A 72,089-nucleotide genomic window follows, 5' to 3' on the forward strand; every position below is an offset into this window, starting at 1 on the left:
GCCATAGAACAAGGTTATTGCTTTCAAATCAACCACAAGACAAGATTTGACCATGCAAATTGTCCACATGAAAGATGGTACTCTAGTGTTCCTTTTAACTTTTTTAGAGTAGATAAAGGCCTAATTTGAATTTTTTTGAGAATGTGAGTAGTTATTTTGGGTGCTACACACCAAAGTGGTTTGCATCAAGTAACTTGGATTTTCAATTGCAAAAATGGAAGAAAATTTGCAATCAATGTGATAAAAAAACCTAGTTGAGGTGATCAGCTAGCTCAATTGAGGTGATGAAAATAGAATATTGCAATTTGTATGGGTCTTGATCTGGGGTTCTAGTAGTGGTAGATGTTGGGGTAAAGGCGCCTCCGCCGTGTCGCCCCGTGTATTACTACACTGACAGTACCTGCCACTGCACACTGCAAGTGGCGGGCGCCCGTCACATCACTTTATTCTTTACATTCATTTTAGTGACTAGTAAATAAAGGAAGGCCCGGTCACACATTGTGACTGTTGGAGTTCCCATTTCTTGTCTCTCTCTTTCTTGCTCTTGCTCTCCCGCCATAGCTCGCGTGCAAGCTTCGATCCTTCTCACCTTTCAACTGGTATCAGAGCTTGGCTTCCTCTTGCTTGAGCTCGACTCAGTGCTTCTCTACCTTCGCATCGACTCCCTTCACGCATTGAGTCTCCATCCCGGCAGCCATAGCCGATCTCCCGAGCTTCCGACACTCCCCGGCTTCCCGAGCTCCCTCTCGGCATTGTTGGGCTTCTTCAGGGCATTGGCCTTGAGGTATTGGAATAGAGTTTGAAGGGTTTTACTTTAGTTCTCAGTTTTAAACAGGTGGAAGAAGAGGGGCAGCCATCATTTGAAGATTCAAATCTCCATATCTCCCTTGCCCTTTGCTTTGGGCATTCATGGCTTTGTTGTATGCCCTCTTTGGGGCCTCTTTGAGCCTCCCATCCACACCAACATTGCCACATGGACCAGCCACTTCCCAGGACAGCTTGCGCATTTGCCAGATTTTTGCCTACCTACTCATCAAGTTTTCAGCCTATATGCCTTGGCTCCTAAATGAGCACTTAAGCAATGGTTTCTAGAAGGCATTTGAGCTACTTTGAAAGCCTCTTTAGGCCTTGTGCTTGGCATTGAAGCTTTGGGGCTGACATTCTCTGATTTGGGACTGTCGTTTACTATTATATAGTGCTGGAAATAGGCAGCCACACTTGGCATTAGCATTTGATGCTTATACTCTACTCCGATTACCTTGTTTGATGCCCGTATGCGGCCTACATGATGCCTAGTGCCTTGGGAATGTGTGCACATGATTATGCCATGATTTTGGCCTGAAATATTGGCTGATTTGGGATTGTCATTTACTGTTATACAGTGCTGGAAATAGGGTAGCCACACTTGGCATTGGCATTTGATGCTTATACTCTACTCCGGTTACCTTGTTTGATACCCATACATGATGCCTAGTGCCTTGGGAATGTATGCACATGATTATGCCATGATTTTGGCCTGAAATATTGGCTGAAATTTCTCAGTTTTGACAGTCAAACTTGGCTGTAATAACAGTGGGCTGAAGGTACTTTGGATGCTTTGTCACTTACCTATTGGTACCGGATGTATGCTTTGGGATTTGCCATCATGTATCTGACATTTGGGAACGACTTTGAGCTCATGTTTGAATCTATGGAATGTATTTGAGCTATGCATAAGCTCCGTCTTGGTTGGTATTCACTAGCATTTGGACCGACTTGGCATGCTCTTGGACCGCTTATGCCTCATGTCTATGCTTGACAGTTAGGCTTCATACATTACATGCTTTGGTTCGTGATATATGCCGCTTGGTTCGTCTATGCTTTACCGACATTGGGAGCTTTGCCTTGTATGTATTTGAGCATTTTCGACTCAATTTGATCATTTACTTGGTTGCTATCGGATGTCATTGAGTTGACAGAGATCTTATTTTGGGATTATGTATTGCTCGTTGGTTGCTTCCATCAGTTGCTTCATGTATGTCATGCTCTTGGGATGCGTATGATGCATTGACTTGGTCACTTGTCACTGGTACTTTGTCTTGGGTTGCTTGAGCCCTTGAGCTCGTTTGTACACCTTTTGTGCCAGTGGGAGCATCTTGCATGCTTACTTGACCTTGGGCAGGGATTACATGCTATTGGAGCAGTTACATGTATTGGAGCAGTCTATGTCATTGAGCAGTTACAGATGTATTGAGACTTTGGGATTATACTCCGACAATTAGATGTTACATTGAGTATATGTCTTGGTTCACAAGATGCTCATGAGCTGAGTCTCAATTTTGGATCCGCTTATCTTTGAGCAGACATCTATTTGTGTCAGGTTTTGGCAGTTGTAGGTACATTTTGCCTAGATTGTCTAGGGGTGTGCCTCTTACTGGGCAAATGCTATTTGACATCTCTAAAAGGTTATGCTCATGTATTTTCACTGTCATTTGGCTTTACTTTGTCCTCTTTATGTCGGCTTTGGACCTAGCATTGTTTAGTTGACATTAGATCCAGTTTTGGGACAGTTTGCTCTCACTATTGCAATTCTGAAATTTATTACAGCAAGCATTTATTAGTGGACTGAGCAGTATTTTTTATGCTGAAATATCCTGATTTGGTGTACCGCACCTAGTACTAAGTAGGCAGCATCTTTTGGCACACTTTTCTCGCCATTTGGAGCTCATTTCAGTGGATTTTGGGCATTTTCTGCAATAAAACAGCCAGCTGTTTTACATTGTCTGTGCATTTCCAGCCTGCATTATGGTGTCCTCTTCGACTAATAATGCCATATTTAACATCACAAAGTTGGATGGTACCAACTACTCTTATTGGAAGAGTCAAATTTGGCAGGTCTTGGTGTGGAAATCTCAGATTAAGCCACTTCGGTTGAGCGGGGAGTAGCCTGAAACTATGGACAATGATGACTGGCTTGAACTTGATGAGCTATGCAAGTCCGCAATTGTATTGTCTCTCACTGAACAGGTACATTATAATGTATTTGAAGAAGCACAGAGTGCATGGGATCTATGGAATAAGATCAAGAATCTTTATGATAAGAAAAGTCCGGCGAGTCAGATGTACTGGTTGAAGCAGCTTATGGATCTGCGCATGAAGGATAATTCGACTATGTCTGCTCACTTGAGCCAGTTCCATGCTATACTGAAGAACCTGAATTCGCAGGATATCACTTTTCGAGAGGAAGTAACTCCTCTTTTCTTGCTTGGGACTCTGAATGAGTCATGGGATGTATTCCGCACTGCCCTATGTGCCTCTAGTGCTACTCTGAAACTGAATGATGTTGAGAGTGCTCTTCTGCAGAGGAAGAGGTTAATCGCAAAAACTTGGATGTCTCTCGTGTTTCACATGCTTTGACAGCTAGAGGCAGGAATGACAGGAATGATCGTGGTCATGGCTGTGGTCGTGACTCGTAGAAGGGTCGGTCTAAATCTCGTGGAAAGTCGCGTAGTAAGTCGCGTGGGCGCAATGCTAATGTCACTTGTCATCATTGTGGGAAAAAGGGCCATATCAGACCACAGTGTCATGAGTTGCGTAATGAGAAGCGTAAGGATAAGGGGAAAGAGAAAGTGCAGGAGAAGTCCTTTGATCACAGCATAGTACCTGCGAAGTCCAGCGTCAAGATTGAGGAAATTAATGTCATGCAGATCGAGGATTCCGATGGTGGTGATGAGTTCATACTTGCAGCTAGTTCTTTTGATGCCTCACACCTGACTGAGACACCTAGTATGTATGCACAGTGCTGGTTATTGGATTCATGTGCGTCCTTCCATGTGACGCCTTACCGTGAGTGGTTTCACTCTTACCGTACTGTATCTGGATCAGTCAGACTTGGAGATGACAGGTCTCTTGATATTGTGGGCTGTGGAGATATTCAGTTGCAGTTTTCCACTGGCAGCTCCTTTTTGCTTAGGGATGTACGTCATGTACCTGCACTTACACGCAGTCTTATGTCTACAGGATAGTTGGATGATGCAGGGTTTCATGTCTGTTTTGAGGATTCTGCCTGGAAGATTACTAGAGGCAAACTTGTGCTTGCTAGAGGCGCCAAGGCTGGCAGCCTTTATCCTCTTATTGTATCTGGGTCTTCTATAGACCATGTTTTGGCAGTGGGCTCTATCCCACATGTATCACTTTGGCATGCCCGTTTGGGGCATATGTCTTTGAAGGGAATGAAAATGTTATCTGGTTTGCAGTATCTTCCACCTTTGGACTATGCACGTTTTGACTCGTGTGATCATTGTCTTTATGGTAAGCAGAATAGGTCTACGCATAAGAAATCGGGTAGGCCATGCATGACTGAGCCCTTGGCTTTGGTGCATTCAGATGTTTGTGGGCCCATGCCGTGTATGTCTATGGGTGGCGCGAAGTACTTTGTTACCTTCATTGATGATTTTTCTAGGAAAGTGTGGGCTTATCCCATAAAGCAAAAGTTTGATGTCTTGGCAGTCTTTCAGCGTTGGCTTGCTCTTGTTGAGAACCAGGCTGGGTATAGGCTGAAATGCCTTAGGACTAACAATGGGGGAGAATATGTCTCACGTGCTTTTGAGCAGTTTTGTGATGACAGGGGTATTAAGCGTCAGTTGACCGCCCCTTACACCCCACCCTAGAATGGTTTGGCTGAGCGCATGAACAGGACTATTCAGGAACGTGTCCACTCTATGCTTAGCCATGCAGGCCTACCACAGAGCTTTTGGGCTGAGGCAGTTAGTACGGCAGTGCATGTCATAAACCGATCGCCTTCAAGTGGATTGGATTTCCAGGTTGCAGAGGAAGTTTGGGCTGGTAAGCCCTCTTATGTGCATCTCCGTGTCTTTGTATGTGAGGCATTCTACCATGTGCCCAAGGACAAGAGGAGTAAGTTGGATCTAAAGAACATTAAATGCATCTTTCTTGGTTATGGTGATTCAGGAGAGATGGGCTATCGCCTATGGGATTCGCAGGCACGGAAAATAGTACGTAGCCATGATGTAGTCTTCCATGAAGACAAGATACACATGCATCCTGAGAAGGTGGTTGAGATCCGCAAAGTGATCTTTCAGGAGGAGCCTAGAGCTCTTGCACAGCCAGTTGGACAGCCTATAGCTGCAGCAGATGCTCATGGTCAGGGTGTTGGCCAGCCAATTGGGCAAGCAGCACAGCCTGCAATGAGACGATCTGCTAGAGACAGACGTCTATCTGATAGATTTCTGCCCTCTATGCATTATGTTTTGGTTACAGATGGAGGAGAGCCTTTCACTTATGATGAGGCTATGCATAGGGGTGGCAGTCACTCCTGGGAGAGGGCTATGTAGTCTGAGATCGACTCCTTGCATAAGAATGAGACTTGGGATTTGATTGCCTTACCTAAGGGCAAGAAGGCTTTGCCATGCAAGTGGGTGTACAAGTTGAAAAGTACCCCTGGACACCCCAAGCCGGCATACAAGGCTAGACTGGTACCAAAGGGTTTTAAGCAGGAACATGGTGTAGACTTTGATGAAGTCTTTTCTCCTGTGGTTAAGATGACCACCCTGGGCTTGGTCTTGGATTTGGTTGCTCGGCTTGACTTAGATCTATATCAGATGGATGTCAAGATGGCTTTCTTACATGGGGACTTGCATGATGAGATCTATAAGGAGTAGCCTAAGGGCTTTGCAGAATCTGGCAGGGAGCACCTAGTGTGTAAGTTGAAGAAAAGTCTTTATGGCTTGAAGCAGGCACCTAGGGAATGGTATCATAAGTTTGATGCCTTTATGCAGTCATAGGGCTACATCAGGAGTGCTATGGATATGTGTCTTTACACGAAGAAAGCCCGTGATGGTTCATTGCTTATTTTGGTACTCTATGTGGATGATATGCTGATAGCACGGAAAGCTCATGATGAGCTAGATGCTCTTAAATCTCAGCTGAAGAAGAGCTTTGAGATGAAGGATTTGGGACAGGCCTCTCACATCCTTGGTATGCGCATTAGACGCAACAGGCATCAGGGACTCCTCTACTTGTCACAAAGGGAGTATATTCATAAAGTCCTTGAGCGCTTCCGCATGTAGGACGTAAAGTCTATTGGCTGTCCATTGCCTTCTTATGTGAAGGTATCACAGGCCGATTGTCCGCAGACAGATGAGCAGAGGGCCGAGATGGCCTAGATCCCTTATGCATCAGCAGTGGGCAGTTTGATGTATGCCATGATAGCCACTCGTCCAGATATTGCCTTTGCAGTTGGTGTTGTGGCACACTATATGGCTACACCTAGCAGGAAACATTGGGATGCCGTGAAGGGTATCATGAGGTACCTGAAGGGCACAACAGATATGTGTATTTGCTATGGCAGCCAGGATACAGGGGTCGTAGGGTACACTGACTCTGATTATGCAAGACATGCAGATAGTAGGAAGTCCACTTCTGGCTATGTATTCACCTATGCTGGAGGTGCTATCTCTTGGATGTCCCAGGTTCAGAAGTGTACGGCTTTGTCTACCACTGAGGCCAAGTATGTTGCAGCCCACTGAGGCTTGCAAGGAGGCCATATGGCTAGGCCGTCTAGTTGCTGACCTTGGGATTGATGCTATACCTACACTGCATTCGGATTCTATGAGTGCCATTCAGTTGGCTAAGAATCCGGTCTTCCATGCGAAGTCGAAACACATTGAGGTGAAGTATCACTTCATACGTGGTGTCGTGGAGGACAAGTCTATTGACCTTGTCAAGATCTCCATTGACGAGAACCTGCAGATCTTCTCACGAAAAGCCTCACTACTGAGCGCTTTGCCTTCCTCAAGCGATTGATGGGCATTGGATGAGATGTTGCCTTTTCTCATCCCTTGTACCTATGTACAGCTGTACTGCCTTTTTTCTTTCCTTTTCTCTCTCACTGGGGAAGATTCGCCTTTAAGTGGGAGGTTGTTGGGGTAAAGGCGCCTTCGCTGTGTCGCCCCATGTATTACTACACTGGCAGTACCCGCCACTGCACACTACAGGTGGCAGGCGCCAGTCACGTCACTTTATTCTTTACATTCATTTTAGTGACTAGTAAATAAAGGAAGGCCCGGTCACACATTGTGACTATTGGAGTTCCCATTTCTTGTCTCTCTCTTTCTTGCTCTTGCTCTCGCTCTCCCGTCATAGCTCGCGTGCAAGCTTCGATCCTTCTCACCTTTCAGTAGAAAGTAGTTATATGTATAGTGTAGTCTATTGACAATCAAATAATACTAATAACAAGCAATCGAATTGAAAATTAGAGACAATTCTATGAGATAACATAAAAATTTTGGCTAGCACTTTAAGAGGTCACCTATGACTAGTTGAGGTGATGAGGAAACTATCTCAAGCAACTAGATTTGACTCTACCCATGAGCTTTGATGGCATAATAGTATTGTTAAATTCTAATATATGTTAGGTTACACAACACTTAGTTTAGACACTTGAATTGGAAATTAGAGATATTTTATTGAAGTATGATCCCAAATTGTCTCACACTCTAGTGATCTAATCTTTATCATAGACCTTAGGACAAGTGCATGTTTATTGGATATCAAACAAGGCAATTAGGATCACCTTCCAACTCAATCAAGCTGGTCAAGGATTCTATTGAGGTGATTCAACAAGTGCAAACTTGAGGTGTGTAGAGTAGTCTCTATTATGTGAATGATCAAAAGAATCTATCGATAGTGCTTGGATTAGTCAAATAGAGAAGCATTACACTATGTGATGATGATTATATCCTTAGCTACTACTCAAAACCCCCCCTTTATGCTAGGCAATGCAGTGAATGAAGTTGGATTGGTCAAGAGTAGAGGTCCATATAAGGCATAAAGCATCTGGTGCTATCTCCCCCTACCATTGTCCTAGATGATGTGATAACCACAAACTAGTGTATGTAACAATCACAATGAAAAATGAGAAAATGAGAAGGATAGTTGCTAAGCCAAGTGCTTCAATACTAAGTTTCTAAGACCTTGTGGGAAATTAGAAGGATGAACCCAAAATCAAAAGTCACATACTTTGGAGTTCTTGGGAAATCAAAGAAATTATGTGGCAAACTAATTAATCCCTAGGGTGCTCCACTATAGGTTGAGGTACTCACACCTTTTTTTTGGAGTTCACGTACCTATATAACATCTCCAGGTGCCCCTAAAGGTATTTGTAAAGGATTCATATGGTTTTGTGCTTCTATTGTTTCACATAGCTAGAGTATAGACACCACTTGGGTGGTTGCACTGCCCAAGCTAGCTCCTAGTATATGGCCTATTATTGAGGGCATACACATAACATTAGAGAGGTGGAGGATTTTGAGAGGATGGGATTCTTTCTGGAGACAGATATGGTGTCCCTTGGGATATCACATATTGCAGTGTGGGTATGCCCTCTCAAAGAACAATAAGTTCTTTTTGGCCTAAATATTGAAATAAAATAGTTATTTATTGGCATTCTAAACTTGCTAAGGATTTTAGAGACAATGTAGAGAAAGGTCGCTATGTTGTTGCCTTTGTTGTGAGGGAGGAAATCATTATTTACAATGAGTGTCACATGTTTCATGTGAGCACAAAGGGATCTCAAGCAATAGGGGTGCATTGCATATATTGATGTCATCTAAGTTTTTGAGTTACTCCTATCGATATTTTCAAAGGAGAGAAGCAAAGCATGCAACATATCTCCTTTGCAAGCACATGTACTAAATCGTCTTGCAAGTTTTGGACATCAATGAAGCTAACCATGATTTTATGCACTAGCAAATCTTTGGCTCAAAGTTGAGCTATTTCAATAATTTTCAAATTGTCACTAACATGTGAACTTGGCAATGCCATGACCGTTTGTGATGCTTTGTTGTAACATGGTAGCAACAAGGTTACAGCTAGCATTGTTGACAGTTGCTTCATTTTCTAGCATTTAGGGGTTATCATGCATGGGAGCTAGCTTTTTGAGATGTGATTTTCTCCTTGCCAATGAAAGAATGTGAATTTGCAAGATAATTTTCATCTACATCAAAGAGTGTTAGTAGCTATGTAATGAGGAGAACATTTTTTTCATTTAAGTGTGCTAATATATTCTAGCTTTTTTCCTCAAGAAAGGCATTGTATGTTTTCCCAATTCTATTGAAGTTGGAATTCTTTGTTTGCATTGCTTAATTTTTGCTTCTTCTTTTTCCAAGCTTAACTCTATCCCTCCAAGTTTATTGCAAGTATACTCAAGTACAATCCTACAATTGCTTTGTTGATGTCTTTGGTCTTAAAGTTACTTGTTCTTTGGTTATGTTTGTTCTCTCTTGCTCATAGAATGGGAACCCTTTGATGGCTAGGTTTTATTTTTGTGATTGGGACTAGATGATCATTAGCAAAGTTTAATAATTGTCAAGTTGGATGCAACCAATGGTTTTTCCCCATGATTACATCAAGGACGGTTTAAAGATCTAATAATTGAATTGGTTATAAGAATCTAAACAAAACATGTTTAGGTTCCACAAAATCATGAATAGTCCTCTATGTATACATGTCAAACCCCAAATCCTAGGCCTTTAAACTACTACCATTATGCATATGTCAATCATGAGTACATAGTTGTTGTTGCATATGGTTACTACATTAACACTCTAGCATGTCAAGTAATACATATCTTCATGTGTTGGCTGTGGATAGATTTACATAGGGGGATAGGTCCCTATGTGTCAATGGAAATGATCAACATGGTCGGTGCAACTGAGGGGATTTAATTTAAACTTATACAATTAAAGTTAACCCATGTTTTGATATTTTCAACAGTTTTAAAAGTAATCCAGCTTCAAATCCAAGACGAGTGAGATTGCAAAGAGTGCCAATATCATTGTAGGTTTGAATCCATGTAACTAACATTGGGGGTTGGATCAACTGCACCTTAGGTGGGCGGTCACAAGGTAACTTGGCAAGCTGTGGGACCCCAATGTAAGCATAGTCGTATAGTGTTAGGAGCAACTAGTCTACTTTCTATTCATTTGAATCAATCTATATTTGCAAGTTCCAAATTAATATTGTGAGAATATTATCTACTTCATCTTCATGATCATGGCCTTCATCTTATACATGCATAGATCTAGATAATTGCTGGCCATACTTCAAACTTTTAGGCATCCTTTTTTGTATACACAATGGAGTAGAGCATCTTCCCATGGGGTACTCCATAAAGGAACATAGTTGGCCTAGTGGGCATTGCTAGCAATGCCTATTAAGCATGCTTTGCATGATTGCTATCATTGCAAAGCCCGCAAGGCTATGCCTTGCTCATTTCACGTTTGTGGTTGGATAATGGAAGCAATCATTAAAATTACAATGCAACACATAGGCATGTGAATCTTTGCACTCATAAACAACCAAGCACCCATACCAATGTCTTATGGTTGAACGTTGTCAAGCTATGAATATTTGCAAGGTCTTATGGTTGCATGCAATCAAGCTCTGCTAAGTTCCTTGTGCCATTGTATTATGTAGCAATTTCTTGGATCCATATCAAGATCTAGTCTGGCTCACATGCATCTTGATATAAGATTAAGTACCTTGTGCGATTGTATTACGTAGCAATTGTTGCATCCATATCAAGATCTAGTCTCGCTCACATGCATCCCGATATAAGATTAACTGCCTTGTGCGATTGTATTACGTAGCAATTGTTGCATCCATATCAAGATCTAGTCTCGCTCACATGCAATCCAATATAAGATTAAGGGGTTGCCTACTAGATATATATATATATATATATATATATATATATATATATATATGAGTCATCGCAACGTGTAGAGTTGAAGGTTACAATAGGGGTTTGGCAAGAAAACTGGACAAGATAGATGGAGATGTGTCTTCAAGAGATAGGTAGATACAAGTGAATGTTTGTGGGTTTGAGAGGAACTTCACAACCTTCAGTTCACCATTTACTTTGACTTATCTTGGAAAAACAGATTTATACATAAGACGGTTGAATAAATGGGTTAAGAGCTTGAAACTTATGATCACAAAGATGGATGAATTGTAAACAGGAGTGCAACTTCAATTGATACAAGAAGAGTCTTGCCCTTCCTTGCCTATTAATATAGCTGCCTGTTTCAGCCTAGGCATGAAGAAGATCTTCAAGACACTTGCTCTTTTCAATTAATTAGTACAATGAAGATAGCAAATCAAGAAGAATATTGCCTATATCAGCCTTTGAATAAGTCAATGCCAAAATATGTCCTTGAAACTTCCTTACAAAGAGTATAGCTTGTAGTCACTCATATGAACCAAGAACGGCCCAAGTTCTACCAAGATTAAAGAAGTGGATCACAAATAAAGCCTCAACCCTATATCAGGCTGCTAATAATAGTCCAAGATAACACAAATAATCTCCCAAATAGTATCTACATTGCCCTTTCAAGGCAAGAGTGTTTTGATACAGCAATTACAAGTGAAAGTAGAGTATGTCCTTTTCATAAGCCAAGAGAATAGAAATGGAGCATTAGTGTGACAAGAATCAGCCCACAAAGAAAGGAATGGGCTGCATATAACAATTTAAATCAAAGCTTTTTGTTTTCCAAGATCTCCTCTTGATAAAGAAGAGAGTTTACATCAAGAGATAGGTGCATAAGACAATGCCTTTCTCATTTTCTTCACAAATGCGTGTACCTCTTGAACCATGCAAGAGATGCTTTGTAAAACAGAAATTCAGTCCATTAAAGAGCATTCTTGGGCCTTCCAATTCATCCCACAAGTCTTGATAAAAAAGATCAAGAGTGGAACAAGAGGCTCACTTGAAAGGAGAGAGTTGTCACTCCGTAGATATAGGCACAAACAATGTTCAAAGCTTCCTTCTTTCTTCTTCCATGAGCATGAATAATCTCTGAATGGGCTGCTGCCCTCCTTTTAATACATATTTACCCTGTTTTACTCATCCAAGAGTGGCCTTTCATTTTCGTCAATGCATGGGAAGGGAGATACTTACAGTTCAAGTGGAGTCTTCTGAAGTTGCTTGTGGTTGCATGGCTTGGGCTTCCCCTTTGTGTGGTGGCTTGGACACCTCTCTTCATCCTCCATTCATGGCACCCTGCTCTCAACTTGAAGATGCCCGCAAAATGCGACACAAAAAATGGATGCCCCGTGTAGTTCAAATGCTCCTGAATAAGTCCATATAAGCAAGGCTAATGCATACACAATGTCCCACACTTAGTCAACTTGGACAAATCCGTCTTCTTTGTGACTTTGCCTGTGAGTACACTTAAATCTCTTGAATATCATAAGTACACAACCACATCATTGGCTTCTGGAAAATATAATCCAAGGGAACCTACCAAGTCATTTTCTCATGACCATATTTCTCTTGTTTAATGTTCCATGACTTACAGAATTTGTAGCAACTTCATGTAAGCAATGCAAGGAAGGTTAAGAGTAAGTAACCAAAAAATCAAATCATATTGTCAAGGACCCATAATAAATTTATTGCATTTTAAGGTAGAGAGCCCCGATTTCTTCTTTCATGCAAAGGGAAGCTATCGTGTGTTACCCCGATTGCTTCTCTTTGTTCAAACAAATGCAAATCGAGCAAGGTGTAGCCTCGCAAGCTCGCACTATTACCAACCGCCCGCATTGCAATTAATGGGCTTGCCCGGCAACGTTGGCTAGCTAGTTTTTTTTAATTAGGCACATTGACCGACTCAATGTGAATTATTGCATTTACTTTGGCAATGGCCTTCCACCTCACAACATTCCATGTCAAGCCCACACACCAATAGACAGGTGCTTTTGCTGCTTGAAGGGTGGTGGCCTCCATGTCACCCTGGCCCACAGACCACCACCCATCATCCTTTGTCTAGAACTATCTTAAAAAGAAGATCAATTATGATGATGAGCAACACATCATCTACCGTATTAGTTCCCCTCACAAACTAAAATACCGGGTGTGCTAAATAACTTATGCTAATGTTGGATAAACCTGGAATTTCAAGTGTGTCTCACATCACTCCACAACCAAGGATTTGGATTCGAGTTCCCTTGTCTACCCACCCACCACCATCATCCATCCACATTTTTGTAGTTCTAAACCTAATTGCATTTACGTTGCTAGCCAAAATACATGATGTTTCAACCTTGCCCATCTTTAAAAAGCACATTGCTGGCCTTGTCAAAAACAAACTCTGCCAACAAGCAAGAACCAAGCTTATTTTTAACAATCGAATATAGCACGAGCAGTTGGAGTGCCGTCAGAGCGGCGTCATCCTTAGAAATGGGTGAATTACTCGGAAAGCCCATGGTCTAAGGGAAATAGTGGAAATGCTGAATGATATTTGTGCGGGATCAACTTTAAGTTGTATAGAAAATCAATGTAATATTTACAGGATTTTTCATATCCCGACAGTTTGGCCGAGTGGTCTAAGGCTCTGGATTTAGGCTCCAGTCCGGAAGGGCGTGGGTTCAAATCCCACAGCTGTCAGGCGATTAGGCATTTTTGAGTACCTTCCCACAGCTGTCAGGCGTTTAGGCGTTTTTGAGTACCTTCTGCAATCTGATGCTCGTCTATGCACACAATGACACAACACAATTATTAGTGGTTTTCCAATCCTCGCTATTTTCCCATCTTTTTCAATAACACTTCATACATGTCCAACAAGCATCATAGAAATCTTCAATGCCCTAAACAAGTGAGGGTCTCCCACAAACGATAGGCATGCAAGCGCCATAAATTATCTCACAATGCACAAGGGGTGAGTCATTTTGACTCTTGCTATAGGAATTTTAGCTTGTGTATGGGTTTTCCCAAGCATTGTAAGACAAAATGATTGTCATGTGAGTGCTTGTAAAAAAATTTGGAGTATTGGCTAGAGGCCATGTGACCTTAACGTTACATTACATATCACTTTTAATGTCACATAGTTCTCCTCTATGAGCACGAGTGATCCGTTTCTCCTCCCAACCTCGCCTAGATAACTGCTGGCCCCTCTCTCCCCATTTTCTCTGCCAGCCGTCCACTTTTGGTGAGCCCTACTATTCTTGGACTCTCTTACTCTCTAGGCTCCCCTTAACCCCGTTCGGGCGCCCAAGAGCCCGGACGGTCATCCTCGTGCGTGTTCCCCTAGATTTACCTTAATGTCACATTAAATGTCACTTTAATGTCACATTCAATATTTGAGACCTTAAATGTTACATTAAATATCACTTTTAATGTCACATTAATGTCACAGGCCACTTTTCAAATATTCATTAAAAGTCATTCCTAGATTAGAAAGAGAACCTATGAAAGGCAAGATGTGTACAAAACACTTGATCCAGTTCAAGATGCCCAAATAAACACTAAAGTTCAAGATATGAAACACACATTTGGTTTAGTTCCAAAAATATTCCATCAATGATGTAAACGCAAGTATAAAAAATGAAAAAGTTATGCACTCACAATGAAGCTTTACTTTTCGAAACGTACAATGTCAAGCTTCCCTAACTGTGAAACTTGCACTATTAAGTTGTAGGATGCCTAATCATTAAGTCGCATATAACTATCGATGCACAATGGGTTGTGATCTCTTCTCATTTTTGAGTGGGCATGGTAGCTTTATATTCAAGAATGGCTATCAAATGAACTTGAATGGCCCAAGGATATTCATTTAGTAACGAACATTTTATATTCACATTGGACTGCTTAAATATATTTAGTATTCCAAATGGATTTGAAGGTACAAAATCATGGATTCAAATTAATTTGAGTAATGGATGCATCAAGATGTTGGGGTTGTTTTCCACTTTATTAAGGGTTCATCTAGTGCATTCAACTACCAATTGTATACAAGTTTAAGTTTTTATTTTTATTCTCTTTTAAGGCATCAAGCATCTCTTAAATTTTTATTGGTGTGCAAGGATATGTTTTATTTGTGACTACAAGGAAGAATTTTAATCACAAACTTTGATTTTTACCTATTTTGTCATGATTGAGACCTACAACTACCCAACATTTACTTTGATTCTAGTTTTTCTATTGTTGGCATACATCATTCTTGCAATTCAAATTCTTGTTTGTCCAAAACACACATTTCATGACACCTTCAACATGTAAAGATTATGAACCAAAACAAAGCATCTTGATCCACGATATCCAAGAGATAGTCACTTTCCAATTATGGTAACGTTTAAGACCTTGCTTTGTGAAAAAAGTAGTTGTGCACAAAATACGCAAACAATCCCAAAATCTGTTGAAAACTCAAGGGTTTGGTCCAAAAGCTTGAAATTTGAACACAACCAAGAAGAAGTTATGCACCTGTTTTTACATTCTTTAGAGGAATTGAGCTTCCTTTCCAACCATGTTTTAATTTTGGCATTTCTAAATGAGACATTACCAAAGGCAATGAAAAGGAGGTTCCAACCCAAAATAAGATAGCATCTTTTCATCTCTCTAGTGATCATTCCCATTGAACAACTAAGAGTGGAGAATATATTGCACTTCTCACAACAACTTTAGCACATGCTCAAATCAATTCCTTTTTATCTATCAATTTTTACAAGCGCATATGTTGTGTGTATACAAAACAAAAAAGAAAAGACTTAAAATTGTTGATTATAGCATTCACTATCACAAGTACACGGACCTTGATAACAATTATATGTGCACCACATCTTTCACTAGCCATCCTTTAAACAATGATTGAAGGCAATGATTATTAGTAACATGCATGGAATATAAATTCGACACAATATTTCAAAACCTCCCCATCATGAAGTATACCTACATTGATTATTTTCTCAAGGCTAGAGCTAGCACGGCATCAAACGTAAGCAATCTAACACAACAATATATGTATAATATGGCAAACAAGAAGCGTACACTGTAGCCAACCCTATTCCTATTGAAAATTGTGCATCCACATTAGGCTATCCCCCAAATGCATGCTCAAAACTCCCTCTTCCTATTGAAAATTTTGTGTCTACACCCCAAATGCATGCTCAAAATTCCAGCATGTGCCATGTTGATTTACCTTTGTGCAAGAGATGCTAAGTCACTATGCTCATAGCATAGATGCAAACATTGACCACATATCTCTACATCAAAAATTTCCAAACCACCTTCCCTCAACGAGCTACAAAGGAAATGACAATAGAACTTGCAGCTTATTATTGATGGAAACTCGTATGTCACACATAGCTACTTAGATTTGATAATATAGAACATAAATATAGCAATACTTTTGTAGCAATGTGTGATTATGGTTACATTATGCTTCTATGGCTTGTGTCATCTCAAATGCAGGCTGGATCTTCATCGACACTTCAAAAGTCTTATCAAAAGAGGAAACCTCCAGCAGATGGAAGGCTTCCTAGGCCATAACAAGCATAACCACTAAACAATCTCTCCATTGCCACTTGAAAAGTCAGAACGTAGATTACTCTCATCTGCAAAATCCAAGTCCAAGACTGTTTCCAAGGTACAAGTGGATCCTTGTAAAATTCATAAATCTATGCAAATGCATAGTCCTAGTTGTAGACCTCATAAACTTATGGAGCTAGTAGCAAGAAACCTGCTCTATGTCCCCAAAGTGATGGCCTAGTGGTAAAGCTCATGCTTCATAACCTAGAGGTTGTAAGTTCAAGCCCCGAAAGGTGCATCATGGGCAGGGGCACCTATGTTCACATGGATCATTCATGAGAACCTGCTCTATGTCCCCAAAGTGATGGCCTAGTGGTAAAGCTCATGCTTCATAACCTAGAGGTTGTAAGTTCAAGCCCTGAAAGGTGCATCATGGGCAGGGGCACCTATCTTCACATGGATCCTTCGTGAGGTTGGGGCTCTTGCTTCTTGAACACTCAAGTGAACCCTCCTTGGTGGAAGGCCTGAGAAGAATTCCAGTTGTGATCAATCTTTGAAAGGTGCATCATGGGCAGGGGCACCTATCTTCACATGGATCATTCGTGAGGTTGGGACTCTTGCTTCTTGAACACTCAAGTGAACCCTCCTTGGTGGAAGGCCTGAGAAGAATTCCAGTTGTGATCAATCTTTGCCACTCACTTGCCTCGTGGATTATCCTTGGTGTCCATAGGAGATGCCTATGTTGTTTCATGGCTACTAGGGGAGTCACCCCCCCTGTGCCATTCAAGTATGTGAGCCCAATGGAACAAAAAAGATTAAAAAAAGGTACTCTACCAGTTCTAATGCATCGAAAGGTTAGGATGATGCTCTCAATTCGTTGGTAGGCCTTCATATCATGCAACTGCCAAGTCAATTTCCGACCAAGACAATGATCAAACAATCCAGACATACACTCCTAAAAATCTACCACTTTATCAACACACGCCCACAACTTTTCACTAATAGACCAACTCAAAGAACTCGCAGATAGACTTGATATTATTATTCTCCTGTTTCTGGAGTCGGTGTATAAAACATGAAGCAGGACTAGTAAGTGTCTGGCATGGTCTTATGCTTGAGATTACAAACGAGACTTTCAGTGTGTGTTGGCTTGCTACATCACAATTGATCTTCCACTCAGTGGAAAACACCTTAGCTTGTTGAGAAAGTAACTGATTCCTGGGAATCGTGCAGAAAAACAACTCACCCAATGAACATCACGGTAGTAATAAACAATTTACTCCAATTCCAGGATGGTACCCAATCACTTCAGGTTCTTGATTGAGACAAAGGCAGAACCGACTCCCGAAAGGTCATGCTGATCCGGCGAGGAGATATCAGATCTTCATTCTTTATGCTGTGTGTAAAATTGTAACGACACTCACCTGTCAATACCTGTCCATACAAAACAACAATAGACACTCAACACTTACTCAGTTCCTACTATGCCTAAACAACAATCCCAGTAGCAAGGATGCATCACCTGAATAGACCTTGGTCTCAGCAGAACCTTGTAACATTCTCGAGGGCCCCTCTCCCTTTCATAAGTCATTTTGCATTCACCAGACAAGCTCAAATTCACCAGCACAGTTCCTGACAGCTAGAATGTACCTTCTTTAGTATCTATATGAGACCTGATAAAGCATGCCAATCAGAATTTAAAAAGATTCTCATCATACAAAGGTGCTAACCTGACGATCATCAACATGAGGCTTAAGCCAGTGCCCTCTATCCCTGTAATAGTCGATTGAATTCATCTCATTCGGCCAAAAATCATTCAGAACAGGAACTCTGGCTCTCATTCTTTCCAAAATAGGCTGGACAGCTTTTGGCATCTCAAAAATCGCTGGACAAGACATCCTGGTATCCTCAGGCATCCACACAGTCAAGACTACTGAATCATATTGTTTTCATGAGACAGTGGTTAAAAACATCAAATGCACCTGCCATTCTACCTTCTTCTCAAGTCCATTACCACACCATATGCTTTGCCCATCTGCAAACCATTAAATGTTGTAACCTTCCATGGATTTTTTAGATCCATGTCCAGCAGAGAAATTAGATGATGTTCCTCCTGCTTAATTGCAAGCAATGACAGGAATTAGCCTCCATTTCATAATTCTCTGATCACTATTGCATGACAACTAAAAGCAGGCACACACCACCTCCGGCAAGATGAAATCCTCTATAAGAATATGTCCTTTTGGAGCTTTTAAGGGTGGAGATGCTCTGATGAAGCTCCATGCGCTGTTCACAAATTTGGAGCCAGAAACGCTTGCCTCAGAACTTGAATGACATCTTCCTAACAAGTGCATAAGATATCATTAAATCATCAATCATCAGATCATAACAATCTGTATGATGGAGCACCTCAGCAGAGTGAGCTAATTTCACCTCGATCAATGTCAGCAGCTTCTACAATAGATTTATAAGAGCAATATGACTGAACTGCTTTTCCTGCATTCACAGTTTCCTTCACTCCAAAATTGTTATCGACTATCTCCTGTGACTGACCTGATGAAAAATTTTAAAAAAAGAATCTTAATCAGCGCTAGTGCTTGACCTACTTCCAAAACCCCTTGTGTGCATAGTATTAAAAAACTAGCACACAAACTCCTAAGTTTTTTTGTTTGAAAAGCAATTTATATATTAGGAACAAGGTTGCCTTGATACACCTTCAGCAAAGCTGGTAACTTTGGCTCGTGCTGCTCCACAACCTAAAGACCCAACCTCTGCTTTTGATTCTCTTGTATATCTCTCACCAGCATTCTCAATACATGCTTCGACATCCTCTGGTAAGTAAATAGAAAAATTCACAGTAAACAGCTCCCGTGTTTAAGCTTCAATTATTAGTTGCTGGATATCAAAAGCCCAAAATTTAGTCTAGACAATATTTCTCCGGCTAAAAAACTACACCTCACTTAACACTCAAAGCTGGTTTAAGTATTTAGAGTTTGTACTATGCTTAGGTACCCCACGTGACATTCATAGAAATCAATCAGGTTTTTTGTAAACTGAACATACAAGTCAAGGCATCTACCTCAATTATGTAAAAATCCAAGCTGCTCAATCCCCATATTACTGTCTAGTAGACGATCCATTGTTTATTTAAATATTCTCTTGAGTACAGCATGTGAGCATAGTACATTGTGAGACACAGAGACTGACTAGCTTGTGAATGCACTGCTGTTTCCAGAGCCCAAAAGCAGGATACCTGTACTATTACATGAAACAGTAAAGCTACTCTAAAGAGTACTTTTCTCACCTCAGATTACACTCATGTAAGCACATTACCCCTCTTTTCATCAATCAATAAAGTTGCTGTAAAAGAATACCTCTCACACTTCTGATTAGGCTCATGCAAGCACATCACTTTGGGCTAGACCTGACAGAGCAGAAAAGGAAACAGCATTGGAGGAAGGGGAAGATAGAAAAGCCACATAGAGAGAGAGAGAGAGAGAGAGAGAGAGGCTGAATAGCATGTGAATGCTCCTGTTTCCACCAGAGTCTAAAAGTAAATCTATCAAGGAAACTTGTACCATGATATCGATCAATAAAGCTAATCTAAAGAGGACTTTTCTTGCCTCTAATTACATTCATGTAAGCACATCACACCTCCTTTCATCAATCAATAAAGTTACCCCAAAGCTTCTTACCTCTGATTATACTCATGTAAGCACATCACTTAGGGCTAGATCTAGTGGAGTAGAAAAGGAAATAGCAACGTTGGAGAAAGGGGAAAATAGAAAAGCACACCATCAAGACAAGGGAGGAAGGAGACCTCTCGGATCATTATCACAGGGAACAGTTATGAAAGACCTGGAGGAACAGAAAAGGTTGGAGAAGGAAAATGGAAAAGCCAATGGAGTAGGAAGCCTTCTCTGAACATAGTCACAGGAGATTGGGATAAGGGACCCCAAATGTACAAACCATACACATTGTAGGAAGGGGAAAATGCAAAAACCATGTCATCAAAATGAGGAACAGAGGAGTCTTTTCAGATCATAGTTACAGCCAATGCCTAAGTGCCTTATTCCATTTCTAGCAATCACAACTAGTGCATCCAACAAGTCACCCTATAAACCCTAGTACACAACAGTAAAAGTTCTTGTCTTGTCCCCGATTCCTCAATGCATGGCCATGCAAATCAGTCCAGCTTTGTCCCCTTGACCTTGCCAACGTGTCCTCTCACCATCAATGGCCTTCTATGCAACAAAGAAGATCTGATCGCTCTCTTAAAGCATCAACGCGCTTCAAGATTCAGCACACAACACGATCAGTGATGATCGCCCAAGATTGTTGCATGCATGTCCCAATTCCAACTCTGAAGGACATGCACAACAACAAATTCTTCCATTCTCTTCAAGAAATTAAGTCCACCCACACGCACAGTCATTTATTCCAACATGCAACCCCAATGATTGTCAAGACTCAAAAGTGGGCATAGCAATGGAAGCATGTGAAACTGTTGTAATAGACTGCACAACACAAGAGAGAAAAAAAAAGACTACAAAGAAAAGAAGAACACTATAAAGAGAGAACTCAGAAGAATGCTCTGGAAATGGAATCCATATACCAAGACATGAGATAGTCGAAAACAACAATGAGTCGCCAGCTGAGTGGGCACTGGCACCAGCTCCCTCTATCCAACATGACCTGCAAGTAATAGAGTATGCTGAGAATGATATAGGAGAGGAGGGATGGCAGCCTATAAATAGGCAAAGAGCAAGATCAGGTCGCCAGCATCTAGAGGACTCAAAATAGAGGTTGACCAGCCAAGAAATGCATAAAATAAACAGTTGCCCATAAAATAATTGGCACCCATTGATCCTCAAAACACAACCTGACTCACACATGGACTAACTAATCTACTAACACCCTCTCTCAGATCATGGATGATCTACTACAATACAATGATAATGACTCATCAAAGGACATACAACAATAAACATCAAAATGAACAATGGCTACCCAAGCAATGGGTGATCAAGCCACCACCAAGATGCCTCCAAGAGAGAATCTAATGTCAATGTCGATCATACGAGATCCTCAATATAGAAAGGAGTCATGGCAGCTCTCCATGTCTGTCAAACAATGCATCTCCAATAGCATACATGACCATCCTCTCAACAATGCCTCTGAGCATACAAAACCATGGATTCCCTACCTTTGGCCACCAAGTATCCCCTCATATGAGCTTGAACTAGGAGCCAATCCCACTCTCTATCAAGGAACAAGCTCATCATGAACTTGGATGTCAAATCTAGCTCCAGGATCCAAAACCTGCCAACAAGCTTCAGTCGATTCATTAAGGAATATGCCTCTCTAGATCCTATGCACCTATATACCAATATGGATGAGGCTCACCGGCCCCACCTCACCATCCTCTTGCACACTCCCTCTTGCATTGGAGAGTCATGAGGGATGACACTGAAAACAATGAGGGGCAACCATGCCCTCTCCCTTCTCGATAGAAGATGACCTCTTTTAGGCCTTCGCATTTGCCTTGGCCAGAGGATTTGAATCAAAGTCGGAGGAGGAGGACGACATTTGATAAAGTGGATGCAGCAATGTAACCGTGTGAAACTGCAAAGGAAAAAAGAACACTACAAAAAGAGACCTTAGGAGGATGCTCAAGAAAGGGAATCCATATACCAAGACATGAGACAATCGAATACAACAGTGAATCACCAGCTGAGTGGGCACTCACACTGGCTCCCTGTCTCCAATAGGACCTCCAAAAAATAACAAAGTATGCTCACAATGATACAAAGGAGGAGGGAGCCTGACCTATCAATAGGCAAAGAACAAGATCAAGTCGACCAGCATCTGGAGGCCTCAAAATACAGGTCAGCCAGCCAAGAAATGCATAAAATAACTAGCGCCCATTGATCCTCTCTGGAACAGAAATGCACAACCCAATAAAACACAACACACATGGACTGACTAACATCCTAACAATCATCTCTATTCAACTAAAATCATTGCCAAAAGAAGAGAGGGAAGATAGCACATAGTCTTGATCTGATCCAACGGTAAATTGATATCAAAGGAAAAGAGTGAAAATGGCAGGCAGACAAATGCTGATCAAAACCAACAACACGATGCTGTCCAAGTGTCATGATGTTGTCTGTGCTGATCACAATGTTATCCTTCATGTATCTGTTAGCAATGCATGATGTATGTCATCTCCTAGTTGTAAGCCCTATCACTGAGTCAGTGAGGGACACCTAAACTTCTGACATTTATAGTCTGTTTCTGATGTGCATATAATCAAAATGCAAAGTTCACCACAGTCTGGAGCAGTCAGCCACCAAATGCAAGATCCTGGCAAGGTGCAACAGCATGGCAAGAGGTGGATCAGCCCTGGTGACAGCAGGACCAGTCCCCCACAACACCAGCAACAGTCAAAATGCAGGTTGCAGCCAACTTTGGGGCAAGGAAAACAGTCACCCAGCTCTGAAAGTAGGTTAGAGAGCAAACATAAGGATTTGGAGCTTTGGACTAAAAAAGCAAACTTCAGCAGCTCAAATCAGCAGCAAAACAAGTTGCCCAATATAGAAACAAGTTGCCTAGTATGCAACAGGACCAAGAACAGCACAACGTAGCAATGTGAGACCTGAAAGAGTGAATAACTACAGCACAAAGAACCAAAAACCAGTAATATTGGTCATCTAATACCATGTGAGAACAAGCGACGAAAGTGGAAGAATCACAATTGCTAAAGATGAAGAAAAATGAAAAGGGAAAGAGAGAACACAAGAAACGTATCATACAAACCACACAATAATACAAAGCCTAATAAAGAGAGCCTAAAGGCTAACACACATGAAATGTACACCACTAATACCTCAATCTCTGACAGCTCACAATGAACTAGTGGTGACGACCACCTTTTTGGATCTCCAAGAATGGGGTGCTCCTTACTTCTTTCTAAGGCCAAAAACTCCACAAAGCACACTTTCTCGCTAGTGTAGATGTCTTGAGTCTTTGGATCATACAACCAATAACCCACTGACTAGGTGTTGTACCAAGAACAAATATCATGAGGCCTTCAAATCCATATCCCCTCACTCTTTCTTTGGAATGTGGACATATGAACATATGCCTCAACAGGTGTCATACCTGAAGTTGTCGACATCAATAATGTCTTAAAGATATGAATAGTCGTCACTACAGCCTTTGTCCAAAAAGAATGGAGCACCTAGCAATGCTCCAGCATGGTCCTCACATCTCCATCATTGTCTTGTTCTTATGTTTCGACACAAATTTTTGGATGGAGTGTTGGTATTAACAAACTCTTGATTTGTGCAAAATCAAGCCACTTACTTCAAGGTAAACTCACCACTTTTATCAGCTATAATAGCTTTCTATGAGAGTGCGCAATAGAAGGGGAACATGAACACAGAGAGAAAGAAAGAGAGAGACAGCACGAGAAGGAAAAAGGAAATCTACATTGACTAAAGATAAATGCTGAATACAACAGCATGGACTGATCAATCCCTGCACACAACCCAAGCCATCAGTGAGGGCACCACATCAATCTGAGAATGATGATGGCGGCAGCACCGAAGTCCAAGGAGAATGCTGCAAAAGAGAATACTCTGCCAAGTTGACGCGGGGGGGGGTCAGCTATAAATAGCTGAAGAACTTCAAAACTGGCCAACCGCTGTCCACGTGGCCCTAAAAGCTGTGCGACCTGCAATAAATGCAGTCAGCAACAATAAACAAAGTGAAAAATGTTGTGGTGGCCATCTTGGAAAATTTAAAACATCCTGGAGCAAGGGGGGACCATTAACAAGCAACACTAACTAGCAGACACGAGCTGAAGTAGGGGACTTGTTGCAGATACGTACCACGGTAGCCACTACCTCACCCCAAAGGGAATGGGGGAGACTCCTATGGTCCCACATTGATCGGGCCATTTCAAGCATGGTCCGATTAGCATGCTCCACCACACCATTCTCAGATGGTGTGTTCAGATGGGAGTACTCCACCCGAATGCCATGATCCTTGCAAAAGTAAAAAAGCATGTTAAAATAAAACTTGCCACCATGGTCTGCTCGTACACAGCGAACTTTGAAAGAGATTTGTATCTCTACAAACACCTTCCACTCGCAAAAGGGGAAGTACACCATGCTCTTGCACTCTGAGAAATAGAGCCACATATAACGGCTAAAGTTGTCAACAATCAGCATGAGATACTTGGCCTTCCCACAAAAGGTTGTGCCCATAGGTCCACAAAGGTCCGTGTGAACTAACTCAAGCAATGTCAAAGCCCTTCAAGTAGCAACCTATGGATGAGACTGTCTATGCTACTTGCCCCACAAGCAGCTGCGGCATAGAGTGTAAACAAGAGGAAAATCCAAGAGTCCCTCCATCATCTTCTTTCGAGAAGCCCATCTAATAGCATCAAGGTTTAAATGCCCATAACAAACATGCCAAACTAGTCCAAGCTCGTGTGAAGACCGTGCAACAAGGACTGTGAGTGCGTAAAATCCACCCTCCTTTGTACTTGTCCAAAGAGCGATTCTGGTAGATGTGTCCTCCACAATGACTACATCCTAGGTGAAAATGATTCATGTAACTAGCTATGTAAGACCGTAAACAAACAAGAGGTTAAAGCCCAAATCTAGTACATAAAGGACTTTGGCCAAAGAAGTATGTCAATCTAGCAATAGGGCAATGGTCCCCACTCCTTGCATGGGGACGAAAGAGTTATCACCAATGGTGATGGATCCCCCTCTAGATCTCATGAAGCCAATCTTGGCAATAAGCCATGTGGAAAGAGTCCTCACTATCAACGAGCCAAGTCTTCTCCTCGGAAAAAGAAACAAGAGTTGTATCATCCACCCCCAACAAGTGTACAAAGAAAGACTCAATCATAGCTGATATAGCCTTCGAATCCTCAAACCCCTCCTTGGGCTTCGAATGGGATACTTCTACCAACACTTCTCCTCTGGATGAGTGTCATTACCGCAATGGGGGCACTTAGGTTGCTTCTTGGAATCCTTTGAATCATCCTTCTTGTCCTCTTGTTAATTGGCCTCGGGCTCCCCCTTCTTCTTCCCTCCCCTCGAACCTACTATAAAAGTCTTCGTAGAGCCGGGTCCACAGGCACCTATATCTCTAAGCCACTCGTCATGCTCCAAGACTAGCGGGGCAAGGTTCTTAAAAAGAAGAGTATTGCAGGTCCTCGAAGTCAAAAGAATGGTATAGAATACATTGAGCTTTAGAGATGGCAACTGAGTCAAAAGAATCATGGCCATGTCCTCAAAGGAAATAGTCTGTCCGAGAGATGCAAGCTCATCCCTCATGTCCTCCAATTGGTTAACATGGTCCTTCATGGAAGAAGAATCGTCGATACTGAGCATCCGAAGCTTCTTCTCAAGGGATATACAGTGGGTAAACATCTTCTAATGGTAGAGAGACGCTAGCTTCTTCCACACCTCTGTGACAGTCTTCAATCTACGAACACACACTAGAACAAAAGTTGTTAGGCTCATGAAAAGAAAAGCTCGATCCCATAGGACAACACAGTCCATCATTGATCCCACTTTGGGATCCTCCACAAGATGGGGTACAGGATGGGAAACAAACGCCCAAATGTCAAAGGTATCGAGAATGTACTCCACCTTACACAACCACAACGAATATTTAGAACCATCCAAGTGGTCCTCTTTGGGCAAAGAAGGAAGTACGAGCACTTGCATAATGCATTGAGGATACCATAGGAGGCACCTTAGAACTAGGGTCACACATCTTTTGGGAAAGATGGAGGGAGAAGGAAGGAGGGAGGAGGAAGGAGAGGCTTGCCATACAAATAGACTTGGTGACCTTTGCTCTTCTTGATCATCGCAATAATCTCACCACCTTTCAGAGGAATGATTGTTGAGTGTAAAGGCCCTTTACACTCTCCCGTGTATATACTACTTCACACACGTGAACTCACCCTAGCGGGTGTAAGTGTATCGTACCCTAAGTATAAATACTTTCTTTCATTCTTTGTGTAACAAACTAGTACACACCTATCCGTCGACTCACTCTCACTCTATCTCACTATTCAACGCTATTCAATTCTGGATCATTGAGCACCTCGTTTAATGCGCCTACTCTCTACTCTCTCTCTATCTGCTTCTGCTTCAACTCTACAAACTAGTATCAGAGCCAATGGCTCACATAAGCAGGCTATCATGACCGGTAGTCACAACAAACAGTGTAGTTGTCATCATTGGAAGCAGGCAATAATCATAGCTGAGCAGTTGGCAGCCTTGTTACAAGCACAGGACCAGCGACAAGGTCGGGTATAGTCGCGACGGAAAACTGCTGCATGTCGGGTGACTGGAGGAGGCGTGCGTCAAACGCACATGCGTAACAGACGACAAGGTATCGGGCTACACGAGTCGACAGGTCACATGGCCACACGGATGATGGACAGGTCGACGGCCCCAAATTTTTTTGTCTAATCAGAAATTTTCAGTCTGATTTATTTTCCCTCTTCCGGGTGTTCACACGAGCAAGCACAAAGCACAAATCTGTGCAAATTTACTCCTTAAAATTTGGGGCTTTTCGCAGATTTGTTGCCAGACGCATGTGTCAATGACTCTTGATCCATAAATTGTAGACATTAAGTGCACGGGTCTCAAACATTTTGGGGATTTTCATATACAAGTGAATTTTTTGCTTGTTTGAGCCAATTTCTTGGAAATTATACACTCTTGAACCCCAAAATTTGGGGCTTTTACAAAAATTTTGAAATTTCTGCAGCATTAGCCCGTACTTGATGCTTGGGAAGATGTATTGATGCAATCGGAGCAGATTCACTACAGAAATTTTGGGGCTTTTCACATTGGGGATGTATTTTGAGTCGATTTGAGACTGGATAGTGAAATTTGCAGCAAATTCACTACTGAGTGGGAGTCTTTTGAGTTTTGGATGCTTCAAATGTTGAAAAAGGGCAGCTTCTCTTGGTATATGTATTGCTGAATACTCACTATGCAGTGAAACAATGGTAAATACAACATTTGGGTCATTGCATTTGGGAATTTTGGTGATGTATTACTGAAAGGGAGCTATCTTTAATGCAAATGTATCAGTTTTCATTCATGTATATGCTGTAATCAGTACTTGAGACTGAAATTGTAGCTAAACATCTGCTTCTTGGACACTTTGGAAGCACAAGAGTGTGTACTTGCTGTTACAATTCAGCAACCTTGCTATTGGCTGAAAGGATTCAGCCCTTTATTGCAATTGTGTATTGCTAAAGATGGTTGCTAGTGCATCTGATCTTTCAAAAGATCGTATACAAGGTATACTCTTTCTAAAGGATTGTGATGATGCTTTAGCAGAACATAAGCATGTTGCTTTGTTAGATGAGGATTGGGTTAAAATGAATAAAAAGGCCATTACTTACATTAAAATGGCTGTCACAAATGATATCCTGGTTGATATAAAGGGGCTTGATACTGCCTATGTAGTTTGGGAGAAACTCAAGGCTACTTATGAAAATACAACTCATGTCAACCAAGTACGTCTCATGCAGAAGTTGGTCAACTTGAAGCTTGATGAGTCTAAGATTGCCTCAAAGTATTTGGATGCTTTCACTAGTATTTTGAGTCAATTAAAGGATGCAGGTTTGCCAGCTTTTGATCCTAAATTGGGGGCTATCTTCTTGCTCATGACCTTGCTCGATTCATGGGAAACATTGGTTGTGTCATTGAGTAATAATCCCAACTTGACATTTGATGGTGTATGTGGTTCTATTCTCAATGAAGAGATTAGACACAAGGCAAGTGGGGAAAACAATGGATCAACCTACAATGTAAGAGGAAAAACTGAAAAAATATATAATGCTACAAATAAAAACAAAAATCACAGAAAAAAGCAAGGAAAAACAGCAAGATGTAACTTGTTATCAATGTGGTCGCAAAGGGCATAAAAAGCCCGATTGCAGGTACTTCAAAAAGGAACAAGAACACAAGAAGCAAGCTAATGCAAAAGGCAAAAAGAATGACAAGGATGGCAGCTCTACCCTTAAAGAGAGAGAAAAAGCAAATGTGGTATCTACTGTTGTTATTGAGGAAATAGAAGAGGATAAAGATGTTGATTTGTTGGTTGCATTTTCAGATCTGCTTGCTATGACAATGGAGGATATGTATATCACTAAAGCAGATGTGATAAATGCTTTGTTGTCAGCTCATGATGGTTTGTCATAATCGTGGATTGTTGCCAGCGGTGCTTCTTTTCATGTAACTCCATCTCTAGAGTGCTTTTATGCTTATGTAGAAGGTAATCTTGGAAAAGTCTACCTTGGCAACAATCATGCATGTGATATTGAAGGAATAAGCACCATACACTTGGCTTTAGAAAATGGTCAAGAATTGATTCTTCATGATGTTAGGTATGTACCTGGCATCAAGAAGAGCTTGCTTTCTATTGGGCAACTAGACAACAAAGATTATTTCACTACTTTTGGTGGTAGTATGTGGAAAATACAGAAAGAATCTATACTAGTCACTAGAGGTGGTAAAAAGGGAACTCTATATTATCTCTACTGCAAGGCACTTCCTGGAAAGTTTGTTGCAGTTGCTGAAGTACAGTCACATATGGAGTTATGGCATAAGTGTCTTAAGACACATGAGCCAAAAGGGTTTGCAAGCACTTTCTTCACTTGGGAGAGTTAATGTAAAAAACTCAAAGCTTGACTTTTGAGATGATTGTGTTCTTAGTACACATGTAAACAGTCCATACTCTCATGGAGTCTCTAGGAAGGCATGTATCTTGGATTTAGTCCATTCTAATGTTTGCATCATGCCAATAAAAACTCATAGTGGTTTTCGTTATTTTGTGTATTTTATTGATGACTATTCTAGGAAGCTATGGGTCTACTTGCTTAAGCAGAAAAGTGAGGCATTGGATGCTTTTAAAAGGTTTTATGCATTGGTTAATACTCAAAAGGGCTTAAAGTTTAAATGCATAAGAACTGATAATGGGGAAGAGTATGTATCTAAAGAATTTGATAAGTTTTGTGATGTAAATGGGATTAAATGAGAGCTTACACCTCCTTACAATCCATCATCTAATGATGTGGCTGAGCGAATGAATCACACGTTATGTGAGAAGATTCACTGTATGTTGTCCACAACTAACCTCTAGCAATTATCTTGGGGAGAGGCACTTAAAACCGCAATGCATATTTGCAACCAATCTCCACACCGTGCACTTGAAAGTGGTATCCCTAAAGAGATTTGGTCTAGCAAACCTGCTTCATATGGCCATTTAAGGGTCTTTGGCTGCGAATACTATGTACATGTACCTGTTGATAGCAGAACCAAACTTGACATGAAATCTCATAGAGGCATCTTCATGGGTTATGGAGATGAAGGTGAAATGGGCTATAGAGTTTGGGTTCCAAGCATGAAAAAGGTGCTACGTAGCCGGGATGCGGTATTTAATGAGTCAACGCTGCTAAAAAATATCACATCTAATGACTCATACAAAAAGAAAGTTAAATTTCAGCATGATTGAGCAGCCATCAGCCACTGAAAATTCAGCTCCTTTTGATGCTGATTTTGACAATCAGCGTATCATTATTGAGCCAGATGAAAATGGGCAGCAACGGGATGCTGAACATGAGCTAGCTATGTAGGAAGAAATGAAGTCATTGTATCAGAATGATACTTGGGATTTGGTTACATTGCCCAAGGATAGAAAATCCATTCCTAACAAATGGGTCTATAAAATCAAATGTGTAGATGGCAAACCCAAATACAAAGCCAGACTTGTGGCTAAGAGCTATACACAAAAGGAGGGCATTGATTTTCAAGAAGTTTTTTCTCCTATTGTCAAAATGACCACTCTTCAAGTGTTATTTGCCATTGTAGCATCTATGGATCTTGAACTTGATTAGATGGATATTAGAATTGCATTTCTACATGGTGATCTGAAAGAAGAGTTGTACATGAAACAGCCCGAAGGCTTTGCTATACATGGAAAGGAACATTTGGTATGTAAGCTTAAGAGAAGCTTGTATGGTTTGAAACAGGCTCCTAGACAATGGTATAAAAAGTTTGATGCCTGCAAGCATAAAAGTCAAATTAATGCATTGAAAACACAACTGAATTCGGTCTTTTCCATGAAGGATTTGGATGCAACTGAACATATTTTGGGCATGCGTGTAGCACGAGATAGAGAGCAACAGCTCTTATTTCTCTCACAAGAAAAGTACATCAGCAAAGTACTTAATCGTTTTTCTATGGCTGATGCTAAGCCTCTTGGTGTACCTTTTCCACCTTATCCTAAGCTTAGCAAAGCAAATTGCCCAAAAGATGATAAAGTAGCCAGTACTATGAAGGGTGTTCCTTATGCTTCAACTTGTGGTTCACTCATGTATGCTATGGTTGCCACTACACCTGACATTGCTTATGCAATGGGAGTAGTTAGTAGATTCATGTCGAATCTTAGCAAAGTGCATTGGGAAGCAATGAAATGTATCTTACGGTACCTTAAGGGCACACAAAGAAAATGTATTTGCTATGGCAAGGATACGTTAGATCTGCAGGAGTATTGTGATGCAGACATGGCAGGTAACTTGGATACTCACAAGTCTACTAGCGGGTACATCTTTACCTTGACTGGTGGAGTGGTTTCTTGGTGCTCTAGATTGCAAAAATTAGTAGCACTCTCTACCACTAAGGCTGAATATATTTCAGCCACTAAAGCTTCAGAAGAAGCAATTTGTGTTGGTTGTTTGGTCAAGGATTTTGGGCTGCCCACCAAAACACATGTACTTAGATGTGATAGCCAGAGCGTTGTATGCCTGGCTAAGAATGCCATGCTTCATACACATATTAAATATATTGATGTTCGATATCATTTTATCACACACGTTTTGGATGATGGTCTAGTCACCCTGACTAAGATCAAATCACAGGATAACCCTGCAGATGTTCTCACTAAAAGTCTTGCAAAGGCTCAACATTATCAAAAGATGACGTATCAACGAGACAGTAGGGTTGGCGGGAAGGAACATGGAGTGAACTCGGCAAACATGGAGAAGAGAAAAGAAGAGAGAATAAACTCTTATGAATGGAACGATGAAGTTCTAAATCATGGAGTGAATGTGATACAAGGGACCAAGGGTGTCGTAACACAAGGAAGATGATGAAAACACCCACGAGCCGCAATGTCCTCCTGAAGGGGTGTGAGAGCAGTGGAGAGGCTAGAGAGAAGAGGTGACAGACTGAATGAATCAGCCATGAGGAATGAATAAGAGAGTGGCCTATAAATAGGCATAGTCAGTCTAGGATGGTGCCCCTTTTTGGGGCTACAAACCCTAAACGCAAAATGCAAAAACGCAAAAACGCAAATTGCGGGTGAAGGGTTTCTCAACACCCCCTCCCAGGCCCAAAAAGGGAAACAAGAGAAGAGTGAGGCGGAGATGCAATGCTACATACTGAAGAATGCTCATACAGCAAGTGCCACTTGGACAGTGTCCCTCGTGGGAAACTTGTTCACTTGCCCAAGCGTCCTAGTACATAGATGATGAAATCATGCAATGCATATGAGGAATGTCACACTTTGTGTGGCGCGGAGAACCATAAGGATATGCCCGTACTCGATCCCAAGAGGTGGCTCCATGCTAACCAAGGGACAAAGGCAAGAAGAAGGGAAGGAAGAAGATGTAGAGAATCCCGAAGATCCAAGATTTCCACCTGAAAGGGAACCGGCAGTAAAGAGCAGTAGACAGAGTGAACTCGAGAACCCGAAACTCAACCTCGGGAAAGAAGCCACTAGCTCCGTGCATCCATGCTGGAAGGAATACGAAAGCCTCATCACCAAGTCGCCGCTAAACCTCTAAGGTCCCGATCTAGGTGGTACCTGAAAATCCTGGGTATCAGTAGAAGAGATGGCTGGTCGAAGACAACCACCCCAAGAAAGTAGAGGATGGGTGAAGAACTTCATATGGAGTAGGTTCCCCCTCTGAGGTGGGAGGTGGAGGGGGCCCCGCCGAAGTCAAGAAGAAGTAGATGCCCCCTCTGAGAGTAAAGAAATAATATCCCTCTCTGAAGTAGATAGGGAATCCAAAAACTCATGGATCAGGAACTTCGAAATGTCTAATGACGAAAAAACTGCCGCCAGTCGTGCTGAAGACGGTATCTGGGGTGCCGAAGAGCTCCCAGAGGTAGCCTCTCGAGCCTGAGTAGTCGAGGGTGGGGAAGGGTGGGGCTCAAAATGAACAAGAGGTGGGCAACAATCACTGTCTCTTAGTGGAGCAGACTGGGTAGCCAAAGAAGAGAAAGGAGTCCAGCAACCACTGTCGCTCGAAGAAGCGACTGACGAGGAGACGATATCAAACAATCACTGTCTCTCAATGGAGCGGACTGCAAAGCCGTAGGTCGTGGAAGCCATTGTACCTGAAAATAAGTGGGAGAAGACTGCCGCTGGCATTGCAACGATCTCCAGGAGGTCGTAGCGCCAATCGATCCTCCATGTGCTCGAAAGGACTTACTGCATATCGAATGTGTCTTATTGCCTTGAGCATAGTACTCTTATAGCCGATGCATAACGATCTCTGTGGGCCTAGAAAGGAGAGGTAGCACAAGGAGTGCCTGGTGGAAGACGCATGTACTCCGAAGGGGTGGGGAGCAAAGGTCGAAGCCGGCAAGCATCGGTGGTCTATCCGGTGATGCCCCAATAGGAGCACCCAATAGTTTGGTCATCTATTGGTAGAGAAGCCATGGATACCAATGTGCCTTGCTGAAGAAGGAAGAGATCAGCCACCATGAACCAAGAACCGCAATGTCCGCCTCAAGGGGTGTGAGGGCAGTGTGAAGCACAAACCGCTATGTCTGCCTCAAGGGGTGGAAGAGTAGTGGAAGGGCTAGAAGTGAGCTGCCAATGGGAGGAGGATGTGACCAGCAATAAGAGGTTGCAACCAGTAGAAAAACGCAGGTGAGGAGAGAGAAATACTAAAAATGCAGGAAAAACAGCCTACAAGAGAGAGAAAGACTAAAAATGCAGGTAGTAGTGAGAGAAAGACTAAAAACGCAAGCAAGTCAGCCTGTAGGAGAGAGAAAGACCAAAAACGCAAGCAACAAGACTGTGATGACGTGGCAGGCTGTACGGCAACAGATCTGAACAAGAACAACAGTCGCCTCGCTAAAATCAACTCCAAACTACGTGAAGAGGGCTGAAAATCAGGCACCAACTGATGGAGACAGCAATGGACAGCTTCAGCTGAGATGTCCTCCGTAAACCGGGTGTGGGCAGCAAGCTGAAACACCTGAAATCTGCAAAAACGAAATTTTGATGCAGCGGAAAAAGAAGAGAAGTGGATGCCGAACCTGCTACCACTCTTTGCCTTCATTGGAGTGGAGAATCTTTGCCGTTGTTTAAGCAGATCCAGCTCTGATACCATGTCAAAAGATGACGTACCAACAAGACAGTAGGGTTGGCAAGGAGAAACACGGAGTGAACTCGGCAAACATGGAGAAGAGAATAGAAGAGAGAATAAACGAAGTTCTGAATCATGGAGTGAATGTGATACAAGGGACCAAGAGTGCCATAGCACAAGGAAGATGATGAAGATAGCCACGAACCACAAACCGCAATGTCCTCCTGAAGGGGTATGAGGGCAGTGGAGAGACTAGAGAGAAGAGGTGACGGACTGAATGAATCAGCCATGAGGAATGAATGAGAGAGTGGCCTATAAACAAGCATAGTCAGTCTAAGATGGCGCCCCTTTTTGGAGCTGCAAACCCTAAATGTAAACCCTCAACGCAAAAACGCAAACTGCGAGTGAAGTGTGAAGGGTTTCTCAACAAATTTGAGCATTGCATTAGACTTGTGGGAGTTGGTTAAAGGTTCGCTTCGAACCTTTAAGTGGGAGGTTGTTAGGCGTAAAGGCCCTTTACGCTCTCCCGTGTATATACTACTTCACAGTTGTGAACTCACCCTAGCAGGTGTAAGTGTACTGTACCCTAAGTATAAATACATTCTTTCATTCTTTGTGTGTAACACACCGGTACACACCTATCTGTCGATTCACTCTCATTCTATCTCACTGTTCAACACTATTCAGTTTTGGATCATTGAGCACCTCGATTAATGCACCTACTCTCTACTCTCTCTCTATATCTACTTCCGCTTCAACTCTACAATGATGAGAATGCTCTTCCTCTCAATAATCAAAGCCTGCAAACCGATGATAAGATGTCTTCTGTGACCTGTAAGCTGCAAAATACCCAAGAAATCTATGTTTACAATAGACAACCCCTAGAACAGTGGAAAGCAAGTACAAGTTTACAAGGAAATCAATGTAGATGGTCTACCTAGAGGAGATCAGCTGTTATCAACACCAAAAACTATTGTGTTTGCACAAAACACTACTGTAGATGGTCACCGAGATGAGCTCGACTGTCGTTTGCACCAAGAAATAGTTGTGTTTACTAATGGAGATTGTCACCTACAAGAGAACAATTGCATTTCAGTAAAAGGTTGATGTAGATGGCTACATTCGCAGTCTAGGGGGGATCACCTCAGCTCCAAACACCTTTGTATCCACTCATTTGGCAATGATACCATGTGAGAGTACGCAACAAAAGAGAAACACAAACACAGAGAGAAAGGGAGAGAAAAACAACAGAAGGAAGAAAGAAATCTGCACTAACTGAAGATGAATGCAGAATACAACAAAGTGGACTGATTAGTCCCTACACGCAACCCGAGGCGTCAATGAGGAAGAAAGAAATCTGCACTAACTGAAGATGAATGTTGAATACAACAGTGTGGATGCCCCATGCATCAATGGGCACCATATTAGGCTAGAATGATGATGGTAGTGGCACTTGAGACGGAGAAGAATGCCCAAGACGAAGTGTGCTCCTAAAACCTATAGAAGAGAATGATCTGCCAAGTGGAGGGGAGGGGGGACCAGCTATAAATAGTTGAAGAGTCCAAAAACTTGCTGTTTGTTGTCCACGTGGCCTTGAAAGCTGTCCGACCTGCAATAAATGCAGTCCACAGCAATAAACAAAGCAAAAAATACTGTCATGGTTGTCTCGGCAAAATCACAACATCTTGAAGCAAGGGGGCAAGCAGCATTGATTGATATCTAACTAGCAAATACAATGAACGCAAACTAAGATGCGCACAACTGAGAAGTGCACACTAAACTATCAAAGCTCCTATGCCTCCATCAAACTCTAACAGGAGCTAATGACCAAGAGATGACAGACTAATGAACCCTAAAATAGGCAAGCTTACACTTTCAACTACCACCAGATTGTATTTCTTCATAGATCAACCAATCTTGAAGAGAGAGAATGTGAAGATAGGCTAGGGTTGGCATAGAGGGGAACACAAAATATATAACCATGATTGAAACACACCAACTCAAATAGTGACTTGCAAAACTCAAACCCTAAACGCAAAACTCAAAACACAAACACTAACAAAGAAAAAAGAGAACTCTGAAGTGAATGAATCAATGCAATAAATGAATGTAAGAGTATAGAGAATGCTCAAGGGTAGAGTTGAAGAGTGTCGGAATGTGATGTTCACCAAAGATAAATCCCAAGGGTTGTAGCCACCAGTCAGAGCTGTCGGATTTTGGAAAAGATGAAAACAAGTTGATCATCTAAGGCTGTGGAGCACCAAGTGATAGCAACGCTGATGGAAGATGATGTAGGCGGCAACCCAGACTGCAAACGCAATTGTGGAGGGAGTCACTAGAGAGAGAAACCTGACGCCACGTGTTGGGGCCGCAAACACAAGTAGAAACAGGTGTTGGAGGAGCTAGCGATGGAAGAAAACACTAGACACAACAGAGGGAAGTCGCCAAGCAACATGACGATACTTGGATGGTAGTCGCCGAGTGCTAGGAGGGTTGATGGAGAGGTAACAACAATTGCAAAGGCTAGACAACCACTAAGTGGAAGGCTAATGGCTGAAATCTGCACGTGAACACGAGAAATCTGGAAAGAAGAATAATGTTGAATAGTGGGCAGCTTGTCTATTTATAGATATGGAAGGATCCTCTCAAATTAGGGTTTTGCATGTGGGATACAGAATCTCTCTAGAATTGCTTCCCGTTTAACGAAACTTCTGGTAATTTATTGTTTTGGGGCTGTTTTAAAGAGCTAATTAGAGGATAATGAATTTTTAGCTCAATGCCCTCTCTTAGACCCAAAACTAAAACCAAGAAGGGACTGGAAAAAAAGCTCAAGCCCATTTTAACCCCAAGGTGTCCCACCCCAAATCAACCAGGGCATTGGACAAAGGGTGCACATCGGCTACCCAATGGCCTACCAAGACTACAAAGGTGAAGATTATCTTACTGAGGGAGTCCAAGTAGTCACCCCAAAAAGGGCATCAGACAAAGGGTCCTCATTGGCTAACCAATGGCCTATCAAGCCTTGCAAGTAGATGAAACCACATGGGAACTTTTTTTTTTTTTTTTGAGCATAGATATGGTTTACAATCTTTCAAGTAATTGTGCCCATGGGAAAAAAAAAAAAAGAATTGTACATCAAACACATCACAAAACAAACAAGTTAACCCTACCACTCGAGGTTGTCAATGACAAGGGAAAGGGCTGAAGAAGAATGATGGTGTGGTGGTAGAAGAGGTTAGGATGGGAAGGATTTGAGTAGAGTGATTTACATGCTCAAATGAAACAAAAGATGTAAATATACCTAATGAAGGATGTTTGCTTCAAGAGCCCTATTGAAGTTTACATACTGAAAATTATCTTGATCCTACACAGCAAAAAGCGAAAGCGGAGAGAATCTTGATTCATATAACTCAAAAGGGTAGTACAGACTTGACACTCAGCAGTCCCTTGCAATATGACTCTCCTGTTCCCATATAAAACTTGACACTCAAAAGGGTAGTACAAACTTGACACTCAGAAGTCCCTTGCAATATGACTCTCCTGTTCACATATAAAACATTTATTTGCAGCCATCAATTCCCAATGTTGTACCAATGTTTTCAAGCCCTTTCTTTGCTATTTTGGACTCTTTTCAAACTAAATTTCAAATCTGCCCTTTTCTCAACTTTAAACAACTTTTTATTCATCTTTTCCCCACTCCTTTGGATGCTCGAATCCTTCCCATGTGAAAAAGTATCTACTATAGCAGCAATCTCTATGAGCTAAGATATGCTAGACATAGTGGATTTTATGCAAAAGTCCTTGATTCCTTTGGGCAGCCCACAAACATATCTTTCCACTTGCTCATGAAGGGGTATGGGGCGATAAGAAGTGATAGGCAGCAATGCATCCCAAAACTCCTTATTGTATTGCTCCAAATTCTTACATTCCTTAGCATCCAACTTATTCCAAGCTATCATGATGTCAACCTCAAAGGTACTTATCAACCAGTTTGATACAAACATTTGCTTGAATTGTACCCGCGTTGACAGTACTCTACCTTGTATCGAAAGAGTGGACCACCACTGCAATGCATTCCCCTTCAAGAAAATGGCTACCTTTGAAACCAATCTTCCTTCTTGGAAAGGGTAGTAATTCCCTGATGGCCCCAAAACTCGCGCCCCTTTTGGTATTTCTTTAACTTGATTGCTAATGAAATGAGTCTCCTTTGTTGTTCCCAAAAGCCTCTTTGCAGTAGCAATAATCAACAATCAATTCGACCCAATTGCCCCTTGATTTTTCACCCACGACTTGCACAAATGGAACCACCAACTAGCCAAATGCTGCCCCAAATTACAATGAATAGACTGACATTTGAATTCCCTGACAATTACACAAATTTCAAGTGTTGAATGCAGTGTACAATGCCTTGACCAATTGGTACAGGTCTAGAGGTGGCTATCGAACCCTAATTTCTACAAAAATTTAGGGTTTACAACAGAATTTGCTATCCACCAAATTTGGCTAAGATCTACTCAAAATAGCTGAGAAATGTCAAGATCTCTTGAGAATGGGTTGGAGAAGGTGAGAGAAAGCCAAGATAAGAGAGAAATCTCATTTCCTTCATGAGAAAACCCTAAATTCTACATGTTGTCTACTCTAGCCTACATCTAATGAAATCACCTACTGCAAAGCACCTCCACAATGTTGTCACCTAATTAGCAATGTTATTGCTAACCCTTGGAAGGTGAGTCCATGTTGTCCCCTGCTTATTGAGACCCCCAAATGGCTATCTTCTACAGCAAATTATTATTCTCTAATTAAAAAATGGACCAATAGCGCTCTCTCTCTCTCTCTCTCTCTCTCTCTCTCTCTCTAAACTAACTAAATGATTAAGACCCAAACCCCAAAAATGTTTTCTCAATTTGTACGAGCATTTTTACCAAGTTACAACCATCAAAACCCATTTTTAACATTATCCAGCCATTTAATTAATTTTTAAAATTAAGTAATCCTAAATATTAATTTCAACCCTTTTGACCCTACCCAAAATTAAATGTGTCTATCCATAATTAAATTGGCTAGGCCATTTGCAACCTAAAGTGGTCCCCAATCTCTATTGACCCTTAGACTAGCATTAATTAATTAATGCTAGTTACTAGTGCAACCACTGACACTTGTTGGCCAGGTTCAATCTAAAACCAACTAACCAACAAAACCCCATCCACATAACTTATCACAACTTTTACCTTTGACACCCACTATATCCTCAAGGTCCTCGGCCTATTAGTATCAAATATCTACCATGTGCATCACATGCGCTTGAACAACCTTGCATATTTGATTAATAATTTAATCAAATGTTACTAACAATAATAAAAAATCTCAAAATTTCATATCCTCATGGCAAACCTCCCCCTTGAAATCCTTGCAATCATCCTTGATTGCAATACATTGTACCAAAGAAAAAAAATATTGAACTAGAATTTCCATAAGGCATCACAATCACAACATTGCGCATTATTGTTCAACCATGCTACATATTCCAAATCTGTAGAAAATTTCTAGATAGCATATACATAACATAAAACTAAAAATCAGTCAATAACTATTACTAGAAACTCATTGGATGCATACATAACTCATGTTTCTCAATTGTTGTGACTATCAACAATAGCACAGCATTAAATTAGCATACAGCATGGCTGAAATTATCAATGGCATTTACTGACATGCTGTTGTCCATGGAACCAACTGTAAATCATTGAAACTAAGCCTAATCTAATCATAAACTGATCTCTTTTTTATTTAAGAACTGATCATAAACTAATGCAAATGCGACCCCAAACTAATCACAAACTCACTTTTTGATTTAAGAATTGATCACAAACTGGTGCAAATGTGACTCCAAACTGATCACAAACTCATTGCAAAAATTTGCCTACAATCAATGCAAAAACTGATACAAAACTAATCCCAAAAGTGACTATAAACGGTTCTCAAATTGATCAAAAACTGAGCTGAAACTTATCAGAATTGTTGTCTCAAAATGAAGGCAAAGTTCATACCAAATTGATCATAAGCTAATACAAAAGTATAGTTCCAATACCCAAATGAAACTCATACTAATTCATATACATCTCACAGTGACTAGTACACTAAGTAGTGACCTCATGGCAAACAAACTATCAGCACATTACCTTGGATGCATGTTGAATACATCCAAGATCCACTACATACGAGAGCCGTCCATAACTAGAGGAGTGGAACTACTACCTCCATTGAGTATCAAGCAATACTTTGACCCTTGCTCTACTCAACCTGACTGAGCCCGAACTAAAGTCGGCTCTAACTGAAAGGCATCTAGGTAAAGATGCAACAATTGAGGATGCTCTGCCAAGTCATCCTCTTCCATCAATTTTACATCCATTGGTGAATAATTATGGAATTTCACCAAGTATCTCCTAGAAACTTTACCTTTGACCTTTCTTTCCTTACGTGCCAAAATCTGCTCGGTACCAAAATCTCATCCATCCAACTCCTCAACCTCAAGCTAAATTTCAATAGACATATCCGATCGCACATCACTATGAAAAGGCCTCAACAAACTGATATGAAAGGCATTGTGTATCTATCAATGTGGAGGTAGTTTCAACCAATATGCCACATCAGTGATCTTGTCCCAACACTAAAAGAGCCCATAGTATCTTATACTCAACTTCAGATACAATCTTTCTCTTCCTTTCATCTTGATTCTTTTTTAGCCTTGCCTTTTCAAATGCAGCAATACATAATCGCCCTCTACAAACTACAAAGCACGTCTATCACGATTAGTTGCCCTCTTTTGCTTTTTCTATGATCTCTGAAGTGTATATTTTATCTTTGCATAGGCTATATCCAAGTTTTCCACATAACGGTCAGCCTCAAAGATCTTATCCTTCCTTTGCAAGATAGATGGTACCTTCTTGCCACCCTCAACCACCTCAAATGGAGCTTTGCTTGTGGAACTATGCACTGTGTTATTGTAAGCAAACTCAACCAAGTGCAAACACTACTTTCACTGTGTCTTGTAGTCTAAAACATAGCACCTCAAAAGATCTAACACTCTAGCATCTGCTTCCTCAAACTAGCCATTTTTCTGAAGATGAAAGGATGATGAGAATTTCAGCGTAGTACTCATATTCTCAAACAATCCCTTCCAAAATAAATCGGTTATCCGAGGGTCTCAATCACTAACGATCGACTCTGGCATACCATGATACTTAAAGATATGCTATAAAAACAAACGTACCATATGATCAAACTTGATTTTCTTCCTCACATTTTCTCAATCTTAAATAACCTTTTATTCGACTTCTCCCCACTCTCTAGGAAGCCTAAATCCTTCCCACGCAACAAAGCATTGGCTGTAGCAGCAATCTCTATAAGCTAAGTATACTAGACACGGTGGATTTAATGCAAAAACTCGTTTCTTTGGGCCATAGCAACATGGACGGGAAATGAGAACGAGAAATGAGAATGAGAAACACCATGATTTGCCATTCCATGTGGCTATATAGTCACATGGTATAGGCATGGAATAAAGAATAGGGACGGGGAACGGGGACAAGGGACTCAAAACTAGCAATTTGATGTTGTTATACTTTAGGCAGCCCACAAACATATTTTTCCACTTACTCATGAAGCGGTACGGGACGATAAGAAGTAATAGGCTACTTGTCAACCAATTCGAAGCAAACATTTTCTTGAATTGTATCCCACATTGATGTGCTCTACCCTGTATCAAAAGAGTGGACCACCACTATAATGCATTCCCTTTCAAGAAAGAGGCTACCTTTCGAACCTTTGAGGACTCAATGAAGTTCCCCCCTAAATAGACTGCATCAAACTGCTGAATGAAAGTCAAAGCTTTCAGCCTCTCTCATACACCGCTAAAGAACTCAAACTTCACTGCTTTTCCACCCTCATCATAGTCTTTTACTACCCCTTTGGGTGTCAAGTTATCATACTCTAGCTGCTGCAAAAAGGTACATTTGCTGAATTTACATCAAAACCAACACCAAACGGAGCATTTGCATAACCAGCATTCATTCATTGAGCCGATAAGCATTCAAAGGTATAAATGTATTACCAAACATTCTACTTTGTGCCTCAAGCATCAAACCAATGCTGCCATACATAGGGTTTTGCACATTTTCAGACATACCCGAATACATTGGGCCTTGCACACCATGCATTGACTGCTGTATACCATAGGGATTTGTGCCATATGTTCCCGTATGTGGTCACTATCCAACCATAGAATGAAAAATTATGCTTCCACCACAGTATCTTGGTTGCTCCATCATAGCATACATGCCCGACTGTCCAAAATCCATTAGATTGGCACTTCCATGATGGCCTTGCATTTGCATTCCTTGCCCCATAGGTACCAACTATTTTCTTTCATTAGTATCTTTGGGAGCTTCAAATTAAGGGTTTGGCATTACCTTCGGTGCACCTTGCTATCCCAAAGGTGTAGAAGATGTCTTCTTCTTCTTGCCTTTGCTGTCCTTCTTCACAACATTCAAAAATTGGGTAAACTGAAAATCCTTTGCCCATTCACCAAAGAGATTTGCTGTTGTCCTCATCCGATTCTTGAATTAGTCATCAAATTCCTCTTCACTTTGCTAGTCATCAGCCTCATTATGCCTTAAAGACCCTACATCTTGCCCAATAGCAAGATTTTCAGCTTGTTATCCATGGTTTGAACCTTGTCCAAGGTCAAGTATGCATTTCCTTCATTCCCATGTGAATATTCATACTGAGAGGCGTCATCACTGCTTCATTGCATCTCACTTAATGGAGACATATTGCTGTAATTTCTCAAACTGAGAGTAAAAATAAGCACTAGCACAAAGCTTTGGCTTGCAATCAGATCCCTCAACCCCATCAAATCAAGGGATTGAGTGGTATCCCAGCAATGGAACCATGAAACCAACCTTCTTCTTGGAAAGGGCGGTAATTCCCTGATTAAGCGCTTAACTACAATAATTAGAAAATGAACATAACTTGAAATAAAATGCACAAATTACCTTAATAATCTCACATATTGGACATTGGCTCCAAAACTAGGACCCCTTTTAGTATTTCTTTAACTTAGTTGCTAATGAAATGAGTACAAGCTGAGATTCACAATCTCCTTTGTTGTTCCAAAAAGCCTCTTTGCTGTAGCAACAAACAACAATCAATTTGAGCTAATCACCCCTTGATTTTTCACCCAGGACTTGCACAAATGGAACCACCAACTGGGCAAATGCTGCCCCAAATTACAATGAATGGGTTAGCATCTGAATTCCATGACAATTACACAAATTCCAGATATTGAATTCAATGTATGATGCCTTCACCAATTGACATGAGTCACGAGGTGGCTATCAAATTCTGATTTCCACACAAATTTAGGGTTTACAACAAAATTTGCTAACCACCAAATTTTGCTAAGATCTGCTTAAAATAGCTGAGAAATGCTAAGATCTCCTAAGAATGGGTTGGAGAAGGTGAAAGAAAGCCAAGATAAGAGAAAAATCTAATTTCCTTCGCGAGAAAACCCCAAATTCTGCCTATTGCCTGCTCCAACCTACATTTAACGCAATCATCTACTACCAGGTACCTCCAAAATGCCATCACCTGATCAATAATGCTATTGCTAGCCCCTGGAAGGTGACTCCCTGCTGTCCCTTGGTTATTGAGGCCCCCAAATGGCTCTCTTCTACAGTAAATTACTATTCTCTAATCAAAAAATGGACCAGCAAGTCTCTCTCCTCCTCTTCCAAGCTGTAAACTTATTGAATGGTTCAGACCCAACCCCCAAAAACGTTTTCTCAATTTACATGGGCATTTTTTCTGAGTAGCAATCTTCTAAACCCATTTTTTAACATTATCCAACCATTTAATTAATTTTTAAAATTAAATAATCCTAAAAAATAATTTCAACCCTTCTGACCCTTTCCAAAATTAAATGTGCCCTTCCATAATTAAATTGGCTAGGCCATTTGCAACTTAGAGTGGTCCCCAACCTCTATTGATCCTTAGACTAGTATTAATTAATTAATTAATTAATGCTAGTCCCTAGTATCATCACCTATACTTATTGGCCAAACCACTACCCTAGGGTCCAACATGATACCAACTAACCAACAAAACCCAATTGGCATAACTTATCACAACTTTTGCCTTTGACACCTACATCATCCTCGAGATCCTTGGCCTATCACCATGGAATATCTACCATGTGCATCACATGTACTTAAACAACCTTGCATATTTAATTAATAACTTAATCAAATGTTATCAGCAAGATTAAAGCATCTCAAAATTTCACGTCCTCATAACAGCCTTTCAACTCTTCAAGAAGATCATGAAGTTACCAACCATTGAATAGGCTATATCAAACCGTTGAATGAAAGTAAAAACTTTCAACCTATCTTGTGCATCACTGAAGGACCCAAAACTTCACTGTTTTTCCACCCTTATCATAGTCATTTGAATGTTATCAGCAAGATTAAAGCATCTCAAAATTTCACGTCCTCATAACAGCCTTTCAACTCTTCAAGAAGATCATGAAGTTACCAACCACTGAATAGGCTATATCAAACCGTTGAATGAAAGTAAAAACTTTCAGCCTATCTTGTGCATCACTGAAGGACCCAAAACTTCACTGTTTTTCCACCCTTATCATAGTCATTTGCTACCCCTTTGGGTGTCAAGTCATTATATACCGATTGCTGCAAAAAGGGTGCATTTGTTGAATTTACAACAAGACCAACACCAAACAGAGCATTTCCATGACAAGCACTCCTTCCTCAAGCCCCATAAACATTTGGGCTTGCAAAAACATTACCAAACATGCTACTTTGTGCCCTAGGCATCAAGCCAATGTTGCCATGCATAGGGTTTTGCACATTTCCAACCATACTCGAATATATTGGGCCTTGCACACCATCGTTGGCTGTTGCATTTCAACCATAGCATGAAAAATCGTAACACCATCAAAGTATCATAGCTACTCCATTATAGCATGCATGACCAATTGTTCATAATCCATTGGATTAGCACTTCCATGATGTGCCTTACATTGCATTCCTTGCCCCGTAAGTACCAACTGTTTTGTTTCATTGGCCTCTTTGGGTGCTTCAAATGAAGGCTTTGGCATTACTTTCAATGCACCTTGTTGTTCCGAAGGTATAGAAGATAACTTCCTGCTCTTGCCTTTGTTGTCCTTCTTCGAAGCATTCAAAAATCAAGTGAACTGAGTGTAAAGAAATGCTTTAAACGCACAAAACACAAAACCAATCGTACGACAAAGCACAAACTAATAAACATAGACATGGTTATGTTAGAGATCACAGCCAAGCAGCCAGTGCAGTCGGATAGGAGTGCAGTCGGACTGCACAATCGGACTGCACAGTCGGACTGCCTCGTGGCAGTCCGACCTGTGCAGGCAGTCGGCTGAATGCAGCCGACAGGCTGTTTTCTGGCGCCCTATTTCCGCCCAGATTTCTGGCTATAAATAGCCGATTTTTCCAGCAGTCTCAGTGCTCACACACTTCTCTGCTCGCAGATTACAGACCGGTGACACGCGCAGATTCCGTCTCTGTTCGCAGATTTCAGACAGGAGACAGTGCAGACTGCAGCGGACTTCGAGGTGAACAGCAGGTTGCATCGTCGAGGTGGAGCCACACAGTCCAGCACACTGCGCCCGTGTATATATCTGCATATCTTTGTATTCAGCACACTTTATACAGCAGATCTTCATCTTCCACTGTGTCTTTCTCTCTCTTCTCTCTCTGCATTCTCTCTCTCTCAGTCCTACGCTTCCGCACCGCTGCACTCTGACATGGTATCAGAGCAGTGTTAGAGGGCTGGCTGAGCGCAGAACCAACCTGAAGAGGAGTTTCTATCGCGACACAAATTTGTGTTTTCAGCGTTTGAGGGCAGACAGGAGGGTTGCGCCTCGGGACAAGGCTGAGGCAAGCGTGGGCGAACAGGAAAGGAGTCCAGGTGGTGGATTTGCTGCTGTTTGACGCGGAGGAAGTTTGAGTTTTCAGCCTACAAGTGCAGGTTTTGCTTTTTCATTGCCTCCGGCGGGTGAAGAAGTTTCAGGACGCAGAAGAGCCTTAGCAAGCTGAGTTTTCACAGTCAAGAGGGGGCTGCTTTTGCGTTTGTGAAGGCATTACAGGTGAAGATGTCTACAGAGATTGACTTGGAGTTCCAGTCGATTATGGACCGGAAGGTGCCTGTCTTACCGGCTCTTCCTGCAGATTAGAAGCTCGACAGCGACAACTACCACATTTGGCGCGTCATGATGTTGGCCATCCTTGAGTCCTATGATTTGGCGGAGCTTGTACAGGAGGAGATCGATCGGCCCTTGGTAAGAGATGAGTCTAAACTCTCTTCCGATGCTCGTGCGGAGTTGGCCAAGGCTCAGTCTCATTGGGACAAACTGAATGCCAGGATTCGTTCCTTTCTTTTTTTATCTTGTACTACAGCCGTGATCGCTCACATCGAGCACTTCAACAAGGACACAAAGGATTCTGGAGCGGTGGCTGCACCCTCATCAGCTGCATTTCTTCATCTAGCTGTCATAGAGGACTCTTCACCGAATGCTTCTGATGCTGTGATGACGGCTCCCCAGGTTCGAGAGTGGATCGTTGATAGTGGTGCCTCCCGGCACATGACTCCTTCATCAGATAGTGTTGCCCAGTTGCGACCCTCGCGTGGGCAGATTCTCATTGGAGATAGCTCTTCAATATCTATTGCAGGATGGGGAAAGATGCAGCTTATTCCAAATGGACGAGGTGGTTCCCATACCTCAGAGGTCTTGCATGTACCAGGCTTGGGGTATCATCTCCTATTAGTTTATAAGATTTGTTCCCTTGGACATTTGGTGGAGTTTGACAGTAACTCGGTGCGAGTCCTTGATCGTGAGTCAATGAAGGTTCTATCATCTGGATATGAGGAGAACGGCATCTATAAATTGAAGTCTTCCACCGCCCTTTCTACTCTTCTTCTTACCTCTCAGTCACAGTCAGAGTTATGGCATGCTCGGTTTGGTCACCTCAACTATGATTATCTTCGGAGAGCGTCACGTGGACAGCTTGTTCGAGGGTTGCCGGATATAGTCCGGATATAGTGGTGAGCCAGCAGCCATGTGTCTCCTGCATTCGGAGGAAGCAGCATAGGGATGCCATTCCCCACACAGCTTCGCGGCGGTCTACTTCACCGATGGAGCTTGTATCTACGGATCTATGTGACCCTATGAGGAATGAGTCCTTGCGAGGGAGCTCGTACTTCATGTTGATCGTAGATGACAATAGCAGGATGACATGGGCCTATTTTTTGGCATTAAAATCAGAAGCTTTCTCCCACTTCAAGGATTGGCTTCTCTTTGAGGAATACCAATCGGGCCGGAAGTTGAAGACCTTGCGATCCGACAAGGGTGGTGAATTTGTTTCTAATGAGTTTACTCGGTTTTGTGCAGATAAAGGTATTCACCAGGAGTTTGCCAATACCAACACTCCTCAAGAAAATGGCATTCTTAAACGGAAAAACCGCAGTGTGATCGAGATGGCGCGAACCATGATGGAGCAACGACAAACCCCTCAGGTTTTGTGGGCCGAGGCTGTGGCTACTGCAGTCCACATCCTTAATCGCTCCCCCACTTCAGCCGTTGAAGGGATGACCCCGTTTGAGACTTACTTTGGGACAAAGCCAGATGTTTCTTACTTTAGGGTCTTTGGGTGTGATGCCTATGTTCACATTCCCAAGGCTCACCGTAATAAATTTGAAGCAGCTTCCCGAAGACAGGTATTTGTTGGCTACAGCTCCCAGTCCCAAGGCTATCGATTGTATGATCCCGTCAAGCGGGATGTGTACACTAGTCGCGATGTGCGGTTTGTGGAAGTTCCAGCTATATCAACGGGTGAGGAGCATCCCGTTCTTGGAGATCCAGGGGAGAGATGGGCTCCTGCTACAGTACCATTGGAGCCCGTGCCTTTTGATTATGATTTTGTTTCTGACACAGACTCTACTGTTCCACCGGTCACCCCTGAGGCGTTACCACCGGTGGATATTCCAGAGTCTTCCGCTGATGGAGAGAGACGAGGGGAGGTTCGGCCTCCTCCTCGATGGGCCCGTGACACACTCCGTGATTCAGGGATCGAGGGGGTTCCTGAGGAGTGGGGACCGTAGGATGGTCCGCGGCGGTCACGGCGGCACCAGGCACATTCTACGGAGCTTGTTTGCTCTAACTATTGTTTGATGACCCGTGTTATGCAAGATCGAGAGCCCACCTCCGTGAAGGAGGCTTTACAGTCCGCACCATGGAAGAAAGCTATGGAAGCCGAGTTGGAGGCTATTGAGAGGAATGGCACTTGGTCACTCGTGCCCCGCCCCCCGAATAAGAAGGTGATTGGCGTCAAGTGGGTCTTCAAGACCAAATACCTTAGCGATGGTTCTTTGGATAAGCACAAGGCTCGCCTTGTTGCTAAAGGTTTTGCACAGCGCCCAGGGATTGATTGTCATGATACTTTTGCCCCCACAGCTCGTATGGCAACCATTAGAGCCGTTCTTGCCTTGGCTGGCCATAGGAGATGGCCTGTTTACCAGTTGAATGTGAAGTCGGCCTTCCTCAATGGTGATTTGAAGGAGGAGATCTATGTTGAGCAGCCTCCTGGCTTTGGATCCTCAGATGGGAAAGGCTTTGGATCCTCAGATGGGAAAGTCTACAGGTTGAAGAAGGCCTTGTATGGCCTCAAGCAGGCTCCTCTTGCATGGAACGAGAAGACTGATTCGTTCCTCCAGTCTCAGTTGGGATATCGGCGTTCTAAGGCCGATCCGCAGCTTTATGTTCACACTTCCGAGGATGGTTGTGTGCTTTTTGTGTTGTATGTTGATGATTTGATTGTCACAGGTGATCATGCACAGCAGGTCCAAGAGACGAAGTCAGCTTTACATTGAACGTTCGAGATGACGGACTTGGGTCTACTCCATTTGCTACAATGTGACAATGAGAGTTGCATTGCCTTGGCACGGAACCCTGTTTTTCATGCCCGGACAAAGCACATCGAGATCCAGTACCACTTCATCCGAGAAAAGCTTCTTGATGAGACCATCACTGTGGAGTACTGCAAGACGGAGGACAATCTTGCGGATTTGTTTACGAAGGCACTTCCCCAGGCTCTACTTCGGAGACATTCCAGATCCCTCAGGCTTCTGCCCTGCCCAGGCTCTGAGAGGGGGTGTTAGAGATCACAGCCAGGCAGCCAGTGCAGTCGGACTGCACAGTCAGACTGCCACGTGGCAGTCCGACCTGTGCAGGCAGTCGACTGCATTTAATGCAACTGACAGGCTGTTTTCGGGCGCCCTATTTCCACCCAGATTTCTGGCTATAAATAGCCGATTTTTCCAGCAGTCTCACACACTTCTCTGCTCGCAGATTACAGACCGGTGACACGCGCAGATTCCGTCTCTGTTCGCAGATTTCAGACAGGAGACAGTGCAGACTGCAGCGGACTTCGAGGTGAACAGCAGGTTGCATCGTCGAGGTGAAGACACGCAGTCCAGCGCACTGCGCCCGTGTATATATCTGCATATCTTTGTATTCAGCACACTTTATACAGCAGATACTCATCTTCCACTATCTCTTTCTCTCTCTTCTCTCTGTGTTCTCTCTCTCAGTCCTACGCTTCCGCACCGCTGCACTCTGACACGTTAGGGTTAGGATTAGGGTAACTCAAAGACAGTGAACACAATAAATAATGAAATGAATGACTACTGAATATCAATGCTCATATGGCAACCACACTATGCAGTGAATATCGAACCTCGAACTCTCATGTCTCTGAAATCAATGTAGAGATTATAAGCTAGAGAGAGTGTCGTACTCCGAAACGGATCCCGAAATGCAGCAACACAACCTTCGTATGTCGAGCACCAACAAACGCAGTTAGAGAGGCTGGATCTGATGTAAACAAGTAGTGCAAGAGAGAGAAAAGCCAAAAATGCAAATACCTGAGAAGAGAGAAAATTGGTAACTATGCAAACAAGTAAATGCAAGTTGTTTATGTTGGGCGACAACTGGAGGAGAGAGGTGACAAGTACAGAGGCTGGAATTAGAAGCCAGATGATTGCAAACTATGATGGAAGGCTCTAACCGCAAAGTCCTTCATGAACAAAGTATGGTCAACGGAAATACGGCTCCTAAAACCTACAAAAATGAGATTAGAGGAGAGTGGTGGGCTTCATGCTTATTTATAGAAAGTTTGGGACACCCAAATTAGGATTTGACACCTGGGACACAGTAACTCTCTAAGATCTCGTTTCTTTTTAAAATAAAAAAGTTTATTCATTAATTAAGCATGTTTTAGAACTGTTTAAGTCGGGAAATGTAATTTTAGGTCAGCACCCCCTCTCGTGCCCAAAAAATGAGCCACGAGATATAGACTAGCCAAGTCCTTTCAATAAGTATATTTTTATCCCAAGACGTCCCACCCCAAAGCAGCTAAGGGATGAAGCAAAGGGTACACATCGGCTACCCAATGACCTACCAAGTCTACAGAGGCAATGGCTATCTTACCAAGAAAGCCCAAGTTATCAACCCAGAGAGGCCAAGGCATCGAACCAAAGATGCTCATCGGTTGCCCAAGGGCCTACCAAGTCATGTAAAGACGGATGGAATCAACAATGGATTTTTTTTAGGGCTTTGTGTTAAGTTGTTCACAAGATTTAGCATTAAATGAAAGTTTCAAATCGGTATTCGTCCCGTCGGATCACTATGCTCCCAAGTAGGGGATACAAGGATGGATACTACCTTCACAAAACAAACAAAACAATCCCACACACTACTAGAATAAGTACTTAGGGATTCCAAAGGATATGTGTATACCAATCATATGGAAAATATCTGGAGAGACAAGCACTATGATAAAGGAGCAAGCAAGGTAAGCAAAGCCGCATGCAAGCATAGGAAAAAACCGCCTTGGAAACTACCATATGCAATGCCAGGAGTATGGATCCGGAGTCAAACACTCCGAAGTGTAACCGAAAAGGAATAAATACACACAGTTGCATATTTACATGAACAAAATGCCAATGCATGGGATAATGCACAAGTAAATTATCATGCTCATGCAAAATCCAATACAACGGTGCCACTTAGGTAGTACTCTCACAGAGAAATTGTTCGCTTGTCCAAGCATCCTTTTACAATCATATCATCATGACAGTGTGGATGAAGTTACAAATGTCTATAATGTACAACACAAAGTAAATAAATATCTAAGAAATTTTTTTAAAAACGTAATCATCATCATTTTCACTATCAAGAGAATAAAACGGCTCCCTCTCAAATTGAAAGGAGAAGTAACAGGCAAGATCCCTCTCCCAATCAATCTAAAGAAGCAAAGGAACATGTACTCAAGCCGATCCATGATAGAAGATACTATAGAACCAGCAAGTTGCCGCCTTGGTCAAAATATCTATAAAATTATCACTAGACAGCACAAACTCTAGACAAATAGTATCTAGCTCAACCTACTCTCTGGTAAAAACAAAACATATTTAACTAATACAAGATGAGTGCAAAGAGCACACTGAGAGTATTTAAGCATTCAAACGAGCTTTGGTTTCATAGATTTAGACCTTTTTCAACCAATGTCTCCAATAACTATCTTATCTTCAAAGAACTCGCCTAATACTGCAAAGGGATTGGGATGCTAGTACTCAACCTACGAGAAATAGAGCACATCTGTACAAACAGTAAAACCTAGATATTTGCAATCCCATGGAGTAATGACTCTATGGGCATCATCAAAAGGCAGCTAAACTGGAGAATCATTGACTTGTAGCAAAGACTCGCTCACCTATTGATGTTGTGGTTACTGTTAGGGGGATGGCGGATCCTTGGTGAAGGTGAAAACTAGAGCAGTAGGTGCATGAGAGGATTTATTCTAGTGGGCGGGAATAAGTATGAGGAGGATTTTAGGATGGCAATGAAGGATCAATAAGTACTGAGAATAGGGATCCTTTGCTTTTCCCTTGTGGCATTGAGCTTCCATCCATCCTTGTGTGTCCAAATATAAAGAGGAGGTGGGCTGCTTGCCTTTATGCTAAGGAGGCTAGACCATCCTTTGTTGGGTAGAGATTGGAATCATGCTTTGGTCTTGGTCCATATTCTCGCCCTCCCCAGTAAAACTTCTTTGAAGCCCAAAAAGTGGCTTATCCCCAACACTATAAGAGTGCCAACCACAAAGAATTCATTTGGCTTCGTAAAAGACTAAGATAAAATAGTGAATTCTTTGAGAACTACTAATATCTCCATGCTTGTCAATTGCACTTGCAACACAAGCTCTATATGAAGCTTCCATGTTGAAAAGCCCCTTATATTGTGAGAATGAAGAAGTTTGGAATACTCCCGTGTTTAAGAAAGATACATAATTGAAGGCAAGAGCCACAAGCCTTTTGACCCAATGCACAAGAAAGTATATGCTTGGGTGTGGCTATTTGGTGCTTGGTGCAACCATTGGTCCGAGATTTTATACACCAGCATAAAGGCCCTTATAAAAAATTCCAGTTTTGTATAAGTCACTTCACCTTCACTTGTAAATCTCTAGTATTCACTCTTAGCCCAATCACTGAGTTGTTTTTTATACCAACTGTAAGACACTAGTGTCCTTAATAGACAACTCATTGAAGGATAGAGAACCCAAAGGTGGAAACAATATACTAATAATAGAGCCATATTGCAATTTTCTACAAATAACCGATTGCATTTGTGTGGATAACTATATCATTGGCAGCCAGATTTGGAGTCCGTGAAACTCAATACGACATGCAATCACTGATGCAAAGGTGTTGATCAAACATTTGCATGCCAGATTTGGAGTCCATGCAACTCAATAGGACATGCAATCACTGATGCAAAGGTGTCGATCAAACATTTGCAAGATGCACTTGCATGAGAAGAAACCTGAAGTTGTAAATTGAATGGGTGTGACAGAAATTATGGGCAGAACTAGACTACTGGACCTCAGCTCAATCGAACACCAAAAACCTCAGTCAAATAGTTTTGAAAATCTGTGACATTGATAAGAAAAGACTTGGACATAAAAGGAAACGCAACAAAACATTTTGAGGGCAAGACAGAAGCTTTACCTACAGCCTCATTCTTCGGGCAAAATGTGATAGCTTCAGCATCCAAGCAGGGAAAAAATTCCTCCCGATTGTGACACAAATTACTGTCCGTGTCTTCTACTTCTTTGCCTGAAGTTGTGTGGCCACTGCTGAACACTTTTGACTTGACATCTCTTTGTGCTTGCCTCCTGTCATCACCAATATCTTCAAAATCAAAAATTTCCTGCTGATTCTTCTGAAGGGATGAGCAGTCCCAATCAAGATGATTGTTCAACAGACAGCGGATCACCTTCCTCTGAATTTTGAAAGCAAAAACACAAACAGCCGGCTTTAGTCCAAAGAAAGAGAAAGCAAGGGGGAACACTCGCACACCTATTTTCGCTTTGTGAAAGCACTGTTCATCAACTCACTCCATGTAGAAATTGATATAGTCCTCAAAGCAAAGAGTTTTGGAAAGAAAAAACCAAACAAAAAACACAATACAAAACCCAATGTAAACGACGTCCATTTGAGACCATTGGAGGTAGCATATACGGACTGCTGCAATAAGCGTTTTATAAAACTCTAGCCATCCAAAGACTCTGTGCTCTTAAACATACAAGCACGCGTTTTTATATCTATCTCTCTCTCTCTCTCTCTCTCTCTCTCTCTCTCTCTCTCTCTCAGAGAACTCACGAAGGGTTCGAATAGAGAACCTCGCAAGCAGGGCAGTCTACGAAAGACGACTGCCTTGTAGATGTCAGGCGTTGAGGGACGGTGCATTTTCGCTTCGGAGCCATGCTTGCTCGCTCGCTCGCTCGCTCAATTCACAATTGAAAGGAGTTCACAAACCACTGCGGCTTGCGTGGTAGCTTAGTCGTACAAAAATGCCTTATAGCTGAAAAGGTCGATGTTCACCAAATGCGATCATGGAGCTAACTCTGAGGTCGTCTACACACACGCCCAGACACCAAATTGTTATTTCCACTTATATAATAAATGTAGAGTGTGTACATATACAAGGCCTTTAACCCCTCAGCCTCCCACTAAAAGGCCAATGTGCCATTATGGGAACATAAGAAGAAAGCAAAGATAGTATCCAATTCCCATTAGTACTCTACAATGTGCAAACGCTTAGAAGGTAAAGTCTTATTGAGAAGATGTGCATGGTTATCATTTGTATGGATCTTGACAAGCTCAATGTGCTTATCCTCAAGGACCTCCCTAATGAAGTTATACTTCATCTCAGTGTGCTTTGTCTTGGTATAAAAGATACGGTTTCATGCCAACTAAATGGCACTCTAACCATCACAATGCAATGTAGGTACCTCTCTTGCAATATCCAAGTCTCCCACTAAATGAGTAAGCCATATAGCTTCCTTGTAGGCCTCAATGGGCTACAACATACTATGCCCAGTGGTGCAGATAAAGTTATACATTGCTACAATCGAGAGATCCAAGAGACTGCACCACTTATGAAGGTGAAGACAAAACCTATAATCAATCTCCTAGAGTCTACACTCTCTACAAAATTAACATCTACATATCCAAGAATAGATGTATCCTTCCTTCCAAAGCATAAGCATGTAGACCTAGTGTCCTTTAAGTATCTCATGATACTCTTTACTACCTCCTAATGCTTCTTTCTGTGGTTTGCCATATACATACTAACTACTCCCATTGCATAGGTAATGTTTGAACATATAGCAACCATGGTGTACATCAAGCTACCAATTGTGGATGCATATAGAATCTTGGCCATTTTAGCCTTCTGCTCGTCTGACTTGAGGTTACCCTCTAAACTAAATTTCAAATATGGAGGCAATGGAACACTAAAAGCATTCCTCCTCTCCATGTTGAGACTCTTCAATACTATGCCAATTTACTTCTTTTGGGACAAATCAGTATCTTTTTGTCTCAATCTTATAGTGTGCATACCAAGAATGTGACCAACATTCCCCAAGTCCTTCATGTCAAAGGTTTTATGTAACCTTTTCTTTAAAGCATCCACATCCATGATGGACTTTTTAGCAATCAGCATGTCATCCACATATAGAATCAAGATTATAAGGCTACAATCCTTGGCCTTCCTCGTGTATAGGGAGTAATCAATCTCACTTTTAGTATACCCTTGAGACTACATAAGGCATCAAACTTATGATACCATTCCCTGGGAGCCTATTTTAAACCTATAAGCTCTTATGCAACTTATATACCAATTGCGCCTTGCCTTCCATAATAAACCTCTCAAGCTGTTGCATATAAATAAACCTCTCAAGTTGTTACATATAAATATCATCATGCAAATCCCTATCCAAGAAAGAAGTTTTACATCCATTTGAACCAATTCCATATCCTTCCTAGCAATCAAAGCAATGACTGCACAAAGGGTGGTCATCTTAACTATTGTTGAGAATATCTCATCAAAGTCAATCCCCTTCTCCTGCTTAAATCATTTGGCCACCAATCTTGCCTTGTACTTAGGCAATGCATCAGATGGAGATATCTTCAACTTGTAAACCCACTTGCATGGCAATGCATGTTAATCTTAAGTAAAGGATCTAGCTCCCAAGGAGCATTCTTTTCCAAAGAATCCATCTCTAATTGCATAGCCCTCTTCCACTTGTGGCTATCATCCCTTGTCATAGCATCTGCATAACAAGAAGACTCTTCACAATCCGTGACCGTGACATAGTCCAAAGATGGAGTGTATCTATTTGGTGGTCTAGAAACCCTTGTAAAGCTTTGTAAAATTGACTCAATAGAAGTTGCTAGCGATCCCATTTATATATCCTATAAAACATAAGGTTTTCCACCATCTTGTGGCACTCATGCCATAGACTATCCAAGCCCTTTATCATGTGGAATAGGTTGTATGATTTGATCATACATTGGCCCATCCTCTTGAAATAGCACTCTATGGATCTCAACCATTTTTATAGGTTGCTTATGCATCCAATGCTAATTCAAGTTGACATGATGGTTGTGTACCACCTTCTTTGATTTAGAATCCCACAAGTGATAGTCTATTTCGCCTATTTCTCCCTAGTTAAGAAAAATACATTTCTTACACCTAGGATCAAGCTTACTTCGATTGTCCCTAAGTATATGCATAAAAGCCTCACAACTAAAGACACGCAAATATTCATAACTAAGACTCTTACCAAACCATAACTTCTATGGTATCTTGCCATCAAATGGCTTACTATAGGAGATATGCTAATTAAATGTATTTCTATCTTTATAGCCTCAACTTAAAATCATTAATGAGACCATCATTAGAGACACATATTGCAAACCATTTCCAGAATTGTCCTATTCATCTTCTCTCAACCATAACAATTTGAGCAAGATTCTTAGGACTTGACAACTCTCTCTTGATACCACAACTTATAAAAAGTTCATAAAGGCATGCGAGGTGTGTTCTCCACCATTATCAGTCCTCAAGCACTTGAGCAAGAGTGCAATGTGTTGACATTGAATTGAATAGACTATACTTTCTGGATTATGCAATATTAACTTAGGTGCTATCAATTGTAACGTCAATGAATCCAATTGCATATTTATTTTTGTAATTATCTGAGAGACTAGCTAAATCCCATGTACTTGTAATAATCCTCGAGGATGTAAGTGGAAACTTGAAGAAAATATGAATGTTGCAACAATATATTCTATTTAATCTTAACCTAGACTAGATCCAACAATCTTAGAAAAGCATATAAATAGAGGAATAATGGTCAGGAGGCCATGAATGTGGAATAGATTCCCAAAAGGGTTGGAAACCATAAAAGTCATGTATAAAATGTTGAGAGAGAATGGAAAAGGCTATTCTTGTGTGTGCAAACTTTGTGTATTTCTTTCTCTTTTGCTTTCATGCTATCCAATTGTGCACCTTGTTGAGGGTGAGGGAGAGTGAGATTGCAAGCGAGGAACTTGGTGAGAGGCAAGCAATGGTGGGATGTTAGGTAGAAGATATGGAGTGCAAGAGGGTTGTGAGAGAGAAAAACAAAAGAGAGTTATATCGGTACAAAATGAATATGGTACACTTATTCTTTATTATCTTTACTTACATATGATTGTACAATTTGTACACATACAAGGTTTGCCTACCTAGCTCATAGCCATTGGCCTTTACTCCAACAACCTCCCATTTTAGCCCAAACTTTTGAAATGAGTTCAATACATCAATATGGTTTTTAACACCAAAAACATATAAAGGACAAAAAGTACTAGATTTCAACCCATTGGCCACAACAAGAGATCCCTTGTAAATCTTTCACATATGATTACCAAAGATTACTATATAACCACAATCATGAAGCTATCATGTATTGACCACGTTCTGTGTGAGGTCTAGAATATGCCATACATTCTATAGAGGAAAATGTATATCCCCAATGTTAAGAATATTGCACGTATAGCTCTTTTTAAGACAAACACGTCCTCTTTTTCCAACATCATAAGGAGAGAACCACTCCCTATGTAGAGTGACATGAAATGATTCTCCAAAATCCACAAGCCGATTTTTGTGATATGCCATTACCCATGGCAACCAAGAATGCATCACTTAAAGAGGACACAAATAAGACCTCCATCATCACTACCACATACATTAATCTCCTCAAATTTGACCTTACTTTTCTCTTTGCCATCATCTTCATTTCCTTCTTGCCCTTTTTCTTGTTCTTTCACTTATAGCAACCCTCTTTTATGCTTCCCTTCTTATTATAGAAATTGCATTTTGTATCCTTTTTGCTATGTGACTTGCTTCTTGATTTACCTCTCTCGCAAGAGTTTCCCTTGGAATTTGACTTTCCTCCCACCATAAGTGTACTAAATAGCTTTGTGATCCTCCATTGCTCTTTCTATTCACCTCCTTGGTGAGCAAGCTACTCTCGACATTCATAAGACCACCTACAAATGTCAAGTTACTAACGGTAGTTCTAAAAGTATTCCAACTCTCAAGCAAGGTGACTAACAGGAACATGGATTCTACTTAATTATGAAAGGATCTTTTGATATTTCAATTGACTAAAAATAATAGTAAACTCATTGAGCTGATTAGACATTAGAGCCCTCTCCTCTATGAAAAGATCAATGATTTTTTCAAGCCATAAACCTACAAGGCCACACTTTTATTTTCATACATGTCAACAAGCTTTTTCCATATCCCATATGCATCTATTATATCTTTCACATTAAAATACATAAATTTTGAGAGTGTTGATATAATAGTAGAGTGTGCTAGCTCATTGAATTTCTCCCATACATCTGCATCCATGTCCCTCAGCTTAATCCCACTACATTTGATCACCTTTACTTTGCTTCCTTTGAGCCATACATTGTATATTTAATCTTTCCAATATGAAAATGTCATAACCATCAAGCTTTTCAATATCGAACAATGCATTCTCTAAACTTGATAAAGAAGCCATAATGATAAGAGTATGTCTATGCACCAAAAATAGTAAGGAACACCCAACTTCAAGCTCAACATAGACTAACTAATTTCCACCAAGCCAAATAATAGCTATTTAAATATCAAACCAACATAAATTTGATGTAAAAAGGATATTTTAGCACTCCCAAAGGCATATGAATTTTCTACAAGTTGTCCCCAAGTATTTTGACTATCTTTTGAGCATAAAACAATCATCAAAGATTAAGCACATGCAAATCACCTTCATAAATCAATTTTAGCCTGCATAATCTCTACAAAGTGAGCATAAACTAACATGAAAAATCCTCCATGATGACATATTTATCAAAATTTATATGCAATCCAAAGTCGGGAGAGTAGTTTGACAGTTTTCAAAGAGAACTACTTATTATTGGACTAATGTATAAACCTTACAAAAGGGTTTATGTGATAAAATAGATACCTAGAAACTTTCAAATAATCCAAAAATACAGGGAATAGCTTGACCAATAAAAATGCATCCACACAAGTCGTTTTCAACACAAACAACCTCCTAGAGCATTCATATCAGTAGCACAACCCATGGACATTACTATCTCGGCAACAAATAATCAATTCTCTCTCTCTTTTTATTTCTCTATTTTACAGACACAAGTAGACCATTTGCTTCAAAACAAGTAGATTTTGAGCTTAATCAAGCCCTCTACTAGATCCAAGTAGACCCCTTGCTTAAATTCCTTCCTTTCAAAAAACAAGTAGCCCCTATGCTTAAGCAACCCTTGTGCTTACATGCAACAAAACCATGTGCTAATATCTCTTCCCATGATGCCAGAAGGCATATTCCACAGTGGATTTCGTGAGACCATGGTGGATTCCGTGAGTTTTATTCCATGGTGGATTCCATAAAATTATATTTATTTACCGGGGCTCGTACACAAGGTGGATTCCTTGTGCGAGAAGTTGACGGGGACGCCTGCCCTTTTTGGGCGTTATGTTAATTTAATGTGCATGTGGGTGACTCCGCAAAATACATACTTAAATTGATGGACTTTTATGAGTTTAGAGTGCACTCGTATTAAATTAAGGTTAGGACAGAGTTTTGACCTATTTATTTATTTTGTAGCTGAAGACTGCTAGGTATTCACTTTTGTCGGTTTAATTTTGTTATTCTCTAACAATTGTGAATGCTTCAGTTGATGTGTAGAGTAGGCAGCGGTGGTGTTGGGAAGCACTAGGCGATAACGTGTATTCCAATTACCTAGAAGAAATTATCATTTTTGATAGGTGTGCATCTTATTATTAAAGGTGTGGTGCTAATATTTATTTAGGCATGCTTATTTATTGAAGTGCTTGACATATATTTATTATTTTGTATGCACATGGGCGCACGGTTTAAATATTTCATTATTGGATATTGTATTTGGGCACAGCCCGACTCTTGGGGCCACCCAACCGCTTTATTCTTTATTTGGACAAAAGTAAACACAAAAGCTAAAGCATGCTTATTTGTAAAATTTGGCTATTTTTGAGCTTTGAGATGAATAAATTTATAAATACATGCTTTGTAAAGCGCTCACACAAGGCATGGGGGGAGATTGTACCAAATTGGTATTTTTGCCTCATGTCGTGTAAGTCTATTCTCTTGATTTTTGAGCTTAAAGTAGAGTTCTTTGTTTTTGGGGACCTTCTGGCGCTCGCTATGTACGCATTCAGCATCCAATTTGCACATCAGTGGTATTAGAGCGAAGCTGAGATCAAGGGCTTCCAATCACTTACCATCTCACACGAAGGTGAAGCTCCTGGAACGAGCGGGCTCTACAGTCAGTCTTGCGACGATCCGTCAATACCAGCGTGTTCTTGGCGGTGAAGAACCCCCTGTTGTGCTATTGGATCGCGAAGGACCACTCTCTGTCAACGGAGGACCACTCGGGAAGCTCCTTTGTAAACACTTTTTTTTTCCCTCTATCTCAGACAATAGACAGAAATTCCCAAGCTTATTTATTTAAGCTTAAAGCTTTTAGCTCCAAAATTTAATCGTCGCTCGTCAGCGCAACACGTCCTGACTGGCGACAACGTCGGCGTCAACATCCTCTTGCCCTGTCGTGTTGATTTCAAAGAAGTCAAGGTTTTTTTAAAAAGAAAGTTTAAGCTTTTTAAGCTTACTAAAGCATAAAGCTTAAAGACTACTACCTTTAAATTTTCATCTAGCAGGTGCTCACACAGGGTTCTTCTACAAATCAAACCCAAACCGGTTTTATAACTCCCTGCAAGCCTCTGTTCACACCCGTGCTGTGACAAAGATAATTTCTAGCAAACAGATTGCTATATGTAGTCTACACGGGCAAAGTATTCGTTGAAGAAGGATTTCATCAATTTCTGTATCCGCAAAAAGGAGAAAGAATGTTTAAAAAAAAGCCATTAAAAAAAAAGCAAGCCTTGTAAACCCAACTTTGAGCTACGCTCATCCCGCTAACAAGATTTCGAGTGTGTGAGGTTGTTTGAAATTTTGCAGGATGATCGATCAAAATATGAAAGATTTTATGGCCGAAGGAGATTTACTAGAACCAACGGTGGAGTAAAAATTGGACCTAATTGTGATGCAGCTTCAAGAGGAACGAAGAGCACGTCAAACTTTGCAAGCTCAACTGGCCACTCTTCAACAATCTATTGTCAATCAAGATGGACCACAACTCGAAGATGTTATACAACGTACGATCGATGCGATACTCGAAGTATAATCTATTCGGAAAGAAGCCAAGACAAGTAAAAGAAATTTCAAATTCCGTACTTTTAATGGGCTACGTGATGGAAAGATTGTTCTCGCTTTCATCAGAGTCAGTTTGATGATTATTTCCATGAAGAACAGTATGCCGAAAAAGACAAACTCAAGTGTGTCACTAACCATTTAGTGGACAGAGCATTGCTATGGTGGACTGTTGTCTGCAAAAGTATTGATTATCCTACTAATTGGGAGGTTTTTTAAAAGAATTTTTGCAGAATTTTCTTCCACCTCAATTCCACAAAAAAGCAATTAAACAATGGGATCTTCTGCAACAAAGAGATTGTGAGCCTATTTCACAATATACCGAGTGTTTTTAGAATGCCTTATTGCAACTTCGAATGCTCAAAGATATACCTAAGGCGATCCATAAGCGCAAGTTTATGTCTGGTTTGCTTGATCACTTCTATGCGGAGGTGAACATGTTCAAGCCAATGACTCTCGAGGATGCGATTTCTTTGACCCATGATGCTGAAGACAAAATTCGAGGACGAGAGAAGTAACCACAAAAATTCCCAACTAACGGTAACTTTGGTATAAAGCAATTCAATTCTAACATCCAAAGATCCAATCAAAATCTCTTTGTTCCATCTTCTTTCGATAAATTTGGGACATGGCCCCCTGCTTTACCATCCAACACAAATCCAAATCCTAAGCCATCTTTCCAGGCAAATCCCAATATACCTAAACGCCCAGCCATTACTAATAATTTTTCCAAAGCCAAACCCATAGTCTGCTAACAAGTGCCATCAACCTGGACATCTAGCGGTGAATTGTCAATCCAAAAAGCCAATTGTTCACATCAATTACTTGGAAGCGACTAAAGATGAAGACCTTGAAGAAATACCTGATTTCACAGAAGACGATGACGATATCGGTACTACTTCAGATAGTTTACTAGGTATGCCAAATCCTCATTCTTTAATGATGATGAAATGTCTTGTGCATGGTAGAGAAAAGATTATTTTACATGATGACGGGAGCACACATGATTTTATTTTTACAAAATTGGTCAAAGAATTGAATTTACATACTGTTTCGACTCATTATTGCATCAAGGCTGCATTCTTAGGCACTAGATACAATGGAACACAAGAAGTGCATGACTTAGAAATTAAAATTAGCGATTATGTTGAGCGCATAAATTTCTTAGTTGGGCCTTTGCAATCTAGTGACATTATCTTAGGGATGCCTTGGTGTCATAAATATAATCCCGATATAGATTATTCCACGCATTCAATGAAGATTCATTCTAATGGAAAACAAATCACATTACATAGTACACATACCTTAGATACTTTTCCATTGCTTAATCACACACAAGCTAAATGTACATTAAGAAAAGGTAGCAAATCCTATTTAGTATGGGCGAATGAAATTGAACCTAAGGAAAATCAGATGCATCATAGGCACACACAATTTCTTTCACAATTCAAAGATTGTTTTGCTACTAACCTACCGCATGACTTACCACCTACACGTCCTGAAGATCATAAAATAGACTTAATACCAAGTTCTCAACCACCATGTAAAGCACCTTATCGACGTAATCAAATTGAACAGAAAGAAATTCAAACCCAAGTTGAAGAATTGTTAACTCGAGGACTCATTAGGCCCAGTAGTTCTCCTTTTGTTGCACCTGTCCTATTAGTTAAAAAGAAAAATAACACCTATAGGATGTGCATTGATTATCGTGCCCTAAATAAGATCACTGTCAAGAATAGATATCTGATCCCTAGGGTAGACGACCTCATGGATAAACTACAAGGTGCCACAATATTTAGCAAGATAGTTCTTAAATCTGGATACCATCAAGTATGACTGGATACATATGATATTTTCAAAATTGTATTTAGGACACAATTTGGACATTATGAATTCCTTGTTATGCCATTTGGTTTAACTAATGCACCAGCCACATTCAATCTTATGATGAATCGCATATTTTTGAAGCATTAGCATTGTGTCATTGTTTTCTTTGATGACATATTGATTTTTAGGAACAATGAGAACGAGCATTACGAACATTTATCCTTGGTTTTCAAATTATTGAAAGAGAATCAATTATATGCTAATCTTGAAAAGAGTGAAAATTTTCAAATCCACATTGAATACTTAGGACATATTGTTTCATCTAACGGTATTAAAGTTGATCCTAAAAAGATAGAAGCAATTTTGAATTGGCCGATACCAAAAAATGTGCATGAATTACGTTCTTTCTTAGGTCTTGCTAGCTTTTATAGAAAATTTGTGAGAAGTTTTTCATTGCTTGCATTGCCTCTGACAAAATTATTAAAGAAAGGTATTGTATATCATTGGTCTGAAAATTAGCAAAAGTCTTTTCATTTACTGAAATATGCCTTAACACATGCTCTTGTATTGCAACTACCTGACTTTAATAGACCATTCTTCCTAGTAGTTGCTAATGCTAGTGGATCTGGAATATAAGCTGTCCTTATGGAAGATTCACATCCCATAGCCTACTCTAGCTGCAAACTTAAACCATCTGAACTGAAGTATTCTACCTATGATAAGGAATTGCTAGCTGTAGTACAAGCTTTACGTCAATGGAAACACTATTTAATGGGATCTGAATTCATGATCAAAACTGACCAACAAAGTATCAAACATCTCCTTAGTTAACCACAAATCTCTAACCGTCATATTAAATGGGATGCTTTTATTCAAAGTTTCCATCCACTTATCTAATATCAACCCGGAAAAGAGAATGTTGTTGCCGAGGCCTTGAGTAGAAGACCGACTATCCATAATATATTTGTGATATCTTTTGATTCCCTTATCCCTATCAAAGACACCTATGACCAAGACCCCAGTTTTTAAGCTGATTGGAATAAATTAGTTACAAATAACTGGATTCCAATAGATTCATTGTCTTATGCTGATGGATTTATGTTTTATGAGAAAAGGTTGTGTGTAACTGTTCCATTTCGATCATTTGTGTTACACGAAATTCATTGTTCCCTTTTAATCGGTAGACGAACAAGGTGGAAAATTTGGAAAAGCTAAAGCAAAAGACAAAGGCCAAGGCAAAGTGAAGCGAAAGGCAAAGGCGCACAAGGAAAATCTAGAAACATAAGAAGCGCAGAAAAGTCCTAAATAAGAGAGAAAGGTGCACAAGGAAAAGCGCAAGTCAATACTCTTGTAAAAGAGCGCAAGCGCATCATGATTCAATTTAAGGAGCGCCGAGCTCTCACCCGTGCAATTTGTAAAGGTAGATGGGAGGTAGGAAGGAAGCTAGGAAGATAGAAGGACAACGGAAAAAGGGCCTAGGCCATGGCCAACCATGTAAAAAAGGGGATAAGGGAATGACCGCCCAAAAGGGATATAGGGTTTTGTATATAAAGTTGAAAAGTGAATGAGAAGCTCATTCTGGTGTGTGGCCAAAAGTGGCTCTTCTCTTCTTCTTCTTTTTCTTCTTGTTCTTGCTTGCTTGAGCTTGTGCTTGAGAGAGGGAGTGTGAGAGTGTGAGGGAGTGAGTGTGTGAGGGTGAGGGACCAGGGAGGAGAAGCTCTCCATCTTCTCCTCTCTTCTTCTCTTCTCTTCTCTTCTCTTGGCTTGCTCGCAATGATGGAGCTTGGAGTGTGGAGCTTGAGGATGGAGCTTGCTTGAAGCTTGCACTTGGATCGTGGAGCTACCGGAGTGAGCGGGAGAGGAAGTAACTCAATCGGTATGGAGGTAAGCTCACTACACCCGTAGATATGGATGGCGCGTCGGCTATGTGAGAGGTAGCCATTAGTGCTCGGCTTGGAACGCTTGAAACAATAAGCGGTTCGTGGGTCTTGGCGGTTGAGCATGAGCTCCCACATTTTGGTTCTGTTGGCTGGGACCAACGGATTCAAGCCTTGAGCGCTTGCGCGCTTCGAATCGAGCATTCAAGTAGGGTTTTCCCCGAACCGGTGCTTGAGCTAGATAAGTAGGAAGCGAGGGAGTTTGAAGAGGTATTTGATCTCCTTAGCAAGTAGGTTTTTGTTGTTTTGGACTTGGAAAAGCATGATGGAATAGTGTAGGTATTTTTCTTATAATTTTTTCTTGCATTTAGGAAGGATAGGAGCAAAATATTGGAGCAAACAGTAGGGTTTTCTATTGTTCTATAACAGGCTGAAACATGGAAATAAGGGCATAGATTCAGATTTCTGGCTGGAAGAGTATGAGGGACTAACTTCTGAGGTCACATCAGGTTGGGATGGGACAATAAGAGGCCCAGGGAACCAGGAAAGACCACATTTGACATCCTGCCTTTTGAGAAGAGAGTGAGCTTGAGAGCCAGGGAGAGAGTAAGAGAGAGAGAGCTGCGGGGAGATAATTGAAGTGCTGATCAATTCGAATGCTACATTGATTCCAGGCATGCCTGGCAGTTCCTTCTATTGTTTTGCACCTATTTGGAAGGCATGAGACGATTCTGTGGAGTAGGCGTTGACCTTGAGGCATCGCGCGCAACCTACGGGCCGTCGTCCACGCCGTCGAACCAGTCCATCCGATTTCCAGAATCAAACCATTCAATTTTGGGGTTGGACCGTCCGACTGCTAGAATCGGATCACCTTTCCGATCCGATTCCCAAAATCGGACCCAGTCTCAAAATCGGACACTCGGACCTTGAAAATCGGACACATTGAAAATCGGACACTCGGACCTTGGAAATCGGACACAAGGAATCGGATGGCTCAGAATCGAATGCTTGTCAAAATCGGACTAGAAATCGGACGTGACCAAAATCGGACCACTGGGTCGATCAGACCAACCCAAAATTGGACGTCTGATTCTAATAATCGGACTCCTGAAAATCGGACATCTGAGAATCGGACAGAAAACTGTCAAAATCGGACAGGTATCTAGAACACAAAATTTGACGCATCTAAACCCCGAAATTGACCCCAAAGGCTACGTAGAGCTAAAGGCATATCACAGATCCATCATTGGGCTGAAACTTAGAGCAAGTAGTTTAAAATTTGGCTATAAACGGTCCTCCAAATTGTGCATGGCATTTACCGTAACAGCCTTGCGGGACGGGGGGGGGGGATCCCCCAAGTAGGTTGGAGAGAAAATGCGCGCCATGAAAGGTCCTCCAAATTAGACCCTAGTGTAGTAATGGCTCTACACGAGCATGGATTCTCACTTGCAAAAGAGCAACCAAAAGCCCATACCCGAACAGAGATAAATAGAGACCCTAGAACCTCAATGGGCCAATCTAGCCAACAAGGGCAAAAAGGCCACACTGCAAAAACACATACGTGTTGCATTCAGACTGCATCTAGTCAAAGCGGAAAGCAACAACATCAAGCTACAACAGCGATAATGACTAGATATGATAGTCCTGATGATAGATGCTCCTTGAATAGCACTGCACTGACGATCCAAGACATCAGTGGAGAATCCACATCTGGTCGTGCAGTTGGGGACTCAAGGGCATTTATCAGAAGGCTTAAATTTACAAGCCAAGACCCGGAAGACGAAGACATAGTACCACCTGCTTATCTTAGGGTCAAACTCACCGCGAAAAGAGAGCATACTATCGATGCTCTGATTTATGAAGAAGCATATTTTAATATCTTAAACTATGAATCATGGACCCTACTAGGCCAACCAGAGCTCACACCGACTAATGCAAGTCTTAGCCCTTATGGGGGACACCCATAAGCACTCATAGGGAAGTGCAAAATCCTTGCGACAATTGAAATTGAAATCTTGCCCATCCTATTTTATATTCCTCCAAATAGTGCTAATTACGGGAAGGAAACCCTCTTTGGAAGACCCTTCAAAAGGGCGACCAAGTGTGAGGCCGACTATGTAGCACAGAGGATACACCTGACACTACCGGGTGTGAGGATAGTCACAACCTTTAGCAAGGGTAACCTCATCGAACCTCGAGGAAAAGGCAAGGAGGGTGCTGACATAATAGTCAAGCTTGCTAACGAGAGCAAGGACTTGTTGGAAGAGTTGATACAAGCACAGGTCGAACAACGAGAACCAGTAAGTGAGGCCATGCCTGAAACAAGAAAGTCAAGAGACAATGCCAAGGACGGGCTTTGGACTTACAAATATCGTAGAAGACCCCAGAAGAAGCCCAAGCCTTATAGATGAAGGCATCGATGGAGGGTCAGCACAACGCCACGATGGATATCCAAAGTATTGCTACATGCTCAAGGGTATTACACAGGTAACTGATGGATTTGGGTGCCAAAACCCCTTGCTAACCCTCCCTTGTCGACTGAAGGCCAAATCGTATCAAGAGCAAAGAAGCGTAGGAGGAGATCTAAACGAAAAACCGTCTTGAGTCAACAACAATGGAGTGACCGAGCCCCTCATGGTCGAAATCAAGAAACCAAACGGGACCAATCGGAGGGTAGATCCTTAGCCTGGCGTGCCTGATAAGCAGATAGCAGATGTAATCATTGAGGATACGCAAAAGCCACTAGTGCCCAAGGAGCCTTTGATTCCCCAAGAGGATAGCAGGTATCATAGGCTCAACATTGCTCATGGCAAGGTTAAATGCTCAACAAAGCAAATAGCAAAATCATCTAATAGCCATGAGTAAATCTCCCAGCCAGTGTCAAAGCCACTTAGGAGTCCCAAGTCTCCTACACCCTCTTCCCCTAAACGGACACAGGAAGCACAACAGTTGTCAAGTGCGGCTACTCAATCTCAATCTCTACCTACATCAGAGCTTCCAAATGTCCAAGAGGCAGGACAAAACACCACCCTTAGCTCTCAACGTAAGGATATGCTTGTGCAATCCACCGTGGCTAGCTCAATTGATACTCGATCTACGCAAGGGAATGCTCTAAGAACAACAAAAGACACGACCACTTCCAATCAACCTAAGGACTTGACACTGCAATCCACCAATAGTAGAAGCCCACTGAACTAGCTGCTACTAATCCCAATCAGGGATCACAGCAGTCACAGCCCTTGGCCATGACAATGTCCCTTGCGAAACGTGTCCTTAGTAGTTTACATGTGGAGGAGATGTTGCAACCAACTTCATTGACAACTCCAACACTTCCAAAGCACCTAAAGTCTAGGCTGGAGAAGTTGAACAGAAGGGAAGAGCTAGACTCTCCAAAAAGGGAGGCAGTTGTGCCCTCACAACCTAGCGAGGCTATTCAGCAGGCCATGGCTACATCCCATAAGGACACACTAGAGAAAGAGAATGCTGAGGCCCAACCAAGCACGTCAACGGTTGACCTAGTCCAGGGTCCTGAGTCATTGAGAGATGCACCTTCACTGACCAAGAAAAAGAAGAGAAAACAGTGAAAACAAGAGCAGTTACAGGTGGTTGTGGACCCCAAGAACATTGACACCAAGAGTGCTGGAGAGCTGAGGAATAAAGCATCGGGTCCATCCACTACCCCATTGATGCCTCTCCTAGTAGCGATGAAACCTCAGATGCATCCGTGTGCTCTGAAAAATCAAAGTAGCCATTACCATCAATGGTTGCTTGCAACACTCAATCCATCGACAATAGAACTTGCATTGACCAATCAAGAGTGGATACAATGCTATCACAACAGGGTGACAAATCTATACCAGTCACATCCAAGGAGAACCATGACGCAATGACAAAGCCTCAGGAGAAACATGGAAACCCCAAGAGTATAAGAAATCCTAGCATTGACCAATCTTGCTTGTCTAGGCCTGAGCCCCCAGCTATGCTAAAGCCTAGGTAAACTCCTAGAACCTTGCATGAGATAGTAACCGAGCAAGCCCTCCTTGAACATAGAAGTGTCGTAGAATGCTTAATCGAGTTGAATGCTAAGCTCAAAGTGTTCGCATGTGTCTATGTCTTGGCAGACATGGGCGCATTCCCTAAAGAGCAGCTTGAAGAATACTTACCATTTCCCTTATCTTGGGAAGAGCAAGAACATATTGACGAGCATTATAACAGGCTCCTGCATGAACGCATGCAACTCATCTCTGACGAGGAAGTTGACGAACTACGCTTAACTGTAATATTTAATGATGTGCTATGCCAACCAAATCTCTTAGAGATAGAGCAACTAATGCGACAATCAAAGGGTCGAAGTAATTTGAACAACGGTGGTGTGAAAACCGCGTTGCAATGGCTGAACTAGAGGCCCAAATCATGACAATCTCAGAGGAGCGATTGGCTAAATGGCGGTCTCAAAGAGACCCAACCTATGTGGCACCAACTTCCTTTCAAGTGCTGACTGCCATTCGGGGTACGGACTTAGCTGAAACTAGCCAAGAGAACTCTCTGTCTGATAAGGTTTTCACTGAGGAGGAGTTACATGTTGCCAGTAGACTCGGACAAGGTTCCATGCTACTCGATGTTGCAAAATATCTATCGGTATTGAGTAAGCTGCCACGAGTACTGGATGCGTGTGCCACACTCTAGTACAATCCAGAGTTCTACAATTGGCTTTTATCCTCGTGAAGTGACATGGATTCGTAAATATGTACATAAATAAACAATGAATTTTGTGACCCTGTATAGACAATATTAACACACACAAGCAATGATAGTCAAGTGTAGTGAGAAGAGTTGGGTTTGACATGCTAAGCTCCTTAGGTCCTTCTCTCACCACACATTTAGAAGTTGTGTGACCATTCTCGCCTCCAAGGGGAGGGCATGCAACCCTCATTACCGACATAGGAAGCCCTGACCAACATCTCTTATGGTGTAGACAGGGTACCGTCCCTTTCTATACACCTTTCCCCCTTTCCGGTCTATCCTTCCGAGGATGAGCCCTACCCCAGTCCATAACAACCAGTCCATGCAACTTAGCATGAGCCAAGTTCTGCTAATGGTTGGAGGCCAAATGAACATCATCATGGGGGCCATCCCTCTACAATAAACACTACATGCCTCACCTCTCCCCTTCTCGTCATGTGCACTTGATAACCCACGGTATAATCCCTTCCATGCAAATAGTTTTATCCTGCCTCAAGGCCTAATCCTTGGTTCACATTTTTTAGGTCCCCCTATGGTAGCCAACATGGAGCACCCAGTGCAGTTGAATTGTAAGGATGCTATATCTGCCGTCGAAGGGAGCATGTAGCAAAAGCGTATCTGTCGGAGCGCTATGTACCTACCCCTAAAAGGTATGCAAAGAAACGAGGCCCTAAACGACACCACCTAGGATGTAGGCCGAAAACCCCCCAAGCCAAGAGGATGAGAGCTCAAGGGAGCACACGGGGCGTGGCAACACCGGTCGTGCGGGCCCCCACCAGATGCTCGGGTACCAGGTGCTTGAAAGAGGAGAGGGCAGCTCGAGACAAGCAGGATTTTGATGCATTGTTCAAAAGCATTTTGGAAACAGTTGCGGCCAGGGACTACACCATTCAGGTCCCAACCGACATCTTCCCTGCCCAACCTTACAGGAGCCCCTCACCAGCACATTCTTAGTTGCCCGACCACCCAGACTCGCCCCGCCTTGTAGAAATAGAGTAGCCCATATTATGTAAAAGGCTTATCAAATGCTACCTGGCCATGACTTTTTGTCTCTAAAGGGTTACGTGCTGACATGTTCCCCAATTGTACAAAATTTTTAGATCTGCATTTAATACATTTTACGTCTTTAGCCACAGAAAAAGCTAATCAAGCGCATGTGATAAGTATCTAAGTTAACACCATGAAATTTAGATAAGTGATGTCTCCTTACATTGCATTGGCTTATTATAGTTGCTGCATATGCTGTGCATGCACTCTCATGAAGTGACAAGTGAATGTAGGATGATACAGGTCTTTGTGCGAAAGTGTTCAATGCCCAAGTCACTGTAAGACCAACGACCCCACACAAAGCCACGCTGCTGAAAGCAAAAAATCACCTGTGCGAGTGCCCACGTCACATGGCCCAAAGCATGATCTTAACCACTTCGTCTTTCTGGGTTACACTCTACGCCGAGCACTCACGGCAGCTGTTACCTCAATTGTACCAACATCGCACGTTCCAAAGAGGGTTGCAATATCTCAAGTGTATATCCCCATCTCAACGATTGCTTCTCTAACAAACGAGGCTAGGGCACAATCATCACTGTAATATCCATTTCCTGAGCCTTCGAAGCTTGACATTTCCCAACCCATTGAAAGGCTAATAGCCTCAACATATTGCAATGGTTGTACACAGGCAAGTCCAAAAAAAAAGCACAAGAAAAAGAAACAAAAAGGAGAACAGAAAATGAAAAAAAGAAAAGAAAAGAAAAGAATGAAAAGATACGAAGCACCCACGATCACAGCACAGAAACTAGGGGTCCTCAAAATAGGTACATCCAGTGACCTTAGTCGACTGGCTCCGTCCCTAGTCCCCTAGCCCTTTAGCATTACCCACAATTGTTCAGGGCACATCAAGGGCAGGACATACCTAGGGAGCTTGTCTTGCCTATGGTTAGACCTGTCACCCTGACCCATTCGCACGATTCCCTCTTGCACTCTGCCTTAATACCATTGCAATCAATTGTGGTAAGCACCGCATGATTGGCCATGAAAAGTACACCGTCCTCATCAACCAAGTCCAATAGCCTCTAGTTACCGAAAGTGCGGTGTCCCTGTGTTCAATTATGCTGCGTCATGCAGTCACAATGCAAAGGATGTCTCATACACCTTCACGTGTACTTCTTCTCAACATGGACAACTTTGCTTCATCCACACATTATTATGAGAAACCGGCCCGCAGTCTTCTAACTATGTAATATCTAAGTATGCACAAGCACTCACATACTATTTGCACCAAAATATATACACAGTTTGGGTCCTTAAGTGCAGGACAATACTCTCAGCCTGCTTAGAGTTCGACCTGTCTCCCAAACTAATTGAACTATGTCTTGTGTACGATAGAGAAGACTAGCACTACCCCTAGGGAGAGACCACCTATGAGAGGTTTTCAATTGTAGGTATTGAAGACTCCAACGAAAGTGTGGTTCGCTCTTCATTGACACACAACTTTGAATTCTTATCCTTTATCATCCTGCAAGCCCGCCAAGAATCGTCATGTGCAAAATCCCCAACAAACCAACACTTGTGCTGGCCATCTGTGCAATCCCCAACAA

The 72,089-nt window shown here is 41.7% G+C and overlaps 1 protein-coding gene and 1 non-coding gene across 5 annotated transcripts; one reads left to right on the top strand and one right to left on the bottom strand.

Annotated features, from left to right (window-relative positions):
• The first annotated feature begins 13,364 nt into the window (after positions 1 to 13,364).
• TRNAL-UAG (transfer RNA leucine (anticodon UAG)) lies at positions 13,365 to 13,444 on the top strand. The gene has a single exon. It is a non-coding gene; the product is annotated as a tRNA-Leu (tRNA).
• A 3,881-nt stretch (positions 13,445 to 17,325) lies between these two features.
• Positions 17,326 to 53,814, bottom strand: LOC148014671 (uncharacterized). Of its 4 annotated transcripts, none has more exons than XR_015688735.1 (9): positions 53,562 to 53,814; positions 52,908 to 53,181; positions 19,015 to 19,131; positions 18,734 to 18,853; positions 18,502 to 18,641; positions 18,295 to 18,413; positions 18,031 to 18,199; positions 17,823 to 17,932; positions 17,326 to 17,734 (listed from the first exon to the last, which is right to left on the bottom strand). XR_015688735.1 is itself a non-coding variant. In XM_087667259.1 (9 exons), exons 1-9 carry the CDS (start codon positions 53,663 to 53,665, stop codon positions 17,609 to 17,611), a joined length of 1,266 nt encoding a protein of 421 aa, XP_087523385.1. In that variant the 5' UTR covers positions 53,666 to 53,814; the 3' UTR covers positions 17,326 to 17,608. The 4 variants fall into 4 exon arrangements, 3 of the variants coding, with proteins under 3 accessions (XP_087523385.1, XP_087523386.1, XP_087523384.1); XM_087667259.1 differs by having other exon boundaries at positions 17,823 to 17,939; positions 53,582 to 53,814; XM_087667260.1 differs by having other exon boundaries at positions 17,823 to 17,939; positions 18,505 to 18,641.
• Between the last annotated feature and the right edge of the window lie 18,275 nt (positions 53,815 to 72,089).

Source organism: Lygodium microphyllum, chromosome 25 (genome assembly GCF_053477565.2).
Source record: "Lygodium microphyllum isolate KBCC chromosome 25, Lygodium_microphyllum_v1.1.10, whole genome shotgun sequence".
NCBI lineage: Eukaryota > Viridiplantae > Streptophyta > Polypodiopsida > Schizaeales > Lygodiaceae > Lygodium > Lygodium microphyllum.

Excerpts from the sequence above, each read along its gene's own strand:
- LOC148014671 (XM_087667258.1), bottom strand. The coding sequence starts at position 53,648 with ATGCACCGTCCCTCAACGCCTGACATCTACAAGGCAGTCGTCTTTCGT. Across the intron at positions 18,854-19,014 it reads AGTTACCAGCTTTGCTGAAG|GTCAGTCACAGGAGATAGTC; the intron begins GTGTATCAAGGC and ends ATTTTTCATCAG. Across the intron at positions 18,200-18,294 it reads GTAATGGACTTGAGAAGAAG|GATGTCTTGTCCAGCGATTT; the intron begins GTAGAATGGCAG and ends TGAGGATACCAG.